The sequence below is a fragment of the Mercurialis annua genome, linkage group LG7, assembly GCF_937616625.2.
Source record: "Mercurialis annua linkage group LG7, ddMerAnnu1.2, whole genome shotgun sequence".
NCBI lineage: Eukaryota > Viridiplantae > Streptophyta > Magnoliopsida > Malpighiales > Euphorbiaceae > Mercurialis > Mercurialis annua.
Genome location: NC_065576.1, coordinates 39,833,507 through 39,905,595, shown reverse-complemented (window position 1 = coordinate 39,905,595; position 72,089 = coordinate 39,833,507). Strand labels below are relative to the sequence as shown.

The 72,089-nt window shown below is 39.0% G+C and overlaps 3 protein-coding genes and 2 long non-coding RNA genes across 6 annotated transcripts in view; 1 reads left to right on the top strand and 4 right to left on the bottom strand.

Annotated features, from left to right (window-relative positions):
• Positions 1-25,325: 25,325 nt before the first annotated feature.
• LOC126657174 (uncharacterized mitochondrial protein AtMg00860-like) lies at positions 25,326-25,772 on the bottom strand. Its single transcript, XM_050351823.1, has 2 exons — positions 25,688-25,772; positions 25,326-25,618 (listed from the first exon to the last, which is right to left on the bottom strand). The coding sequence occupies exons 1-2, from the start codon at positions 25,770-25,772 to the stop codon at positions 25,326-25,328; spliced, it is 378 nt and encodes a 125-aa protein (XP_050207780.1).
• Positions 25,773-29,227: 3,455 nt separating this feature from the next.
• On the bottom strand, positions 29,228-34,358 carry LOC126657173 (uncharacterized). The gene is made up of 4 exons (XM_050351822.1): positions 33,640-34,358; positions 33,494-33,548; positions 30,776-30,796; positions 29,228-29,320 (listed from the first exon to the last, which is right to left on the bottom strand). The coding sequence occupies exons 1-4, from the start codon at positions 34,356-34,358 to the stop codon at positions 29,228-29,230; spliced, it is 888 nt and encodes a 295-aa protein (XP_050207779.1).
• Positions 34,359-34,387: 29 nt separating this feature from the next.
• LOC126655593 (probable inactive histone-lysine N-methyltransferase SUVR2) lies at positions 34,388-40,025 on the top strand. Of its 2 annotated transcripts, XM_050349827.2 has the most exons (8): positions 34,388-34,482; positions 34,679-35,457; positions 35,763-36,506; positions 36,735-37,009; positions 37,213-37,279; positions 37,379-37,429; positions 38,280-38,376; positions 39,571-40,025. In XM_050349827.2, the coding sequence occupies exons 2-8, from the start codon at positions 34,681-34,683 to the stop codon at positions 39,591-39,593; spliced, it is 2,034 nt and encodes a 677-aa protein (XP_050205784.1). In that variant the 5' UTR covers positions 34,388-34,482; positions 34,679-34,680; the 3' UTR covers positions 39,594-40,025. The 2 variants fall into 2 exon arrangements, with proteins under 2 accessions (XP_050205784.1, XP_050205786.1); XM_050349829.2 differs by lacking the exons at positions 37,379-37,429; positions 38,280-38,376; positions 39,571-40,025 and having other exon boundaries at positions 37,146-37,251.
• A 279-nt stretch (positions 40,026-40,304) lies between these two features.
• Positions 40,305-41,032, bottom strand: LOC126655596 (uncharacterized). The gene is made up of 2 exons (XR_007633065.2): positions 40,716-41,032; positions 40,305-40,618 (listed from the first exon to the last, which is right to left on the bottom strand). It is a non-coding gene; the product is annotated as an uncharacterized LOC126655596 (long non-coding RNA).
• Positions 41,033-70,047: 29,015 nt separating this feature from the next.
• The window catches only part of LOC126655594 (uncharacterized), a 2,148-nt gene continuing 106 nt past the window's right edge, over positions 70,048-72,089 (bottom strand). The window contains exons 2-3 of the long non-coding RNA XR_007633063.2: positions 70,961-71,045; positions 70,048-70,327 (exon numbers count right to left, since the gene is read on the bottom strand). This is a non-coding gene — a long non-coding RNA (uncharacterized LOC126655594). The remainder of the gene's footprint in view (positions 70,328-70,960; positions 71,046-72,089) is intronic.

Sequence of the window (72,089 nt, the reverse complement as noted above, 5' to 3'; positions counted from 1 at the left end):
AACATAACAAAATTACCCGAGTAATTATGTTAATTTAGATTATAAAAATATCGTTTACAAGTATCACTTATAAATTATAACGAAATCCAAGGTATTATCAAATCAATAGGTAAAGTTTAACTTAATGAATTTATTTGATTTAGGCAAAACAATTGAGTGATCAAAGGAGTCTTTTCACCATCTTCCTCCTTTCAAAACAAAGAAACCCGCCAACCTTAAACAACCAATTCACCATTTTTTTATGTTTCTGAAACTAAGTTCATTCATCAATCTTATCAAAACCAAAGCAACCTAATAGCCATAAATCAATCCAAATCAACATAACACAAATGCTACACACCCATAATCATTTAACACGAAGAATCAAACCACAACGTTAACTGCCGACTCCAACTCTCAACACGAAAGTGGAAAATGGATTGATAACTCCATGAAATCATAAACTAACAAATAACCCTAGAGATCTATAAGCCAAACAATCAAATCCATGGCCAAAGGAAAACAAAATGGTTCGGCAGAACCCACAAAACCAAAACAGAAATATGCCGAACTCAAAACGATAACCGTACGGCGATTGAAACGGGATCGATTACGTACCGTTTAGCAAAAACTGAGGTAGGGAAACGTAGGGAATTGAGTCTAGAACGTCTGAGATCAAACAGTTTTGATTTCGACCTAGAAACGAATGAGAACGACTCAAATTACGTAATGCCGTTTCAAAACAAAATCTGAAAATCAAAGGAATAATGAACACTTACTGAACAGCAACTTTGGAGGATGATTACGGATTCGATAATCAGCGAAAGAACGAAAGGAGAGTGGCTAGGGTTAGATTGCAGTGTGATCTAGGTTTTCTATGAAGAAATCGACTTAAAATAACGTAGGGAAGTGAGCCGTAAACGAGTTCGAAGTGGTCCAAACGAAAGGGTCCACGGGAACAAATGGTTCTCGAACGGGAATGGCCCTTCAGGCCTGATTCCCGTTCGAGAATGGCCTGGTCTCGAACGAGACCAGGCCTACCAATGGATTCTCGTTCGAGAATCCTTGGATTCTCGAACGAGAACCAACGTTTTTCCTCAGGTCTCGATTGAGACCTGAGTCAAACGGAAGTGGTTCAACCACTACGGTTGAACCACAAACCAAAGAAGAAAAATCTTTTTTTTTAAAAAAAAAAAACGAACCAAAACGAATCGAACCACGAAAATCTACGAAACTTCAAATACCCCTCAAAACACATCCGGAACCACGTCGGAAATTAACAAAATAAATTCAAAATTTTACGGGATATTACATTCTCCCCAACTAATTAAAAATTCGTCCTCGAATTTAACACGATAAGCAATTACCATTAGAATAACACGTAACACAAGTAAAAATCATAAAAGTCACAGAAATCAAGATATCGTACCTCACGGAAATAGAAAAGGATAGCGATTACGCATATCCGACTCGGTCTCCCAAGTACACTCCTCTACAGAATGATTGCGCCAGAGAACTTTGACCATCGGAATCTCCTTGTTCCGTAATTTACGCACCTGCGTATCAACAATCTCAACTGGCTGTTCTTCATAGGACAGCTCCTGGTCAATCTCGACACTCTGAGGCACAATCACGTGCGAAGTATCAGAAACGCACTTTCTCAACATAGAAACGTGAAACACAGGATGTACTAACGACATGTCTGGCGGTAGAACCAGACGATAAGCCACAGCTCCAATCCTCTCCGAAATCTCATAAGGACCAATATACCTCGGTGCCAATTTCCCCTTGACACCAAAACGAACCACGCCCTTCATAGGCGAAACCCGAAGAAACACGAAATCACCAACATGAAACTCAATGTCTTTCCTCTTCGGATCAGCATAACTCTTATGCCGACTAAAAGCAGTCTCTAACCTCCGTTTGATCAACGGTACCTTCTCTGAGGTAATCTGAATAATCTCCGCTCCCGAGAGTTTACGCTCTCCGACCTCCTCCCAACAGATAGGAGATCTACACTTGCGCCCGTACAAAGCCTCATACGGCGCCATCTCGATACTCGCGTGGTAACTGTTGTTATAAGAAAACTCAATCAACGGCAAATGAGTATCCCAGCTACCCCGAAAATCAAGAACACACATCCTGAGCATATCCTCCAACGTCTGAATAGTCCTCTCAGACTGACCGTCAGTCTGAGGATGAAAAGCTGTACTGAAATCCAACCGAGAACCCAAGGATTCCTGTAACGCTTTCCAGAACCTTGAAGTAAACACAGAACCTCTGTCTGAAACAATAGAAACCGGTACACCATGCAAACTGACAATCCTGTCGATGTACAACTGAGCCAACCTCGAAGCAGTATACGAAACCTTGATCGGTAGGAAATGAGCTGACTTGGTCATACGGTCAACTATCACCCAGATGGAATCGTACCCCTGTCGAGTACGTGGTAAACCAACAACAAAATCCATAGCAATCCGCTCCCACTTCCATTCTGGAATAGGTAGTGGTTGCAGATAGCCAAAAGGTCTCTGATGCTCCAGCTTCACCTGCTGACAAGTCAGGCACTTAGAAACATACTCAGCGACATCCTTCTTCATCCCGCTCCACCAGTAGGTACCCTTAAGATCATGGTACATCTTAGTAGAACCCGGATGAACACTATAAGCAGACTTGTGCGCTTCTTCCAGAATCTGGTCTCTCAAACCATCTGAATCCGGAACACACAATCTCGAACCATGTCTCAGAAATCCATCCACAAAAGTAAACTCAGAATTACTGTCCTGCTGAACCTCCTCAATAATCCGCTTCAACTGTGGATCCTCAGCTTGTACAGCTTTGATCCGATCAATCAAAACGGGTTGCACTTGCAACTGTGCTAACAAACAACCAGTCTGAGAAATCTGAAAACCATAGCCCGAAGCTATCAAACTGTGCCACTCTCTCACCATGGGTCTACGCCCAATTTCCGAAATATGAGCCAAGCTGCCCGAAGACTTGCGACTCAGCGCATCGGCTACCACATTAGCCTTACCAGGGTGGTACTGAATAGTACAGTCGTAGTCTTTCAGCAACTCTATCCACCTCCTCTGTCTCAAGTTCAATTCTCTCTGATCAAAGATATACTTCAGACTCTTATGATCAGTGAAAATCTCACAAGTAGCACCATACAAATAATGCCTCCAGATTTTTAGCGCAAAAACCACAGCTGCCAACTCTAAATCATGAGTAGGGTAATTTACCTCATGCTTCTTCAACTGTCTGGAAGCATAGGCAATCACCTGTCCATGTTGCATCAGAACGCAACCCAAACCAATCCGAGACGCATCACAATACACTGTGAAACCGTCAATGCCAGAAGGCAATGCCAAAACCGGAGTTGTAGTCAAAATCTCCTTAAGCTTCTCAAATCTCGCCTCGCACTTGTCAGTCCACTCAAACTTGACACCCTTCTATGTCAGTTTAGTCAAAGGTGCAGATATTCTGGAGAAATCTTGCACGAACCGACGATAGTAGCCAGCTAAACCCAGAAAACTTCTGATCTCGGTAACTGACCTTGGCCTCTGCCAATCCATAACCGCCTCAATCTTCTTCGGATCAACCTTGATCCCATCTTTCGACACCACGTGTCCTAGAAATGTAACCTGATCCAACCAGAACTCACATTTTGAGAACTTAGCGTACAACTGATGCTCACGCAACGTCTGTAGTATAGTCCTCAAATGATAAGCATGCTCCTCCTCACTCCGAGAATAGATCAATATGTCATCAATGAAGACGATCACAAATTGATCCAAAAACGGCTTGAACACTCTGTTCATCATATCCATAAACGCTGCTGGTGCGTTCGTCAGACCAAAGGACATAACCAGAAACTCAAAATGTCCATAACGAGTCCGAAAAGCAGTCTTAGGCACATCTGCATCACGGATCCGAAGCTGATGATACCCAGACCTCAAATCAATCTTGGAAAAACACTTCGCACCCTGCAACTGGTCAAACAGATCATCGATGCGAGGAAGAGGATATATGTTCTTGACAGTAGCCTTATTCAACTGTCTGTAGTCGATACACAGCCAAAAGGAACCGTCTTTCTTCTTTACAAACAGAACTGGAGCACCCCACGGAGAAGTACTCGGTCTGATGAACCCGCTATCCAACAACTCTTGTAACTGGTCCTTCAACTCCTTCAGCTCTGCAGGAGCCATCCGATACGGCGGTATCGAAATCGGAGCTGTACCAGAAACCACATCAATGCAAAACTCAATATCACGATCAGGTGGTAATCCAGGCAATTCCTCTGGAAACACATCAGTGAACTCATTCACTATCGGAACACTATGCATATCACCACTACTAGTCTCCAAATCACGAACCACAGCAAGAAAACCCTGGCAACCCTTGCCTAACATCCGCTTCGCCTTGATGGCGGAAATCAGATTCTTAGGTGTCTCTGCCTTTTCTCCCTGAAAGGAAAAAGGTAGATCACCTGGAATCCTGAACTCGACTGACTTCCCTCGACAGTCAATAGAAGCAAAGTGGCGTGACAACCAGTCCATCCCCAAGATAACATCAAAAGAAAGAATGTCAAGTACAATCAAATCAGCACATAATTCTCTACCCTGAATAACCACAGGACAGGAAGAATAAACAACGTCTACTACTACACCTTCAGACATAGGTGTAGACACAGCTAGAGGTTCACTTAAAACAGATGGTGCCATACCCAATTTCCCAGCAAAACATGTAGATACAAACGAATGGGTTGCACCCGCATCAAATAACACTAAAGCATCTATAGAAGAAATCGGAATGGTACCTTGCACCACAGCATTTGATGCACGCGCATCCTGAGGAGTAAGTGCGAACACTCTGGCCTGACCCTGCGGCTGCTGCTGTGAACTCTGTCCAGTACCATAACCGTTGGAACCCCTACCGCCGTTACCACGGCCACCAAAACCTCTACCACCAGAACCACGGCCCCGCTGGCCACCAAAAGATGCTGCAGGTTGAGAGTACCCTACAGACTGTGTAAACGCAGGTCTCTGCTGCTGATAAGATGACTGCGCCACACTGGAGTTAGACGTCTGCTGTCCAGATGTCGGACACTCCCTGGAGAAATTACCCGGCTGGCCACAAGTGAAACAACCTCCAGGAGCTAACTGGCACTGACCATAATGCCTACGTCTGCAATTCTGGCAGAACGGAATGTTCGATCCACCACTGTACCCGCGTCCTGAACCACGGTTGCTCCCACTGCTACTGGAACTGTACGGAGCACTCCTGGCACTATGCCTCCCTTTGTTGTGAGTCCGTCGACTCCCCCTGTTGGCCTGAGAAGAGCCACTGTAGTAATTCCCACTACTATGCTGCACTGGGGCCTGCTGCCCCCCACTAGGAAGGTCACTCTTTCCCTTTTGATTCTGGAAAGGGTCAGAGATCGTTCCAAACTGAACCATCGAATTCTCCATCCGTCGCGCACTATCCACTAACCGGGCAAACTCCATGTTTGTCCCTATCAGCAAAGGGAGAAACTCCGAGCCTAAACCCCTAACATAACGGTCGTTCACTCGCTCTTGATCACCCTGAAGATCTGTAGCAAACCGCCCCAAACGTACAAACTCAGTAGTGTAGTCTGTCACTGATCTATCCCCCTTCTTCAAATTTAGCAGCTTTTCTCTGAAACTCTCAGTAACAGAGAAGGGTAGATAGTAACCTCTGAACCTGATCACAAAATCAGCCCAAGACAAAGTATCCATAACTGGCCTGATGTTATCACGATACCAGTCCTTAGCTGGACCCTTCAGCGACATCTCCACAAGCATCACTGATTGACGATCAGAAGCTTGAATCCTCTGACTGTTGTACTCAAATTCCTCCAAAAAGTCAAGAGCATCCCCGGTACTATCAAAAGAAGTCGGATTCAACTTCAAGTAGGTCATCACCAACTCTCTGTCCGTTGGAATATGACCGACACCAGCAAGTCCACCAATACCAGCTACAGCACCAACCTGCGGTTGCTGTTGCTGCGCTAACTGACCCAGTATATTACACTGATTCTGCAGTAGAGCCTGATTGTTCTGCATCTCGACGACGCCAGCCAAGAAGGTAGTGAAGTCGAACGCTTGCATATTTGGTGCTTGTTGCACCTCTGGTGCCTGCTGCACATTCGGTGCCTGAACACCTGCTGCACCGCGTCCTCTAGCTCCACCTCTACCAGCACCAGCTCCTCTGCCCCTACCAGCACCTCTACCTCTGCCAGCACCTCCACCTCGACCACGTCCAGCATTAGCCTGAACTGGTGGTACGTTCTGATCGACTTCCATGGAAATCGCATCATCAGCCACAGCTTCTTGCTCTGCCGCAGCACGAGCACGAGTACGAATAACGTTGTCCATATCCTAAGATTGAACGACAACAATTTAAATAACAGATATTTCATACCCAAGTATGAACAAAACAAGCAACATATAGGATTTCCCAAGAATTCAACAGCAATAAAATGTTCACCCAAGTGAAATAAAATTAACATTTAACAACATCAAATCAACATACAATGACTGACTCGACGCAATCCTATTGGTGTAGGCAGAATGTTTTAAAATCAAAAGATGACGTCTTTAAAGACATGACAGAATCCTATATCCGCAGTAGTTCCTAAGACACAACCATACTTAACAGAGTAAACACATAGCAAGCAATGGCCTTGGTTTGAAACCAAAGCTCTGATACCAAGTTTGTCACGACCCATTTTCATGAATCGCGACCGGCGCTAGGGTATGGGTAATGTAGCACCGAAACCCGTAGCTAGCCTTTCATTTAATTCATAAACACATAAATCTGCAGAAAACCAATGCTCGGGGGCAACCGAGACTTCAGCCTAACTAGCAGTTATAATAATCAACAGTTAATATAACATGCTTATTCAATTTTGAGTCTAAAATAGGCATAACATAAATAATCCGAAATAAATACATAACATGCCAGAGCAATATAACCAGTCAGACCAATCCGACAAACAACTGTAATAATAATAAAGACGTCTAGTCAACTACTGCGGTCTAAGAATAAAATAGTTTGACAGTTTATCAAAATAAACGGAACCTCCGAGGAAAAGTAAATGCGGAGATCACCAGACTCTCTCAGATCATAACCCTGGGAAAAATTGGGAAAACAACGGGGTCAGATATACTGAGATGAGTTCATACCACTATTTACATTTATTAAGTGGAAAACCTTTAAAACGTTTAAAACATTTAATAACGATATTACAGATAATAGTTGGAACCCTAATCCACAATTCTAAAATAATAATCATAATCCAATAGGTCTGGTCCCGAGAGCTGAGCTACACCGAGTTACCACTAACCACACTTATACCAGAGTCCCGAGAGCTGAGCTACACCGAGTTACTCTACCTGGTCCCGAGAGCTACGCTCACACCGAGTTACCATATTTCCACTGCTACTGGAACTGTACGGAGCACTCCTGGCACTATGCCTCCCTTTGTTGTGAGTCCGTCGACTCCCCCTGTTGGCCTGAGAAGAGCCACTGTAGTAATTCCCACTACTATGCTGCACTGGGGCCTGCTGCCCCCCACTAGGAAGGTCACTCTTTCCCTTTTGATTCTGGAAAGGGTCAGAGATCGTTCCAAACTGAACCATCGAATTCTCCATCCGTCGCGCACTATCCACTAACCGGGCAAACTCCATGTTTGTCCCTATCAGCAAAGGGAGAAACTCCGAGCCTAAACCCCTAACATAACGGTCGTTCACTCGCTCTTGATCACCCTGAAGATCTGTAGCAAACCGCCCCAAACGTACAAACTCAGTAGTGTAGTCTGTCACTGATCTATCCCCCTTCTTCAAATTTAGCAGCTTTTCTCTGAAACTCTCAGTAACAGAGAAGGGTAGATAGTAACCTCTGAACCTGATCACAAAATCAGCCCAAGACAAAGTATCCATAACTGGCCTGATGTTATCACGATACCAGTCCTTAGCTGGACCCTTCAGCGACATCTCCACAAGCATCACTGATTGACGATCAGAAGCTTGAATCCTCTGACTGTTGTACTCAAATTCCTCCAAAAAGTCAAGAGCATCCCCGGTACTATCAAAAGAAGTCGGATTCAACTTCAAGTAGGTCATCACCAACTCTCTGTCCGTTGGAATATGACCGACACCAGCAAGTCCACCAATACCAGCTACAGCACCAACCTGAGGTTGCTGTTGCTGCGCTAACTGACCCAGTATATTACACTGATTCTGCAGTAGAGCCTGATTGTTCTGCATCTCGACGACGCCAGCCAAGAAGGTAGTGAAGTCGAACGCTTGCATATTTGGTGCTTGTTGCACCTCTGGTGCCTGCTGCACATTCGGTGCCTGAACACCTGCTGCACCGCGTCCTCTAGCTCCACCTCTACCAGCACCAGCTCCTCTGCCCCTACCAGCACCTCTACCTCTGCCAGCACCTCCACCTCGACCACGTCCAGCATTAGCCTGAACTGGTGGTACGTTCTGATCGACTTCCATGGAAATCGCATCATCAGCCACAGCTTCTTGCTCTGCCGCAGCACGAGCACGAGTACGAATAACGTTGTCCATATCCTAAGATTGAACGACAACAATTTAAATAACAGATATTTCATACCCAAGTATGAACAAAACAAGCAACATATAGGATTTCCCAAGAATTCAACAGCAATAAAATGTTCACCCAAGTGAAATAAAATTAACATTTAACAACATCAAATCAACATACAATGACTGACTCGACGCAATCCTATTGGTGTAGGCAGAATGTTTTAAAATCAAAAGATGACGTCTTTAAAGACATGACAGAATCCTATATCCGCAGTAGTTCCTAAGACACAACCATACTTAACAGAGTAAACACATAGCAAGCAATGGCCTTGGTTTGAAACCAAAGCTCTGATACCAAGTTTGTCACGACCCATTTTCATGAATCGCGACCGGCGCTAGGGTATGGGTAATGTAGCACCGAAACCCGTAGCTAGCCTTTCATTTAATTCATAAACACATAAATCTGCAGAAAACCAATGCTCGGGGGCAACCGAGACTTCAGCCTAACTAGCAGTTATAATAATCAACAGTTAATATAACATGCTTATTCAATTTTGAGTCTAAAATAGGCATAACATAAATAATCCGAAATAAATACATAACATGCCAGAGCAATATAACCAGTCAGACCAATCCGACAAACAACTGTAATAATAATAAAGACGTCTAGTCAACTACTGCGGTCTAAGAATAAAATAGTTTGACAGTTTATCAAAATAAACGGAACCTCCGAGGAAAAGTAAATGCGGAGATCACCAGACTCTCTCAGATCATAACCCTGGGAAAAATTGGGAAAACAACGGGGTCAGATATACTGAGATGAGTTCATACCACTATTTACATTTATTAAGTGGAAAACCTTTAAAACGTTTAAAACATTTAATAACGATATTACAGATAATAGTTGGAACCCTAATCCACAATTCTAAAATAATAATCATAATCCAATAGGTCTGGTCCCGAGAGCTGAGCTACACCGAGTTACCACTAACCACACTTATACCAGAGTCCCGAGAGCTGAGCTACACCGAGTTACTCTACCTGGTCCCGAGAGCTACGCTCACACCGAGTTACCATATTTCCATATATACCTTACCCAGATCAATACCGGTGCGCACGCAGTCCTAATGATGCCCATTAGGTAGCATGTTCCAACTAAGAGCCATAATATAAAACAGTTCGAAATATACGTACAGTATATTTATTTAATATTAAAATAACAATTTACTTAATAAAGCGGTAAATAGTAAATATAAACTCACTGCTTGCTAATCCGCGTGAAATACCGGCAAGCAACTAACTCTGGTTCGCCTCTGAAGCACGAACAGTAGACGAGTCTAGACAAATAAAATAATTATTAAAATCAGACCCTAACTCTAGAGAGTACTAGACACCACATAAAACTAGCACAATTAACACGTAGTAAATAAACAATCCAAAGTAACACAAATATATCCAAAAGGTAATAAAACCCAATTAATATAAGTCTATTGAGTTCCCGCTTAAAATCCAATATATAAATATTATTTAATAACTTTAAATAATAAATAATTTCCAAACAGTGGGTTAGCCGAGTTATCACTAACTGCCAAGCTAACTTCACTTGTCGGATGACCCAAGTCTTATCCGACTCAAAACGTTTATCAAATATAAACCCGAGTTTATATACATAAAACAATTTAACAAAATAAAATCCATTTTAAAAGCGGAACTCAACAACTTCAATTCTAAGTAACCCAAGTTACAAATCAAAACTTAATCATTTTAAGTGAATAAAAGTTTTAGGGACTAAATCGTACTTTAGCCAATTAGGAACTAAACTGTACTTTTGCCAATTAGGGACTAAATTGTACTTTAGCCAATTTGATATCCAAAAATCAGTTTAATCTCTTTTGTTTATAATTAAAGCCAAATACTAAGCTATTAATCAAAATCCACTTAAACAAGTTATAAATTAAGTTTAAGGGCTAAATTGTAATTTAGCCAATTTTTACCAACTCGAAACATAACAAAATTACCCGAGTAATTATGTTAATTTAGATTATAAAAATATCGTTTACAAGTATCACTTATAAATTATAACGAAATCCAAGGTATTATCAAATCAATAGGTAAAGTTTAACTTAAGGAATTTATTTGATTTAGGCAAAACAATTGAGTGATCAAAGGAGTCTTTTCACCATCTTCCTCCTTTCAAAACAAAGAAACCCGCCAACCTTAAACAACCAATTCACCATTTTTTTATGTTTCTGAAACTAAGTTCATTCATCAATCTTATCAAAACCAAAGCAACCTAATAGCCATAAATCAATCCAAATCAACATAACACAAATGCTACACACCCATAATCATTTAACACGAAGAATCAAACCACAACGTTAACTGCCGACTCCAACTCTCAACACGAAAATGGAAAATGGATTGATAACTCCATGAAATCATAAACTAACAAATACCCTAGAGATCTATAAGCCAAACAATCAAATCCATGGCCAAAGGAAAACAAAACGGTTCGGCAGAACCCACAAAACCAAAACAGAAATATGCCGAACTCAAAACGATAACCGTACGACGATTGAAACGGGATCGATTACGTACCGTTTAGCAAAAACTGAGGTAGGGAAACGTAGGGAATTGAGTCTAGAACGTCTGAGATCAAACGATTTTGATTTCGACCTAGAAACGAATGAGAACGACTCAAATTACGTAATGCCGTTTCAAAACAAAATCTGAAAATCAAAGGAATAATGAACACTTACTGAACAACAACTTTGGAGGATGATTACGGATTCGATACTCAGCGAAAGAACGAAAGGAGAGTGGCTAGGGTTAGATTGCAGTGTGATCTAGGTTTTCTATGAAGAAATCGACTTAAAATAACGTAGGGAAGTGAGCCGTAAACGAGTTCGAAGTGGGCCAAACGAAAGGGTCCACGGGAACAAATGGTTCTCGAACGGGAATGGCCCTTTAGGCCTGATTCCCGTTCGAGAATTGCCTGGTCTCGAACGAGACCAGGCCTACCAATGGATTCTCGTTCGAGAATCCTTGGATTCTCTAACGAGAACCAACGTTTTTCCTCAGGTCTCGATTGAGACCTGAGTCAAACGGAAGTGGTTCAACCACTACGGTTGAACCACAAACCAAAGAAGAAAAATCTTTTTTTTTTAAAAAAAAAACCGAACCAAAACGAATCGAACCACGAAAATCTACGAAACTTCAAATACCCCTCAAAACACATCCGGAACCACGTCGAAAATTAACAAAATAAATTCAAAATTTTACAGGATATTACATGAGATACGTCTCACCGACACGACAATGTATTTAGAATTATGGTTTAGGGTTTCATTGATAATCCATAATAAAAATGTTTTATTAAACGTTTTTAAAGGTTTTTAACTTAATAAATGTAAATGGTTATATAAACTCTACTCAGTAAATCTGACCCCGTTGTTTTCCCAAATTTTCCAGGTTTATGATTTGAGCATTTGTCGATCTCCGTTTCTTCATTCTCCGAGGTTCTTTATTTTATTTTGGAAATAAGAGTCGAACTATTTTAAACTCTTAGACCACAGTAGTATTATCAGAGTATTCATGTTATAGTCTTACATTTATACTTTAGACTATTGTTTGTTGGATTGGACCAACTATTATTTTATAAACTTTGGCATGATTACATTGTTTATAGTATTATATTATATTGCCATACTGTTGGAGATTATTTTGAGACAAGCGTACTTTAAATATATGCTGTTATTCTGTACTGCTAGATTAGGCTGAAGTCTCGGTTGCCCCCGAGCATGTGGTTTTCTGCAGGTACATAGTTTTTAATGTTATAAATTGGTTATCCGCAAGGCTAGCTACGGGTTTCGGTACAACCATACCCATACCCTAGCGCCAGTCTCGATTCATGAAAATGGGTCGTGACAAACTTGGTATCAAAACTTTGGTTTCAAACCAAGGCCTTTTAAATGTTAAGTGTTTATTTGTTTGGCATGTTAAGTGACTAAATTGTCCTAGGAACTACTGCGGAATTAGGATTCGAGTCTTGTCTTTGAAACGTCATCTTTTGTTTTCAAAACTTTCTGCCTACTCCTATAGGAATGTCGTGAGTCAGTCGTGTGAATTTAATTGCTTATTGCTTATTCTATGGTTGTTTTTTACTTGGGTGATTATTTGTTGGCTAATTCGCCATGTTGTGTTTATTTGGTTAAATTTTGTTTATATTGAGAAATTTTGTTTCATTCTTAGGAATGAATACTCGTACTCATGCTGCGCCTCAGCAAAATGCTGAGGCTGATGACGCGATCTCTATTGAGGTGGACCAGAATGAACCGGAGGTTTGAGCTGGTAGAGGACTAGCAGGCAGAGGCCCAGCTGGTCGGGGTCTAGCTGGTCGAGGTCGTGGTGGCCGAGGCCAAGCTGGCAGAGGTAGAGGCAGAGGTGTAGGACGCGGTGCTGCAGGAGGTGCTCAAGCACCAGGTGTGGCACAACCTGAGTTGGACGATTTTGACTTCAACACTTTTCTGGCTGGAGTTGCTGCTTTACAACTCAACCAGGTTCAGCTGCAAGCGGGACAGGTCGATTTGCAGGATCAGTATGCGGTTTTGGGTCAGATTGCTCAGTAACAGAAACCACAGGTTGGTGGTGCAGTAGTTGGTGGTGTTGGAACCACTGACAGGGATCTGGTATTGGCTTACATGAGACTGAAGCCAACTGAGTTTGAAGGTTATGGAGACGCGCTGGATTTTCTCGAGGAGGTTAAGCAGAATGCTCGGCGACTTCAGGCTACTGAGCGTCAGACCGTCGCTCTAGTCGAGATATCCATGAAGGGTTTAGCTGGAGACTGGTTTCGTGGCTCTGTTCATGCTGACATGGCCACTATCTCCAGGGCTCAATTTGTGGCGAGATTCAGAGCTTTCTTCTTGCCGTTTTCAGTGACAAAGGGTCACAGAGACAGTTGCTTTCACTTACTAGGGATGATAGGTCAGTATCCGAGTACACGACAGAGTTCGTGAGGTTGGGTCGGTTCGCTCCGGACTTGCGGACAGATCAGCAAAGGGTGAACAACAGATACGTAAAAGGCTTAGGGCGCAATTTTGTGAGTTTGCTGACCGAGACACGCAGAGACTTTACAGACGTAGTAGACAGTGCTCGGCGTATGGAGAGCTCATTACTGCAGTTTGGGGATATTTCTGGTCCTTCTCAGACTAAGAAGTCTTCTGGCCCTGGACAGCAGAGTGGTGGTGGTAGCTACCAATCGGCACCATCTCAGTACAAGAACAAAAAGAGGGGTGTCAAGAAGAGTTATCAGCCGTACACCTACAGTTCAAGCAACAGCGGTAGCAGCCGCAGTTTTAGGCATGGTAACAGTGGAGGTGCTAGTTTTCCTTTCTGCCAGAACTGCAGACGTCGACATCCAGGCGAGTGTCGTTTAGCACCAGGGGGTTGTTTTACTTGTGGCCAGCCGGGACACTTTGCGAGAGAGTGTCAGGCATCTGGGCAGCAGATGTCGGCAGCTAGCGTTGCTCAGCCATCCTATTAGAGTCAGAGACCAGTGTTCTCTACACCAGCAGGGTTTTCTCAACCTGCTGCTTCTTTTGGTGGCCAGCGGGGCCGAGGTTCTGGAGGGCGTGGTTTTGGAGGCCGTGTCAACGGTGGTAGAGGTTCTAGTAGTTATGGTACTAGACAGAGCTCTCAGCAGCAGAGTCAGGGTCAGGCCAGAGTTTTTGCGTTGACTCCTCAGGATGCTCATGCATCTAACGCAGTGGTGCAAGGTACTATTTAGATCGCCTTTGTAGATGCCTTAGTTTTATTTGATGCGGGTGCAACCCATTCTTTTGTGTCTACATGTTTTGCTGCTAAGTTGGGTGTAACACCAACGAGTTTGAGTGAACCTTTATCTGTTTCTACTCCTTTTGTCTAATTGTGTGGTGGTGGACATTGTGTATCTATCGTGTTTCGTGGTGATCCATGGAAGAGATTTACGTGCTGATTTTGTTGTTTTGGATGTACTTTCATTTGACGTGATTTTGTGGATGGATTGGCTGGCACGCCATTATGCTTCGATCGACTGTTGAGGTAAGTCGGTTGAGTTTCGGATTCCAGGTGATCTGCCCTTTTCTTTTCAAGGGGAGAAGGCAGAGACACCGAAGAATCTGATTTCTGCGATCAAGGCAAAGCGGATGATGAGTAAGGGTTGTCAAGGTTTCTTAGCTGTGGTTCGAGACATGGATGCTGAGGTGGGCAGTATGAACACTGTCCCTATAGTGAATGAGTTCACTGACGTTTTTCCAGAGGAGTTGTCTGGATTACCACCTGATCGGGATATCGAGTTCTGCATTGACGTTGTTCCTGGAACTGGTCCTATTTCGATACCACCGTATCAGATGGCTCCTGCTGAGATGAAGGAGTTAAAGGAGCAGTTACAAGAACTTCTGGACATTGGATTCATCAGACCGAGTACTTCTCCGTGGGGTGCTCCAGTTCTGTTTGTTAAGAAGAAGGATGGTTCCTTTCGGCTTTGTATCGACTGCAGGCAGTTGAATAAGGCTACCATCAAGAACAGATGTCCTCTTCCTCGCATCGACGACTTGTTTGATCAGTTGCAGAGTGCGAAGTGCTTTTCCAAGATTGACTTGAGATCCGGGTATCATAAACTTCGGATTCGGGACATCGATGTGCCTAAGACTGCTTTCAGAACACGTTATGGGCATTTCGAGTTTCTAGTCATGTCGTTTGGGTTGACTAACGCACCAGCAGCGTTTATTGACATGATGAATCGGGTTTTCAAGCCGTTTTTGGATCAGTTTGTTATCGTCTTCATTGATGACATCCTGATTTATTCTCGGAGTGAGGAGGAGCATGCTTATCACTTGAGGACTATATTACGGACCTTGCGAGAGCATCAGTTGTATGCTAAGTTCTCAAAGTGCGAGTTTTGGATGGAACAGGTTACTTTCTTAGGACATGTGGTGTCGAAGGATGGGATCAAGGTTGATCCGAAGAAGATTGAGGCGGTTATGGATTGGCAGAGGCCGAGGACAGTTACCGAGATCAGGAGTTTTCTTGGGTTAGCTGGCACTACTAGAAAACAGAGAATTACCGACGGAATTTTTTTGATTTAACGACGGATTTTAGCCTTTTACCAACGGAAAACTTAATTTACCAACGGATTTCAGCCTTTAGCGACGGAAAAATCCGTTGCTAAATTACATCTTTCTAGTAGTGTGGCTACTACCGTCGGTTCGTGCAGGATTTCTCTCGGATATCTGCACCTTAGACTAAACTGACACAGAAGGGTGTTAAGTTTGAGTGGACTGACAAGTGTGAGGCAAGTTTTGAGAAGCTGAAGGAGATTCTGACTACAGCTCCTGTTTTGGCATTACCTTCTGGCATTGAGGGTTTTACTGTATACTGCAATGCTTCTCGGATTGGCTTAGGTTGCGTATTGATGCAACATGGATAGGTAATCGCCTATGCTTCTCGTCAGCTGAAGAAGCATGAGGTGAATTACCCTACACATGACTTGGAGTTAGCTACGGTGGTTTTTTCTCTGAAGATCTGGAGGCACTACCTGTACGGTGCGACTTGCGAGATCTTCACTGATCACAAGAGTCTGAAGTACATCTTTGATCAGCGAGAGTTGAATCTGAGACAGAGGAGGTGGCTAGAATTGATGAAAGACTACGACTGTACTATTCAGTACCATCCTAGTAAGGCTAATGTGGTAGCCGATGCGTTGAGTCGCAAGTCTTCAAGCAGTTTGGCCCATATTTCTGAGGTTGGACGTAGACCCATGGCTAGAGAGTAGCATGGTTTGATAGCTTCTGGCTATGGTTTTCAGGTTTCTCAAAATGGTGGTCTGTTGGCACAACTGCAAGTGCAGCCGGTTTTGATTGATAGGATTAAAGCTTTACAAGCTGAGGATCCACAATTGAAACGGATTTCGGATGAGATCCATCTGGATGGGAATTCCGAGTTTGTTTTAGTTGACGGAGTTCTCAGGTTTGGTTCTAGACTGTGCGTTCCGGATTCAGATGGTTTGAGAGACTAGATTCTGGAGGAAGCGCATAGATCAGCTTACAGTGTTCATCCGGGATCTACCGAGATGTACCATTACCTCAAGGGTACGTATTGGTGGAGCGGAATGAAGAAAGATGTTGCAGAGTACGTTTCCAAGTGTCTGACTTGCCAGCAAGTGAAGCTGGAACATTAGAGGCCTTTTGGCTATCTGCAGCCACTACCTATTCCAGAGTGGAAGTGGGAGCGGATTGCCATAGACTTTGTTGTTGGTTTACCACGTACTCGATAGGGGTACGATTCCATCTGGGTGATAGTTGACCGTATGACCAAGTCAGCTCATTTTCTTCCGATCAAGATTTTGTATCCTGCTTTGAAGTTGGCTCAGTTGTACATCGACAGAATTGTCAGTTTGCACGGTGTACCGGTTTCGATTGTTTCTGACAGAGGTTCTGTTTTCACTTCGAGGTTCTGGAAAGCATTACAGGAGTCCTTGGGTTCTCGATTGGACTTCAGTACAGCTTTTCATCCTCAGACTGACGGTCAGTCTGAGAGGACTATTCAGACATTGGAGGATATGCTCAGAATGTGCATTCTTTATTTTCAAGGTAGCTGGGATACTCATTTTCCGTTGATTGAGTTTTACTACAACAACAGTTACCATGCGAGCATTGAGATGGGACCTTATGAGGCTCTGTACGGACACAAGTGTCGATCTCCTATCTGCTGGGAAGAGGTCGGCGAGCGGAAGTTGTCTGGTGCGGAGATTATTCAGATTACCTCAGAGAAGGTACCGTTGATAAAATGGAGATTGGAGACAACTTTTAGTCGGCATAAGAGTTATGCAGATCCGAAGAGGAAAGACATCGAGTTTCAGGTGGGAGACTTTGTGTTTCTTCGGGTTTCGCCTATGAAAGGTGTGGTTCGTTTTGGTGTCAAGGGAAAGTTGGCACCGAGGTACATTGGTGCCTATGAGATTTCAGAGAGGATTGGAGCTGTGGCTTATCGTCTGGTTCTGCCGCCAGACATGTCGTTAGTGCATCCTGTTTTTCATGTTTCTATACTGAGGAAGTGCATATCAGATCCTTCACATGTGATTGTGCCCCAGAGCGTTGAGATTGACCAGGAGCTGTCCTATGAGGAACAACCAGTTGAGATTGTCGATACGCAAGTGCGTAGATTACGGAACAAGGAGATTCTGATGGTCAAAGTTTTGTGGCGGAATCATTCTGTTGAGGAATGCACTTGGGAGACGGAGTCCGATATGCGGAAACGTTATCCTTTCCTCTTTTCTTGAGGTACGTGTATCGTTGCCTATGTATTTTAGTTGATTATTTCGGTGCTTGTTATGTTGTTATGTTTATTTGTTTGTGTTTAAATTCATGGTCATTTATTAGTTGGGGAGAATGTAATACCCCGTAAAAATTTCTAATATTTCCGATGACTTTTTAGTTCAAATCCGGATCGTTTTCGGTTTCGGTGTTTTGATTGTGGTCCGAGTATAGTTGGATTGATTAAAGTTTTAAATAGGTTGTTTAAAATTTTAAAAGAGAAATTTTTTTTAAAAAAAAGAAATACTTCTTGTTCGGTTAAGGGTCTCAAACGAGACCCTTAACGAAAACGCCTGGTCTCATACGAGACCAAGGGTCTCGTACGAGACTCTTTGTAAAATGGACGTGTCTCGTACGAGACTGAGTGTCTCGTACGAGACCTAAGCTGCTGAGTGCAGCCAGCCTTCACCCAGCCTTCCCCCTCTATTTAAATTACGTGATACTTCACGTTTCTTCATTCACCATATCAGCAAACCCTAGCAGCCATTTTGCTCTTCAAAATCCCTGAAATTTTGGAGCAATTATCGTCATAAAGCTTGCTGAAATCCTTCGGTGAGTTCCATTCTTCCTTGTTCTTCAATTCTGTTTTAGCTTGTAAACGGCATCTCCGTAAATTGATTCGTTCTCCTTCGTTTCTTGATCGAATCTAGTTCCGTTTTGTCGCTGAGATTGTAGACACACGCCTCTTCAATTCTCATCTTTATTTTCGCCAAAACGGTACATTATTCTATACGATATAGTCGCCGCCGTTTCGTCATAATTTCGCGTGGTATTATTCTGTTTTGTTTTTAAGTTGCTGTCGTCTCCTATGTTGTTCATGATTGTGTTTATGTGTTGTGGATGATCATTAAACCATGATTCATTCTTTGTTAATGAATTAAACTTAGCTTAGCTTGCGATTGTTCCGTTCGTTTCGCGTACGGTTCTTCGAAACCTTATTTCGGTTCCTACCGTTTCTTGGGTATGTTACTGTCAACATAAAATCAGAAACTTAGCGTGTTTATCACATCAAATCCTTGTGTGTATGATCGTGGGTTTTGCTTCGAGTTATTGTCGTGTGATGTTAGTTGCGGAATCCTTTGGGGCCGCCGTAGTTATTCTTGCTTAAGATGGTTACTATAACTTGTTGATGATCTCTTTCATGTTAATTGAGTAATGCTACTAAGTTAGGTTGTTTGTGATGCTAAAACAAAAAAAGAAAAGAAAACACAACACCTAGGTTTAGTTTTAGCTTTAAATCTTTGAATGTTTGCAGTAGAGGGTTGGCGGCATGGAAATTGATTTGAAATGGGGAAGATGGCTAAATGGCCATATTAGGCATCAAATTGTTAGTTTAAATCAATTGAACTATAGTTGTTTGTTTTTAACGTTTGGATTTCGTTTTGATTTTAATTTGACAACTTGAAAACGATAATTAGTTTATAATCTAAATTAGTATAATTATACGGGCGATTATAATTAATTTTGATTTAATGTTATTTTGGCAAATTTACAATTTAGCCGCTAAAGTTTATTAAGTGATAGTCGGGGATCGGTTATTGAGATACGTCTCACCGACACAACAATGAATTTAAAATTATGGTTTAAGGTTTCATTGATAATCCATAATGAAAATGTTTTATTAAACGTTTTTAAAGGTTTTTAACTTAATAAATGTAAATGGTTATATAAACTCTACTCAGTAAATCTGACCCCGTTGTTTTTCCAAATTTTCCAGGTTTATGATTTGAGCATTTGTCGATCTCCGTTTCTTCATTCTCGGAGGTTCTTTATTTTATTTTGGAAATAAGAGTCGAACTATTTTAAACTCTTAGACCGCAGTAGTATTATCAGAGTATTCATGTTATAGTCTTACATTTACATTTTAGACTATTGTTTGTTGGATTGGACCAACTATTATTTTATCAATTTTGGCATGATTACATTGTTTATGGTATTATATTATATTTCCACACTGTTGGAGATTATTTTGAGACAAGCGTACTTTAAATATATGTTGTTATTCTGTACTGCTAGATTAGGCTGAAGTCTCGGTTGCCCCCGAGCATGTGGTTTTCTGCAGGTACATTGTTTTTAATGTTATAAATTGGTTTTCCGCAAGGCTAGCTACGGGTTTCGGTACAACCATACCCATACCCTAGCGCCGGTCTCGATTCATGAAAATGGGTCGTGACAGCAAGTGTGTTTCTTTACCACATCTTCACGATTCTGTGCTGTCACGACCCACTTGCTGTCACGACCCATTTTCATGAATCGTGACCGGCGCTAGGGTATGGGTATGGTTGTACCAAAACCCGTAGCTATCCTTGCGGATAACCAATTTATAACATTTAAAACAATGTACCTACAGAAAACCACATGCTCGGGGGCAATCGAGATTTCAGCCTAATCTAGCAGTACAGATAAACAACATATATTTAAAGTACGCTTGTCTCAAAATAATTTCCAACAGTATGACAATATAATATAATACCATAAACAATGTAATCATGCCAAAGTTGATAAAATAATAGTTGGTCCAATCCAACAAACAATAGTCTAAAACATAAACGTAAGACTATAACATGAATAATCTGATAATACTACTGCGGTCTAAGAGTTTAAAATAGTTCGACTCTTATTTCTAAAATAAAATAAAGAACCTCCGAGAATGAAGAAACGGAGATCGACAAATGCTTAAATCATAAACCTGGAAAATTTGGGAAAACAACGGGGTCAGATTTACTGAGTAGAGTTTATATAACCATTTACATTTATTAAGTTAAAAACCTTTAAAACGTTTAATAAAACATTTTCATTATGGATTATCAATGAAACCCTAAACCACAATTCTAAATCCATTGTCGTGTCGGTGAGACGTTTCTCAATAACCGATCCCCGACTATCACTTAATAAATAGTGAGCCTAGGAGACGTATCTTCCACCGGTGTCCTCACTAAGGTGAGACGTATCTCAAACCTACCTCAATACCATAATCATTACCGGTGCGCACGCAGTCCCGATGATGCCCATCGAGTAGCACGTTCCAAATCAAATCCACAATGCCGAAAACAGTTTAAAAGTTGTTTGTACATATATATATATATATATATATATATATATATATATATATATATATACAAAATATAATAATTGCTTAATAAAGAGGTAAATAGAGATATAAACTCACTGCTTGCTAAATCCACGTGATCCTGACAAGCTCCTAACTCTGGTTCGCCTCTGAAGTACGAACAGTCGACGGGTCTAAATAAAATATTAAAATTATAATTAAAATCCGACCCTAACTCTAAAGAGTACTAGACACCACATAGGACTAGCACACACAACAACACTCCAACGTATAATCAAACACATATGATTAAAACGTATTAAAACTATAACCCAAGTCATAGAAATCAACCATATAAGTTATCTATATTAAATTACAATTCGAGTAATTTATTAAACAATTTAATTTAACCCAAGTTAAAATCCATATCAGTGAGTCAGCCGAGTTATTTAAAACTACCAAGCTTCTTCCCACTTGTCGGGCGACCACAGTCTAACCCAAATAAAACTTATTAAATTTATAAACCCGAGTTTATAACTTAAAATATTTGATTAAGTAATAATCTATTTTAAAATGGAATTCAATAACCTCAAATCCAAGTAACCCAAATTATAATTAAAAATTAACCATTTTAAGTTTATAAAAGTTTAGGGACTAAACTGTACTTTAGCCAAATTAGGTTCAAAATGTTTAGGGGCTAATCTGTAATTTAGCCAATTTAATATTCGGAATCAAATTTAATTACTCATTTCCAATTTACTAAAATATAAATCAAAACAAAGATCCAAAAGATAAAAGTTAACTTAAATAAGTTTTTTAGAAACTTTTAGGGGCTAAATTGTAAATTAGTCAAGTTGATATATCAATCAAAATTAATTATAATTACCGAGTAATTATATTAATTTAGATTATAAAATAATTATCTTTTCAAGTTGCCAATTTAAAGTTGAAACAATATAAAAGTTATCATCGAAAAGCAAAACTATAACTATAATAACTTAAGGAATTCAATATATTTAAATAAACAAGTAAGGTGATTAAAATGCCAGTTAACCATCACTTTGCAAATTAAAGAAACAAGGCCATATATACACAGCAACAACCCCGCCCCTTTATCATCTTCATAAATTGAATTTTTACACAGTAACCCCAAACCATATAAACAACTACATAATTTTCTTATCAAAACAATTCAATAAGGGATCATAATCAAATATTAGGCAAGATTATAATTATCAACTCAACAAGAATGATATGACCTTCGGCTAACCATTAGGCAGAACTTCATTATGAACTCAGATTCGAACCAAAATTCAAATCCACAACTATACTTCGATGGATAAAAACGATGGCCAAAATTACCCAAACCATTAACAATCAATGAATCACGGAATAATAATCAACTATAACATCAAGAAACTTCAAAGCCTAAGCAACGGCAAAACCCAAGCTACGGTGACGATAAACCGTGACGGCTTTAAGCGGAGGAATTTGTACGTACCTTTTTATATATAATACGTAAGGATCGAAGAGATCGCTGAGTCGATGAGAACCGTCAAAGAACAATCGGATTTAAAGCTAAAACAATAAGCTTGAAATCAAGAACCGTATTTTGACGATATCGAAACAATAAAAGAAAGTTAAAGGATTACTTACTGAAACTTGATCGAAAGCAAGGGAATGATGAAGATTATGATTTTTGAGATTGAAAGGAAGGGTGGCGGCTGAGGTTTGATTCCAGATGATGAAAAATATTAGGTTTAGGAAGTGAAGACGTGAAGCAGTAAACCATATATATGAGGGAGGAAGAAGATTATATGTAACAACTTGTATGGGCTTCTTTTCTTTTTATGTTATGGCTAAAACCAAACACACTTATGGGCTTATTATGCACAAGGCAAATCACGTGGAAAGGAAAGTGTGCATGGCTCATTTTCATGCATAATAAGCTTCCTTCTTTTTTTTTATTTAAAAGTTAAAAAAAAACAAACCAATTACGAATCGAATTACGACCGAATTAACGAACGACTCTAATAAATTTAAATAAAAAAATATAATAATGCTAAATTATTTAAAGGTTGACGGAATACAAAAATTAAAATAAATTTGTAATAATTTAAAAATAATAATTATAAAAAAAATACGGGATATTACACTTGCCTTTTGAATTTGAAATTGAAAGGTGTAGATGATGCCACTTCACCTATCCATGTCAAGTGCATATTTTTTGTAAGGTTTAGATCATGCCACCTCACCCATCCATGTGCTTATTTCTAGGACCAATGAAAATAAGACCTCCAAAAAGCCCTAGGGCCGAAGTTGCCCTTCTTGCTAATAACAGGAGGGCTCGATCGAGCCCTTCAGTTCGGCAGGGGGATCGATCGAGTCCCTTAGCTAAGAGCCCGAAAAAATTCATTTTTTCTGCAAAAATACTTACACACCAAAAACGAAAACACCTGGCATTAACTTGAACAAAAACATAACAATTAAACACATAAAAACATAAGATCAAAAACTAAAAACATGAAATCAAAGCTAAGAAATTTTCTCTTGGATTGGCCACCCCCCCATCTCTCAAGATTGCCTCTCGAGCGCGCTTGTTTTAAGTCGAAAACTCGACTATCACACGGTGAACTCAAGTAGGAGTAGTGAAAGAGACCTCGTCTTCCACTCGGTTAGTCAAGGGCCCAAGATAAGGCTTACATTGATCCCCATTGATTTTGAAGGTCTCGCCTTTAGCATTCTCCAATTTTACCGCACTGTGACTCGCCATATTCCGGATTTTGATAACGGGACTTCAACTTGCCCGAAAACAACTTCAACCTCGAGTTGTATAGTAACACAAAGGACCCCGCCTCCAAAACCTTAGGAGCGATATGTGCATCATGCCACCTCTTCGTTTTTTTCCTTATAAAGCTTAATATTCTCATAAGCCATAAACTGGATCTCATCCAATTCATTACGTTGAAGAAGTCACTTTTCACCCGCTGCCTTAATGTCATAATTAAGCTTCTTGATTGCCCAATAGGCCTTGTGCTCCAATTCCAAAGAAAGGTGACATGCCTTCCCATAAGCAATTCGAAAGGGCGACATACCAAGTAGAGTCTTGTAGGCCGTTCTATACGCCCACAATGCATCATCCAACTTCAAAGACCAATCCTTTCGCGATCCATTCCTCTTCTTTTCCAAAATTCTTTTCAACTTGTGGTTCGAAACCTCAACTTGCCCACTAGTTTGAGGATGATAAGGGGTTGCAACTCGGTGGTATACATTGTACTTCTTCATCAAGGCTTCAAATTGCCGGTTGTAAAAATGTGACCCCTCATCACTTATGATGACTCTTGGCATGCCAAACCGGTTCATAAGATGCTTTAGAAAACATAGGACCACCTTAGCATCGTTTGTAGATAAAGCCTCCGCTTATACCCACTTAGATACATAATCCACACATACCAAAATATATAGGTTGCCATGAGACATCGGAAAAGGCCCCATGAAGTCTATCCCCCAAACATCAAATATTTTCACCTCTTGGATGGTGGTTAATGGCATCTCATCTCGCTTCGAGATTTCCCTACTCTTTGACATCGGTCACAAAGCCCAAGAAACTCCTTGGCATCTCGAAATAGAGTCGGCCAAAAAAACCTGCTCTCAAGAACTCTAGCGGCGGTCCTAGCCGACCCATAATGCTGGCATACTCGGAATTATGACAGCGCTCAATATAGGTATCACTTCTCCCAAGTCCACACATCTTCGTATCATCCCATCGCCATAAATCTTAAATAAATAGGGCTCATCCCACAAATTCCTCTTGACGTTGGATATGAATTTCTTCCGTTGTTGGTGAGTCAAGTCCGGAGGCATGATTTCTGAGGATAGATAGTTGAAAATATTGGCATACCAAGGTATTGACAAGCTAGATATCACCATGAGCATTTTGTCTGGAAACCGTTCATTTATATCAACATCCAATGGAATAGGTTCCGGAGTTTCTAACCTTGATAGGTGGTTCGCCACCACGTTCTTTGTACCCTTCTTGTCACGGATCTCTATATCGAATTCTTGCATTAAAAGAATCCATCGAATAAGTCTTGGCTTTGCGTCTTGCTTGGCAAAAAGGTACCTCAAGGTGGCATGATCGGTGTAGATGATGGACTTCGAGCCAAGCAAGTATTGCCCAAATTTGTTTAAGGCAAAGACTACCGCTAACATCTCTTTCTCGGTAGTGATGTAATTGAGTTGCGCTCCCGCCATAGTCCGGCTAGCATAGTAAATCACATGCACCCCCTTTTCCTTCCTTTGTCCCAACACGCAACCCAAAGTTTGATCACTCGCATCGCACATGAGCTCAAAGAGCAAACTTCAATCCGGAGCTGAAATAATAGGAGCGGTCACAAGCGCCTCCTTTAGCTTCTTAAAAGCAACATGACACTCCTTTGTAAACTCAAAAGGGGCATCTTTTACTAGAAAACTAGTCAAAGGCCTCGCAATAGATGAAAAATTCTCGATAAACCGACGATAAAAAGCTGCATGGCCCAAGAATGCCCGAACTCCTTTAACCGTATCCGAAGCAATTAACTTCTCAATTACCTCCGTCTTCGCCCTATCTACCTCAATCCCTTCTTCCGAGATCTTATGCCCAAGCATTATCCCCTCTTCAACCATAAAATGTCATTTTTCCCAATTAAGCACCAAGTTGGTTGCCTCACACCGCACTAACACACGCTCAAGGTTTGTCAAACAACTATCAGATGAATTGTCAAAAACAGAAAAATCATCCATAAATACCTCCATTATATTCTCCACCATATCGTTGAAGATCGAGGTCATACATCGTTGGAACGTTGCGGAGGCATTGCACAATCCAAAAGGCATCCGCCTGTAAGCAAAAGTCCGTAGAGGCAAGTGAAGGTCGCCTTTTCTTGGTCATCCAGAAAAATATCCGGAGTATTCGTCGAGGAAGCAATAGTACTTGTGACCCGCCACTCTTTTAAGCATTTTATCAATGAATGGTAGCGGAAAATGGTCCTTTTGGGTCTTCGCATTGAGCCTCCGATAATCAATACTCTCCATCCCGTCACCATACGGGTCGAAATTTTCTCTCCCTTCTCATTTTCAACTATGGTCATCCCACCTTTCTTGGGTACGCATTGGATAGGGATCACCCATCCACTATCCGAGATGGGATAGATAATGTCGGTATCTAAAAGTTTCACAATCTCCTTATGCACCACTTCTATCATATTAGGATTCAATCTTCTTTGCCTTTGAGTACACTTCTTGGATTCATCCTCGAGTTGGATCTTATGCATCACCACTTGAGGACTTATCCTTCTAATGTTGGAGATTTGCCATCCCATAGCCAATATATAACTCTTCCCCACTTGCACAACCCTCCTTTCTTGAACTTCCGATAGCTTGTTGGAGATAATGATAGGAAGCGTCTGGTTTTCTCCCACAAAAGCATACCGGAGATGGGGTGGTAACAGTTTCATCTCGACATTTGGAGGTACCTTGGAGGATGGTGGTGTAAGGCCCTCACTCTTGTGCAATTCCTCTGGTTGAGGCTCATTTGCTTCGGTATAATCATCACTTGAACCATCGGATTGAAACGTGACTTGAGCGACCCCAAAAAAATCAGCTTTTCCTTTAAAACTGGGGGGGCTTGATCGAGCCCAACTCAGATGCAATGGGGCTAGATAGATCTCCCTTGCCAAAGTGCCCCTCTCTTCTCAAATGCAGGGGGGGCTCGATCGAGCAGAGGGGCTCTATCGAGCTCCTCTGCTGAATTCTCACTTTTTGCAAAAACTTGCCCCATTTCTTGGTACAATGCTTCCATGTTTGCTTCAAGTTGATCCCTCACAAGTTCATCCACTAAATCAATCCTCATACATTCTTCCTCCTTGATGGCATTCCGCATCACTCTTTTCATGTCAAACTCTACTTTATCCTTATCAATCCTCAAGGTGAGCTTTCCGGCATGAACATCAATAAGAGCACGCCTGGTATTCATAAATGGGCGACCAAGGATCATAGGGAACTCCTTATCCAACGCAATGTCTAAGATCACAAAATCCACCGGAAAGATGAATTTGTCCACTTTAACAAGCACATCTTCCACTATCCCATACGGCTTCTTTAGAGAGTGATCGACAAATTGCAATACTATTGAGGTGTGCTTCACCGGTTGATCACCAAACAAGGACCTAAAAAGAAACAAGGGCATCAAATTAATACTTGCACAAGGATCACACAAGCAATTTATAGCATTCGTATTTCCTATAGTGCAAGGGATAGGAGAACTCCCTGGATCCTTTAGCTTTGTTGGTAAGTTGCTTTGGATGATAGAACTACAACTCTCCGTGAGGGGTATTGTTCCGCCTTGCTCCCAACTACGCTTGTTTGTAATTATGTCCTTCAAGAACTTTGCGTATTGGGGCATTTCTCTTAATGCATCCGCCAAGCTAAGATTGATTTAGAGTTTTTTAAAGATTTCAAGAAACTTGTGGAATTTTTGGTTATCCGGTGCCTTCTTCAATCGACTAGGAAATGGAAATTTTGGCACAAATGGTGTAGGCATCACGTATGGCTCTTCAATATCCATAACCACCTCCTCACAAGTCTTAGGTAGCTCTTGACTAGAGCTTGCAATATCAATCACCACTTAGGGCTCCTCCTCTTCAACTACATGTTTCTTGCCATTGGATTTCTCAAGGTTTCTCTCGCTTTGAAGCTCTACCACTTTGAGTTGTTCCCTCAGATTGTTTTCCGTGGTAGAGAAAATCCACCTTGAGGTCTTCCTTGAAGCAAAATTTCCATTTATGATATTTGGGTCTCTAGGTGATGGATGGTGGAAGCTTGGTTCTTCTCCCTTTGCTCCATTTTTTCCAACTTCTCTAGCACATTGGAAAGCATGTTCCCATCATCTGTATTCCTTTGTGGTTGCAAACTAGGAGGGTGTTGAGGTTTACCTCCATAATTGTTACCATGGCCTTGATTGTTGTGGTAATGCCCTTGTTGTTGTGGAGGTCTATTACCACTTTGGAAGCTTGGTCCCGCTTGTTGAGGCGCTTGAGCATTGCCTTGGCCTTTATTGTTTCTCCATCCGAAATTTGGGTGATTCTTCCACCCGGGGTTGTAGGTGTTAGAATAAGGATCATTAGCTTGCCTTTGACCCCCAATGTAGTTTACTTGCTCACTCAAAACTTGCCCCGTTACTAGGCATTCTCCCCCTGAATGGTTGTAATCTCCACAAAACTCGCATCCCACTTGAACATAAGCTACAGAGCGTTTCTTGGAGAAAATTGTTTCTTGAGGGCATCCACTTGGGCTTGGAGTGAAGCATTTGTTGCTTTAATGGCCTCCATTTATCTCACTTGATCAAGAGTCATCACTGACTTTTGATTAGGTGGCGCTCTTCTATCTATGGGAACCAATGTACTACTAACGATGGCCAATTTTTCCACCAAATCAAGAGATTCTTCATATATTTTTTGCATTAACGATTCGCCCGACGCCATATCAATAGTGGCTCTAGTAGTACTAGTCGTCCCATCATAGAATATTTGAATAACATGCTCTCTATTGAGTCGATGATGTGGGACGCTCCGTTGTAGATCTTTGAACCGCTCACATGCCTCATAAAGTGACTCCCCTTCAAATTGAACAAACTCAAGTATATCCTTGGTTAACTTTGAGGTCTTGCCATGGGGAAAATACTTGTTGAGAAACGCTTGAGGCAACTCCCTCCAAGTGTGAATCGACTCGTTAGGTAGAGAGTGGAGCCACAAACTAGCCTTGTCCCTCAAAGAGAACGAAAACATCAGGAGCTTGATTTGATCCGCGGTTATCCCATCAAGCTTGAAGGTATTTGGCACGCCCAAGAACTTGGCAATATGTGCATTGGGATCCTCACGACTCAACCCATAGAAGGCACAGCGATTCTCCAATAATTATATAATACTCGGCTTGATCTCGAAAGTCGCCGCTTGAACTGGCATTGCAAAACATCCTAACGTGGCGTTATCCACATCCGGCAAGAAGAACTCGCCCAAGGTTTGTCTCGGTTGATTTTGCACTTGTGGGTGCACATGGGTCGTTCCTCCCTTGGGCGCTCTTGATGCCTTTGGCGGTTCACATTCTCTAGTGGAGGAGGGGGTGGTGGATATTGTTGTTCCGGCCCCTCCATAAGAGGATTGAACCGCTTACTTCCTCATAATCGTGTCTGTCACCCTCTATAGTTAAGTGAATACGGGCTCTTCTTCTCACGCCTCTTTCGAAGCTACCAAGGTTGTCTTGAAACGGTTCGAGCGGGAGATCGGCGTGTCGCGTATTGTGCATACACGAGGATCAATTTCCTACACAAGAAAAACAAGAAAACCGAACGTAAACCACGAAAAAGCAAAATTGAACAATAAAAGTAAAAACAAAAAATAAGGTTAACTCGACCGAAATTCTAAGTGATCTCAATCAATTAAACGCAACCTTGTCCCCAACAACGGCGCCGAAAACTTGTTTACAAAAATGCCAAATCGTAGTACTCGACAAATCAAGGTCGAACCCACAGAGATAAAAAGTTTAAAGTGAATGAGATATGATCTTGATTTTCAATTCGGAAAGCAAACGAGTAGTTGGTTTTTTTCAATTAACACTATTGAATCCAAACTAAGCAACTAACAAATTAACGAAAGAACTAAACTTGCAATTCAACAACTAAATTAGCAATTATAAAAGACTAAAACGACTAACAATTTACGAGAATTCTGACGATAAAGGGGTTTGGAGGTCAATAATCCACCTAGGTCATGCATTCTCGGGAATTGGGTCTAGGGCCATAAAACGTGGACCGAGTGTTTCTAAGTCGCAACTCCCGCTCTCTCGAGCCTCAAAGAGTTACAAAACCACAACTATTCAAGCTTAACCTACTCTCGTAGCACTAAACACAATTAGAGCAATTAGCAATTAACACAACTCATAAGCCACCTAATTACTAACCCACTCTCATGGTGTTACTAATTAAGCATCTAATTAATTAATTAATTCCAATTAATAAACCCTCTCTCAAGGTGAAAATTAATCTAACAAAAAATACTTAGGTAGCTAATCTAAGCAAGCATTAGGAGCATTAATTAAAACATTAAAACAAACCCAAACTCTAACCCAATCATGCATTAACTAGGATTCATATCAACCCCCAAATCAGGGGGTTTAGCCACTCATGACTAAAGCAACAACAATCAATAAATAATAACAATAAAGCATTAAAGTAAGAGAACTAATTACCTTTAAAGAAAACCCAACAATAATCATTCAATAAAGATAAAGCTTCAATAATAATGGAGAATCAATCTTCAATAAATAACTTAAACATTCAACAATGTTGTAAATGTCACTTAGAGAAGATGGCTCAAAGCCCTAGAACTATTAAAACTAGAGGAATATTCAAAAGCTAATAAAAGTTATGTCTAGAGAATGATTCATAACCTAAAAGTAGAGATAAAATTCCTTATATATGGCTACAAAATAGGAAATAAAACTCCTAGTACATAGGTGTTGGGTCAAATCCGGAAGTGGGCCACCTCTTATCTTGTGCTTTAAAAAACTGAAATCCCATGTGCCATACAGAAGGGCTCGATCGAGCCCCAAGGTCGAAGGCTCAAAGCCTACAAATCTGACCAGGGCTCCCCTTAATTAAAGGGGGGGGGGGGGCGATCGAGCCCTCCTGCTCGGAGGGGGACTTTTCGCTCAAAAATGCTCAAAGACTTCGCTTGAATCCCGATTCGTTAATTATTCATTCCTTAGCCTAAAAAAACCTCTGTTTTGCTCCATTTTCCCTACAACACACACACGCAATAAGGTATACAAAGCAACCAAAAAGCGTTGTTAAAAATGTAAATGCACACGGAAAACACTTAGAAATATAGGAGTATTTTACTCCTATCATCGTGTTGGGGGTGTTTAAACCTAGTCCCAATGTTTGATTTGAATCTTTAGGAACCACGAGTTGTTTGTTTTTTAGGTTCAATCCGTCAGAATTCATCCTTCAATAGTATTTATTTGAGTTAAGAAAAGCTCCTTCTTATTTGATGTTTTCACGCTCTTCCCACAGACGGCGCCAATTGATGGAATCTGAACTCTTGATCAATGATTTAACTTGCAAAACAGAATATAAGGCTACTCAGACGGTGGTTCCGATTAACGCTTCGATGCTTAAGTCAGTCTTGCCTCAAGCGACATGTACTTTCTTATTGTATTGATTGTGTTTACAGGCATACCTCATGTCCTTATATAGTGTATGATGAATACTTTGTATGAATTTGATTAGGAATGTCATTCCTGTTTAGTAAGACTTTGAATAGGAAAAAGATTCCTTGTTCAACTATAATCCTATTTAGAAGTGTTTTCCTAAATAGACTGATCTTCACAGATATGAGTTTACTTCCGTTTAGGAAGGTAATCCTGAATATCTAGTCTTCTCGATATCATTCCATTTCTATATGATCACGTCTCTAGTGATGGGCTTTGTACTTGATCTCGGATCTTGCCGAATCCTGAGGGGTTCGGGCGAATCCTCTCTTTGGTCTTTATGCGTGACGTAGTCTCTTGGACTCAGATGTTGTTATTGTTGAGTTTCCGCCTTGGGCGAGTCCTCAGATTCTCTCGAATGACTGAATCCTATACAACTCGGTTATATTATAGTTATGCTGGAATTCAGTTTGCATCACTTCTCATGAATTCTCATTTATTTTAAACTACCTATTCTAATATTATTTTTTAATTAAAATTCTAGTTAAAAAAATATTTTTTATTAATATTTCAATTAAAAATTATAACCTGTTTATTTAATTGATAAGTTTTATCTAACTAATAATAATTATGTAGATATACAAATTTTTATACTCGTAGCGGTGGTTGAGTTCCAATAATTTTTTTTAAATAGACTCAGTTTAAAATGTCATCCGTGAAGTAAGTCAATCATATTATAACACGTCATTAAATTAATGACAATATCGTAACATCACTATTAAAAGGTGTAAAAAATAAAAATTAAAATTACGATAATACCACTATTTCAATGACGTGTTATGATATGATTAGTGAGTTCAAGGATGACGTGATAGACTGAGTATATGTAAAAATTTCTCTCTAATAATATATAAACTTTCCACTACATATATATAAACTTGCCGATTTATTTAATTGTTTTTATGCATGCTTTTCTTTATTAGCATTTATGTAGCTATTTTTTTTGTCGAAGCATTTCTGTAGCTAATTTCTAAAAATATTGTACATATATCAAATGTTCTTTATTGATCTTTATGCAGGTATACGACTTCCATTAATTCATGGAGTGCCAGGAGTGGTATTGCAAATAGTGTTAGATTTCTTACCGGACATTCAAATAAATAAGTTAGAGTGTTTATTTCAAAAATAACAATGGCGTAACAGTTGTATTAAATAATAATATAGCGCAATAGTTGTATTAGATAATCTTTTAATAAATTATTACAATCGAGCGAGGAACTATGCCTAATGATAAAGAGAAATTTTAAATGATTTAAATAATCTTAAAATTGTGTCATACGATTGTGTAAAACCGAAATAAAGTCAAAAATTAAATTGAGCCAAATTTAATTGTAGTTATACAGTTGATTTTTTTAGGTTTTCAATTCAGTATAACTATTGTTCAATTATTTAATTCAATTTCGGTTGATTAACCAAATGTGTCAACAAGAAAAAAAAACAATGCACCATCTATCTCCTTCTTGTGACGCGAGTTACTGAATTATTTAAAGCTTTAAAATACTTTTAAATAGCCATAAAATATGATAAATATTCATTATTTTTATTAAATAGGCAGTGACTAAATTTATCTTATAAGTAAATTTATTGAAAAGTTCAAGCAGATGACAATAAATTAAAATAACTTTAAGTTGTACCCTATAAGTAGAATTTTGATAATAATGTTAATATGTACTCATAAAATTCACAAGAAAAAGCATGCACACTACATTTTAATATTTTTGGGTTACTACAACTCTATAAGTGTAAGCAATACTTTCTTAGCAGGAATTGTTTTGTTGAATTTTTAAATATTAGCACTTGAAATGGGTTGGTTTGTCTGCGGATATTTTAACTTTCTAAATGTGTAAAACAAATTACATTATTTATTAAAAAACATTAATACTATAATACATTTTATGCAGGTATATTTTATGTTTTTACTATGATACATTTTTTATTAAATTTATTTCAGTTTTTTTTTTGAGGAGAATTTATTTCAGTTAAATTAGAAATATTATGAATATATTAATTGTTTTAATTTATATGACTAATAAAAAAATTATTAAAAAATTGATAAAAATATTAATTTAATATGACACAATCTATGAAGTCACAAAATTAAAAAAAATAGACTAAATTTTATTATGTTTGATTATGACTTAAATTAATTTTAATAATTAATTTTTTTTTTTGGTCAAGCAACCAAAGGAGCAACTTATATTAATGAAGCTGCAAAAAAGAGATACACCCAAAATCTTGGCAACAGCCAGAACACAACCAAGGCCTAAAACCAAAGCAAAGCTAAGGACAGAACAAAAAAAACAAGCCTTAAAGGACTGCACACTCACAGAACAAACAAACTAAGCAAAGGAACTAGCTACCAGCAACAAACTAGAGACTAGTATGATTGTTTATTCTAGCAGCGACAGTAAAATTGATATTCTTAAAAACTTGATCAGCAGGAGCTAAAAACTGATTGAAAATGGCATCATTCCTTGCCTTCCAGATAAAATAGACAGCAGCTGAGAACCAAAGCTTCCTGATTTTTGACACCAAAGATTTGCCTGCAGATCTTTTTATAAAAAAACTAACTTCTCTATTCCAAGAAAAGCTATGCCTATTAAGGCCCAGGATAAAAAGGACATTGGACCAAATATTCTGAGAGTAGCCACAAGCAAAGAACAAATGCTCCAAATTCTCAGGGTGAGAACCACATAAACTGCAACTGTCAGAAGAAACAACATTCCAAGCCATAAGTTTATCCTTCGTGAGCAATCTTTTTTTCAAACACAGCCACAGAATAAAAGAATGTCTAGGAATAGACCCAGAGAACCAAACCAGGGAGGCCCAAGGGACTTTAGGAAGACTGGGGTTAAGATTCCTCCACAAGCTATTAACAGAGAAAGAACCACTCTTGCTAGGCACCCAATAGACTTTATCTTCATAATTCGAAATACTGTAATTGTTACTCACATAGTCCCACGCTTCTTGAGTCACCTCATCCATAGGGTCAGGTAAGCGCCATCTATCCCTCCTCCATAGCTTGCAAACAACAGTAGATTTTGGGACCTCAGAATCTTTTATATTAACATTAGGGAATCTGTCAACCATTGCTTTTCCATCTGGCCAAGGATCAAACCAGAACGAGAACCTCTTTCCATCTCCTAACTTATACTCAAAGAAAGGAGCAATAACAGTTCTAATCTTCAATTGCTATCAGAGGAGTGCTGTTCAGGTATGCTAATTCAATCTAAATATTTTTGCCATTATTTAAGTGTTGTTTTTTGAAGTTCGATGAGAATAAACAATTATCTTTTCGTAAGTGATGATTTTGTTTCGGTTTTGATTTCTTTCTTGGTAATGATGGCAAGGTGTTTGTTGTTTTGCCCCAATGAGTTTTTTTTTATTATCTGCTTGTATAATTGTATTAGGTATGGAGGCTGAATATGAGACTTGGAAAGCCATCTACCATCAGCGCATATCCAACACAATATGGGTAGTTAGATTGGAAACTTTAGTCGATGGAAGATCCATGGTTTCGACCGGCACCGGTTTTTCCATAGACGGTGATGGTCATATAATGACTTGTAACCATGTTCTTGATACTAGAGAAAAAGCTACTGTATCTGTTCGTAAGACCAAAGGACTTCCTCACTGGATTAGGGCTACTATAGTACGTACTTATCCTATGTATGATATTGCAATACTGAAAAAACCCACTACCCTTCGTAAGGATAGGGAAATTTTTGCAGAAGATGGTAGTTTAGTGGTTGGTCAAACCGTAGCGCATATAGGAAACCCTTACAATATGTTTGGCTCATTCTTTCGTGGTAAAGTCTCATTTCCCATCTTTAAAGATGCTGCGATTCCTCAAGATTCCCAAACTTGTCGTAATTTCAAATCTAACATAATAGAGTTTGAACCCCCCCGGCACTCAATTATGGGACATATATGGAATTCAATTAATAGAAACTTTGATACATCTGAACTTCACCCACAAATCCCATTAATACATATTAATGGTTTTGGGATTTGCAGTGGCTGTTCAGGGGGCCCGGTGTATAATCTCAAAGGAGAGGTTATTGGAATGGTTATCTTAAGTGATCGGTATGAGACGGTTGCTATTCATGTTAACTTGTTAAGATATGTTAGTGAGACATTTTTCGTAAAAGCAACAAAGACTCGGGGCAATCCTTCTAAGAGGCATAAGGTATTTTGACTGTCTTTTTATACATATGATTTGTTCTGTACATAGCAACACACTCTTGTTTACTTTGGGATTTTTGACCAGAAAATCGTTTAGATTGATACGAACCATCAGCATATCACCTTCCTGAAAAGTAACAAACCTGCGTCTCAACTCAGCCTGAGTCTTGTACTTTTCATTGCTTAATGCAGGAGAAATGTCTACAGTCATATAAAATGATTGATCCTAACTTTTCTGTCTTGCAAATGCTGAAAGATATATGTTAGTGCTTCCTGGAATTGAGAACTGATTACTCTCATGAATCGCAGGGGAGTGTCATGAATGTAACAACAGCTGATAAATTGAAGAAAACAGCTGCCTGCATTGTTTTGGGCAATGAATTAGTGGATATGCGTAGCTTGACTGAAGAGTCCGCAGAACGAATTGCAATGCCACTACAACCTATCATTGAGGATACACAAGCTAGTGCTAGTGGCTCTGTTGAAATCGACAGAGGGGATGAGTTAGAAGACCCCGAGTCACATAGTCTGGTGGTTGTTCCACAGAATCAGCTCACTTCTTCACAGATCAGTGACATTGCTAAGGGGGAAGAATTTGTTGAAATTCCATGGTTAAATGAAATCAACAAAGAATGCCCTCCATCTTTCAACTACATTTCTCAAAACCTCATTTTTCAAAATGCTCATGTGAAGTTCACTCTCTCTCAAATCAAGGCTGAAAATTGTTGTTCTACATGTATTGGTGATTGTCTGTCCTCCACTACAGTTTGTGCTTGTGCCAGTGAAAATGGAGATAAGTTCGCATACAATTCACACGGCCTTCTCACGGAAGAGTTTTTAGAGGACTGTATCTCTATTACTCGTGATCCTCAACGGCAATGCCTGTCCTATTGTAAAGCTTGCCCACTTGAAAGATCAAAAAATGAAGAAATCTTAGAACCATGCAAGGGCCATGTGAAGAGGAATTATATAAAAGAATGCTGGAGCAAATGCGCCTGCCATAAGCTGTGTGGAAATCGAGTAGTGCAGCGAGGTATAATGTCTCAATTGCAGGTACACATATGATCTTTCACCCCTGTAAGTTTCACAAGTGGATATTTTCTAGAAATATGAAATTATGACTATGATCCTTTGGTGTCTTTTATGAATTAAGAATTAATTTTCTGTGAAAATTCTGTAATGCACCTAACCATTATAGATAAAATCTTCGTTTGGCCCTGTTCTTTTTTCAGTTCATGTGCATGAGCCATCTATCAATTATTCATTGGCTGTGTGCATCAGGTTTTCTTTACACCCGAAGGAAAGGGATGGGGTCTCAGAACCTTAGATAAGTTGCCGAAAGGGATCTTTGTGTGTGAGTATGTTGGAGAAATACTAACTGGCAAGGAGTTGCAAGAGAGAAAGATGCAAAGAACAAGAGGCACCAATGTTAACCGTCGTACATGTTCAGTTTTATTGGACGCATATTGGTGCTTGAAAGGAGCAGTGAAGGACGAAGAAACTCTTTGTTTGGATGCAACATCTTTTGGAAATGTTGCTAGGTTTATCAATCACAGGTAACTGATGAAACTTGTGGATATGGCTTTGATCCTCGTTGTAGTACTTGTTTTTGTTTGTGCTTTTCAGACTTTTCGATTGCTTTTGCCACTTTTGACATCCTTCTTGTTATTGATATGGTGTGTTAATTTACAGGGAGTTCAGAACTTCTCTTGCAGTTGCAAGTGATTTTCTTTTGATTGCATTTTCTTTCTATGGTTAGGTGCCTTGATTCAAACTTGATTGAGATCCCAGTCAAAATGGATACATCAGATCATCATTACTATCACGTACGAAAATTTAATGCTTTATTTGATTTATCTTGTCTTCTGCTAACTTTATAATATCTGCTGCACGAATGAGAAGACATTGATTTACTTCTTATGCAGCCTGCCTTTTTCACCACTAGAGATGTAGATGCCATGGAAGAACTAACATGGGTTAGTAAATACCACTTGCATAGTTGTTTGATTTTTGAAAGTTCATGGGTTTAGTAAATTATGGATATGTTTTTGCTATTTAGTCTTAGATGAACAAGTTTGGTCTTCTTTGTTCGGTTATATAGTTATGATGTCTCAAAATGTTTGGTAATGCTGTTCAGATATAATACTGTTTGTTTTCTTTGTATACAAAGACTTAGGTTGGTTATAAACGTTTTCTTTGTATATAAAGATTCAGGATAATGGAAATTTAGGCTTCCTTGATTGTTTTATGCTAATTTGGCATCTATTTTTAGTTTGTTCTGGAAGCATGGGGTTTATGATGGTGCAAATTTCATATTTTCTGATAGTAAACATCATCCATCAGGAACATTATTATGTGCTTGTGACAAATGACTTATCTCTGGTGAAAACATCTATTTAAATATGTTCAAGAAATCAAGAGTAATTCAGTTACCATTTAACGGGTCAGATAATGTCGAGCTACACTAATGTTGAGGCGGGATGAGTAGCATTGTGGTCAATATAGTAAGCATAATAGACCTTAGATTTTCTTAATATTTATCAGCTAGTCAGAAGTGTTTTTGTGGAGCTACTTTGTCCATCAAACATGCTTTTGATTTTCCAGCTTTGTTGAAAACAGGTGTCCAGCAGATTGTATGGCCATGTAAGTTATGTATGTCATAATAAGTGACATAACTTTCATGACTTGTATGTTATTCTTAGATTTGTATCAGAGACAAGCTTGCCTATGTGCGAAATTACCTGTCTGTAGATGGTTTGCATATATTGTGAACTTGTGAGGATCTTTTTTGGTTTGTTTTCAAACTAATATCTGATGCATTTTCAGGATTATGGTATTGATTTCGACGATAATGATCATCCTGTGGAGATGTTCCGGTGCTTATGTGGTAGCAAGTTCTGCAGGAACACGAAACATTCTAATAGTAAGTTCACTCTGAATCTGTACGTGGCTAACTAGATAATTTGCACTTGGAATAATTTGCAATTGGGTATTAGGTTTGTGCTCAACTAGTTTCTGCTTAGAGTGTCTAAGTAATCAGAAAATGATTGATTGATGCTAGAGTTTGATTATTTATCCGGAGTGACATTTTGGGGCAGGTACACCTCCTGTCTCACAGATTAATAAACTTTCTTGAGAAACCGGCAAATAAACCATTACTATTGGAGAGATTGTTTCTAATCACCATAAATTCCCAACACTCCTTGTCCTTTTATCCAAGTTCAATTGGCTGCCATTCTTTGCTTCAAGTGTCCAATGGTTTGTTATGTAGATGATGGTTGCCTATGAGTTTTTTTTTCTAATGGGCTAATAATTAAATCATTTTTCTCCCTTGGTCATTTGAGCTAGCAGCCTGGCACATGAACTTTGTCTTATTTGCTTATTTCTACTATTCTTATCATTGTTATGGTACATAATCAATAGTGTTGCCATTGATGATTACATTCATTTTGCATGTTAGAATATCCAAACCAAGTATGACCTTACCTTATTTGCAAGTTGGTTGATGTTCAAAATCACCTAACATGTCTTTATCAGTATGCTTAAATTTATCTGCTGGGGGGTTACCAGGGGCTCTGTTGTCATATGGAATGAAAATTTCCAGTTGTAGGTTCTGCTATAATTTATAGTTATGTACGTTATATGTAGTTTCTCCAGATAACTTTGGAGTAGGGACATCATTTCCTTGGAATATACTGTAGGTCTAGGGAAAACCCAAAAGATTGAAGTTGGCCATTTATGTTCCATCCATTACATCGAAAATGTATTAGATGTTTCTGGATGATGAGGCCGATATTTCTGGTGATTTCTGCATGGATTATAAGTCACGTAAATCTGTTCACCTCATGGAGTGTGTTCCTGTCCAGCCTTTTTGTAGCTTTAATTTGAAGGAGTTAAGTATCTTATGCAGCATTGCATTCTTTTCCATGTGCTATCCGGGTTACTATTAATTGTGCGAAATATGGCCTGACAGAGCATTGGATGCTCAATGTCAAATTACTATTTGTTTCTGTAATTACATTGGAGCTTCAAAGTTAATATGTAGCTGAATTGATTGTTTTTTATGCTTATGCTATAGGTCTCTTTAACCCCTTAACGACCAGCTTTTGCCGTGCAGGGTCCAAGCATCTATTAAGATGACCGACTCCAGGAGATTAAGAGACTCGGGCTTTTTCTTTTTGTCTGTCGCTTCTTGATAAGTTGGAAAAGTTCATGAAGCGGATCTTGCAGATTAGGTTCTAGTAGCTATGCTTTAACTGTTGCAGATTAGGTTATCCTGTAAAACTTGGAGCTGATGAGTTATACACTGTCACATGAGATGGATGGTATTTGTACAGAACGCAAGTCAGCTGCCTATGTGTTTTGATCTCGTAGCTAATATTAGCTTAGGGCCGGACCCTTTTCTTTTCCGGGTGTGGCCGGGGCAGGGAGACTCTGAATTTTGAATGTTGGTGTTTATGGCTGGTCTTTTTCCCTGTCATGGATGATGATTGAGAACCAGGTAGAATTTTCTGCTATTGTACAGTTGATCTTGCCCCTTATCAAAGTTATGCATGTTGTTTTAATTTTAAATTTTCCAGGAGTATCGGTTCTATCAACTAACATTGTGCAGGTTAAGTTTACTTTATCCCATCAAATATCAATAGTTCATTTATTTGATCTCATCTCTATTCTCTCCTGTGAGTAGAATTCATCTATAGATGTATCGTCGGTGGGTGTAAACTCCAAAGAAGATTGGAGGATTTCATTTTCCTTCATGTGCTTTCCAAATCTGTCTTCTACGAGAAAACTATAGACAAAATTCAGCTGTATTCTGAGACCACGTCGACAATATGAGTTCATATCTTCCTATTTTCACATATGCTTCCGAAGGTTTTACATTCAGCCTGAAAATATTTTAGGAAATCGTTCAGTACATCTTGTTTTTCCTCTTCTTTGCTTGCTTTCATTACATGCCACCTCAGTTTCTCTGTTATGCTATCTTTATGCTTCCTATCATTAGTTAAGAACTAGATGAGTCTAATTTAACCTGTAATCTGGAACCCGTAGACGTAGTAGTTGGTTAAAGCAGTCGAATGCTCTCCCTTACTGAACTGAGCAGCAACATGAGAAGCCCGATCTGAGGATGAGTTGAGAATGCCTCCAGCCAACCCATACGCATCAACCTTCATTTTTATTTCATATCAGAAACAATCAGGCTTTTTAATCAAAAACATATTTGTGTAAAAAACATAATAATAAACAAAGATGAAGAAAAAGAACCTTGTTGAACCAGATATTTCTGGCGGCAGCAATGGCAAACCTTGTTGAACCAATTATTTCTGGTGGCAGCAATGGCTTCTTCTTTAGCAAATCTACTACTCCCGCAGCATGCCGTAAAATCCTTCTCCTCGTTATCTTCTTTATTTACTTCAAAATGGAAAACTGAATCTGTTTAATATACTTACTTACCTCCAATTGCACTGCTGTTTCCTGACAGAAAATAAACAGTACTGTTTTCAGACAAAAATAAACAACTCTCGTATTCTTTTTAATAAATGAAATGGCAAGATTTTTTGACAATAAACAATCATCCACAATTCAGTATTGGGAAATATAAAAGTAAAGGGCCATGAAGAAATCCATAATTATTATAAATACAGCATAAAGAAAAGGTAGTCCTTATTTTACGCAGGCCAAAGGTGTATTTCAATCGCTCAACCGTGCAGTTCACATCTTAGTCTATATTTGTAAGCACGTATAGTAAAACATTACGCATGTATAGGTGTTTGCACCGGCCCAAAAGGGTTGCTGGGTCAAGAGTTTCGTGTGGGCTTACAAAGGGGTCAGGCCCAAAAGAAAGCCTTTTTTATTATTATTGCCTTTTCTATTTTATTAGGAGTTTGTAGCTCATTAGGAGTGATTTTCTTTCAGAGTCTTAGTCCTAGTTGAATTAGGAGTCTTAATTATGAGGAGCTATAAGTAGCTCAGAGCTTTATTATTTTTGTATCAACAAATCAATCAATCAAAAACCAAGCCTAGTGCTTTTTATCTCGCAATCTCCGGATTGTTTTAATTTAGGAGTAGTTTTCGGTATTAATCTCGCCTGAGTTCTTAACTCCCAGATTATTACTTCTTAAATCACGTGGTTAAGTGTCTTTAACCAAACAAGCCCTGTGAATATCTACATAGGTTCGTTAAAGTATCAAACCTCAAACCGATCCCGATTATAAATTCAAAGATTCGAGTCCGGAATATTTCCAGGCGAACATCTTTTGGCGACTCCACTGGGGACTAGTTTATGGTTAGCACAAAAACGGACTTTAAGGACGATTCCAGGCACGCTCGGTCCATACGCCGACAACAACGGAAGGAAGGTGACATAGTAGACGAATCAGATTCGGATAGATCAGAAACCATGGCCAAGGACAAACAGGTGAACCAATCAAGCAAGGTGCCGAATACAACGGATACCGAAGGAAACCTACCTAAGGACAAGGTCGACGACGCGACCGATGACATGATAGACTACTCGCGCCAGCTTCCTCCCTCTCGCCCTTCTTTATCACAGGCCGATTTCTCGGCCATGAGGGGCGAGATAGCGCAGGAGAACAAACAAATGTTCGACGGTGCTATGCATCAGATGTCCGAAGTAATGAGGAACATCATGGCCGACCAAACGTCGGTCCAAAGGCAGATCCAAGGAAACTTAGACGGCCTCAACAAGGCAATGGAAAACCTAGGGCGATTATTTTCTGGGCAATCCACGGCCGATCAGGGATACAGGAGGGCCGAGCAGAACCAAACACCGAGCCGTGTTGGTCAACCAGGAGGTTCGGCCGAACAACAACCCAGCAAGATGGGGTATACATATGGTTCCGTTAAGCTCTTGACGAGGAACGAGGCCGAGTTCTCAGGAAGGGCCGATCACCCGGGGGCAAGCTCGTCCAACCCACAAGGCGAAGCTAGACCACAAGGGGGAGCTACTGGGGCCAACGCCCAGGAGCCCAACACGGGCGAACGATCGTACTCTGAGGGAGGCGATCCAAATATATACAATCAGGGGCAACTCGTGGACATGCTAGAAAGGCTCGGGGTGGACCTACGACCCATGCCTCGCCCATCGTACATGAAACCATATCCGGACTAGATCGACAAGTTATATCCTTTCCCAAGAGGGTATAAAGTGCCGGAGTTTAGTCTGTTTTCAGGCGAAGAAAAGGGCCAATCTACGGTTGAGCATGTCGCCCGTTTTTCAGCCCAATGCGGCGAAGCAGCCGCTCATGATTTCTGGAAGCTCCGGCTTTTTGCCAGCTCTTTGACAAAAATGGCGTTTACGTGGTACTCTAGGTTGTCGCCCAATTCGGTTGACACATGGAAGGACCTCGAAATCCTCTTCCATGAAGAATTTTACAGGGCACCACCTGATGTCACCTTGGCCGACCTCGCCCGAATCTCGCAGCTACCAAGCGAATCGGCAGAGAAGTATATTGGCCGATTCAGAAATCTCAGGACTAGGTGCTCCACCAAAATGTCGGAGGCCGATTGCGTACCTATGGTGGTGAGAGAGATGAGTTTCGCCATGAGGGAGCACTTCGAGGGCCACAGGTTTCGTGACTTGTTCGAGCTAACGAACAGGGTGACGAGCTACGAAAGACTCATCCAGGAGAAAGAACAGAGGAGAGGCGCATCTAAAGGGACCTATTACAAAGACCAGCTTGACGTGGCCTTGGTGTCCGATAGCGAGGATAGTGGTTCCGAGGATGAAGTCAACATGGCCGAATTTTTGGGAACGAAACCCCTGGAGTGTTCGGCCTTGCGAAAGCCTGGCTTTGTTAAGAGGAATAAAACTGCGGTGGTACAAAAGGAGTATTCATTCAACCTGACTAAAGCCGACGACATATTCGATGTCTTGTTGAAGGATGGACAGATCGCCTTAAGCGAAGGGCATACAATTCCACCGTCGGAGGAACTGGTCGGTAAGGATTATTGCAAGTACCACAATTCCTGGAGGCACAGTACGAACAATTGCGTAAATTTCAGAAACGTGATCCAGAAGGTAATTAACGAAGGAAAACTTCTCTTCCCAATGAAGAAAGAGGCCGATGTAAAATGCGTGTCCATTAACACCGTTCGGCCCCACTTTGATAGCTACCTAGAGCAAGGGCAGATACAGAGCAAGTGGAACCCTAGAAGGCCCAAGCCGAGAGTAGAGACCGACGGTTCAAAGTGGCGAGGAGAAAAAGGGCGACCTCAGCAACAGAAGAGGAAGCGGTACAGCTCGCCCACCGCAGATATGACTTGCCCCTCATGCAGTATGTGTTTTAAGGTCAAAGGAGGCGAGAACACGAGAAAGCACCCCAACACCTTTAAACCGAGATCGCCCACAGAGCAGTGGCAGAGGCATGAGCCACAGCGGAGGCCTACCACTAACGTATTCAAGAGGATATTTCGGCCAACGGAGGAGACCCCTCGTATGACGAAAACCCAGAAGAGGCGAATGCAAAGGTTACGACAAGAGTCGCGGGCGAATCACGGGGCAGAATCGGCTCCTAGGGAGCAGCACGGAAATAGGCCAATAGCCGAAAGACTGGGGGCAAGGAAACATGCCGATACAGATACTAAATCACCTGATAGGCGAAATGCCAAGGTAAGGAAGGTATGGATGCCGAAGGGCGAAAAACAAGCGGCTGATGTGTCCGTTACGGCAATAGTTCACGAGGATAACGAAGATTCCAGCGGCCGATCATCCTACAAGGACGTACTCGTATCGCACCACGGTGGCCAGCTTAAAGCGAGATTACCCAAGGACCGCGAGGTCGTCGTTTCGCACAAGAAGGGCGTGTTGAAAGCCTGGGTCCCGGTGGTAAGGGACGAATACGGAGTAAAAGTGGTCACGCTCCCCAACTCCAACAAATGTAAACCGGGGAAGAAGGCAACGTTGGAAGGCGATGTAATCGTACCAGAAGGAGATAGCGCCGACAGTACCGCGGTAGTATCTCTTAGCAAACCTCCAACGAGGATGACTATGCATATTCGGCCACTGTATATCAAGGCCGACTTGAATGGGGTATCGATTAACAGAGTCCTCATCGATAACGGGGCTGGCGTCAACATACTACCGGCGAAGATGCTCAAAAAACTGGGCATAGCGCGGGATCAGCTGGACCCGACCGATGTTTATATGACGGACTTCGCAGGGGGCGAGACGCCGGCCGAAGGGTACATCACCCTCAGAATCAAGGTAGGGCGAGTAGAAACCGAAGAAGGGTTTTTCGTGGTCAACGCCCGGAGCAACTATAATATTTTGCTCGGCCGCGATTGGATACACTCCAACATGTGTATACCATCGACCATGCATCAAATGCTCTTCATATGGCGAGATGACGGCGAGGCAGAAGTTGTTCAGGGCAACCCCAACCCCTTCGGCGAAGACCACAATGTGCTTGAAGCACGTTTATATGATGAAGAAGTGCGCAACATACAATCCCTCAGTTCAAAAGGAGAAACGAACGTCCCTCGCCTGCTTGTTAACTCAGATCGGCCTGTATCAGTGACCCTTGGGGGCAAAGGCCGATCCACCATCCTCAGAGATTCAATATGATAGTACGACATAAAGAATTGAGGGAGAAAATTAGACAGTTAACCTCGCTGTACGATATTACATCGGCCGAATGCATCTATAAGGACCAAGACCAAGACCCAACAGGATCGTTGCAGATCGGGGACATAAGATTGGCAACCGGGAAGTTAGAAGATGATCCCGCCCAAGTACAGGACGACCTCCTAGAAATCAATCTAGGGACAGATGAATCGCTTAAGCCTATATATATCAACGCAGGGCTGGACGAGGGATTCAGAGAGCAACTGATCGCCTTACTCATTGAGTTCCGCGACTGTTTTGCCTGGTCGTACGAGGAAATGCCGGGCCTTGATCCTGATATCGCCGAACATAAGCTTCCAATAAAGAGTGGGTTTCGGCCATTTCGGCAACCACCCCGGCGAATGTCCAGGGAAGTGGATACTCTCATACAGGATGAGATTAAGCGGCTGGAAGATGCCAAGTTTATTCGGGAAGCCCAATACACCGAATGGCTCTCTAACATCGTGCCAGTGATGAAGAAAAACGGGAAACTACGAGTATGCGTAGATTTTCGGAACCTCAACCTGGCTACACCTAAGGACGAATACCCGATGCCTGTGGCCGATACGCTGATAGACAGGGCAGCCGGACACACGATACTCAGTTTCCTCGATGCGCACTCCGGGTACAACCAAGTTCCAATTAGCAAGGAAGACATCTCCAAAACGGCTTTCAGATGCCCCGGGCCGATCGGAGCCTACGAATGGGTCGTGATGCCTTTCGGCTTAAAAAATACGGGGGCAACATATCAGAGGGCGATGAACAAGATGTTCAGAGGCCTTGACTGCCTTGAGGTCTACATCGACGATGTCGTAATCAAGTCAAATACCGGCGAAGTTCATCTGGCAGATCTCCGGAAAAGTTTCGAGCGTATACGACGCAATGGGCTAAAAATGAACCCTCTGAAATGCGCGTTCGGCGTTTCGGCTGGAAACTTCTTGGGTTTCTTGGTTCACCAGCGGGGAGTAGAAATAGACAAGAACAAAGCCAAGGCGATCATCAATGTTGAACCACCTAAAACCAAGAAGCAGCTCCAGAGGCTCATCGGTCAAATCAATTTTTTAAGAAGATTCATAGCAAACACAGCGGGCCGACTTCGCAGCTGGAGCGTTTTGCTGAGAGGAAAAGAGACCGACGAGTGGATATGAACGGACGAGCAACAGAGGGTGTTCGACGATTTAAAAGGTTACTTGGCAAAACCTCCGGTTATGACCCCTCCAAAGCCGAATAAGCCGTTGTTGCTATACCTATCGGCTGCACACGAATCCCTAGGATGTATGCTCGCCCAAGAGGAAGATGGGGTCGAGAGAGCAGTTTAATACTTAAGCCGAGGATTGACGGACACAGAGATTCGCTATACCGACATAGAAAAAATGTGTCTATGCCTGTACTTCACATGCTGCAAGCTGCGATACTATATGTTGCCGGTCGTAGTATATGTATTGTCCCAGACCGATATCATTAAGTATATCTTATCGAAGCCATACCTGAGGAATCGGATTGGAAAATGGGCGATTGCAATGTCCGAATTCACATTGGTGTATGTTCCCCAAAGAGCAGTAAAAGGACAAGTGTTGGCAGACTTCTTGGCCGATCACCTTGGCATTACCCTCAAAGAAGAAACAGTCACGTTCTTCGACATCGCCGTGTGGAAGATGTGGTTCGACGGATCCAGGACAAGCCAGGGGGCAGGCGCGGGAGTACACATTGTTACGCCCTTGGGGGCATCCTACCAGTTGTCGTTCAGACTCTAGTTCGAATGCACCAACAATCAAGCGGAATATGAGGCCCTCATATTCGGTTTTGAGATCTTAGCCGAGCTAGGGGCGAAGGCAATCAGTGTAAAAGGAGATTCTTTGCTAGTCATTAAACAAGTGACAGGAGAATTCAAGTGCGAGTCCGAGCTGTTGGTGAGGTATTGCAACAAGGCGAAACACCTGATCGAAGGCTTTCAGGATACGAGGATAGAATACACAGAGAGGGCCGATAACGGCGTTGCAAACGACCTAGCTCAGCACGGTAGTGGTTACAAGGTAAACCGAGAGCTCGACGCTATAGAGAGGGAAACACCGAACCTCCACACCGGGGGCATCACAATCGACGAAAGACAATTCTCAGTTTACCAGCTGGATGTCACCCAAGATTGGAGGGACGAGCTCCTGAAGTGGTTCGAAAAACCAGACGCCACGAATAGGAGGTTGAGGACTTTAGCCCTTAGTTACGTGGTCTTAGCCGGCGAATTATATAAGAAGGGCTTTGAAGGGCTACTCTTCAGATGCATCGGTCCAAAAGAGGCGATGCTTGCTATGGCCGAGGTACACGAAGGTATAGCAGGCGCCCACCAGGCGGGCCCCAGAATGAGGTGGCTTATCCATAAATACGGCTTTTATTAGCCGAAAATGGAACAAGACTGCATAAGATATGCCAAAGGTTGCGAAGCTTGTCAGAAATTCGGCCCAATACAACACGTCCCGGCCGAAGACCTGCACTCCATCATCAAGCCATGGCCATTCAGAGGATGGGCGGTCGACCTGATAGGGAAAGTATACCCCGGCTCGTCTGATGGTCATACTTTTGTGATTATCGCCACTTGTTACTTCACCAAGTGGGTCGAAGCTAAACCTTTGAAGTCGCCGACACAAGAAGCGGTGATCAAGTTCTTCAAAGAATACATCGTCCACCGACACGGCTTGCCCGAGTCCATAACCACAGATCAAGGGACGATGTTCACAGGAAGCGATATAAGTTGGTGGGCCTCCCAAATGAAGATAAAAATGTTGCACTCAACACCGTACTACGCCCAGGCCAACGGGCAAGCCGAAGCCACGAACAAAGCCATCAAGCTCATAGTTCAAAAGATGATTGAAGAAAACCCAAGGCAATGGTATGTGCTTTTATCAGAAGCTGTTTGGGCGAATAGAACCAGTCAGAAGTCGGCTACTGGGACCTCGCCTTTCAGACTGGTTTATGGCTACGATGCGATGTTGCCAATGGAGCTGACCGTCACGTCTACTCGCCGCAGATACCAGAGCGAATTGTCCAAAGAGGACTACTTTGACAAGATGGTGATAGATTCTCTTGACCTTGACGAAGAACGTTTGACGGCGTTAGATCACTTAGAAGCCCAGAAAAGAAGGGTCGAGAGAGCTTACAACAAACGGGTAAAACGAAAAGTTTTTACGGTGGGCGACATAGTATGGAAAGCTGTCTTGCCTATCGGCCATAAAGACACTCGGCTTGGCAAATGGAGCCCGAACTGGGAAGGCCCCTTTATTGTGGTCAACAAGTTAGAAGGCGGTGCTTACTTGCTGGCAAACATTGATGGAGAAGAACACGACAGGGCGATCAACGGCCAATTCCTGAAAAAATACGTCCCTAGCTGTTGGGAGGGCGTAGACCGTCGGTTGTTTGGAGCCACCGAAGAATAATATCGGTTATAAACTTCCGCCGAACATCCCGGAGTGGGAAAATTCATGGGGTGTTCGGCCACACTATGTAAACACCGATCATTTGGTAGTACCATTTATGTTTCGGTAGTTCGCATCAGTTGAGTTTTTTCAACGGGTCCTCCGTTTTTCTCAACATTTTGTAACTGTTTTTAATAAATAATATCGTTTTGTATCGGACCAAACGCGGACCGATAATATGAGAATAATCAAAAATGACAAAGTAAATAATGGTAAAACTTTCGGCTCTCTAGCCGAATGAACATTAAAATTACCAAAAAGGTACGGCCCAAAGGCCGACTTGAAGTACCAAAATTCATAAAGAGATACGGCCTCAAGCCGATCAAGAAGTAATAATATTGAGAACATTGACATGGAAAATGAGAAAAACATATTGTTCTTAACTAAAAAGCCTAAAAATGACTGAAAATATCGCCGATTTCGCTGCGAACAGTATTGAACGATTTGCAGGCTTCGTCTACTTTAGGCTTCATGTTGGCAAGGCGTTGCTTCAGATGGCTCCGGCTCTTCTTGACATCAACACCCTCGAGCAGATTCTTGTCCATTGAAAGTTCCAGCTCGCCGATGCCCTTTTCTTCTGCCTCGAGCTCAAGTTTCATAGCGGCGATTTTCTCACCGAGCTCTTTGGCACGATCTCGACGGGTGGTAAGAGAAGAAATCGCCGATTTCACAGTCACCTTCAACTCCTCCAGCCTTTCCCTCGCCTTAGCTTCCTGAAGTGATAGTTCATTATGCTCAGACTGAATCGCCATTGATTCATCGTATATTTTCTGGAAAGCAGGAAGTGAGGCAGACAGTTTGGCCATGGCACCACGGGCTTTTTCACTCAGAACTTCGGCGGGAGCGTCAGCCAGAGCAGTAGAAGATGCCTTCAGCCTTTCAAAATCTCTCGGCGACTTGAAAATAGAGGTACCTTGGGACTTTAGTTCAGCAACTACGTCCAAATGATCGCCCCAGTTTTCAGTAGGGCCGCTGGAAATTTCGACCAGAGACTCGCCCTCAGGTGTCGGCAAATCTTCATCTTCGCTATCCGAATCCAGGAAGGCTGCCGCCTTTGCCGCAATGTCTTGTTGGTCCGAGGACTCGACTGGTATCTGCCAGGTTTTTCCACAGTAAAATATCAGCTGCCAGACTACTATATAAGGCAATGCAAAACAAATCCAGGATACCTTAGTTTTTGCAGCGAGGCGTGCTGGAAGGTTAGCCAGCGAAGAGCTCAGAGGTGAATGCAGCGTGGGCAACGGCGAAAAAGCCAGCATTTGGGAGACGGTAGGAGTCTCGTCAGTTTTGGTCGAAGGCGACGGACGAACCGAACGACCCTCATCACCAGTCTGCTCATCCGCAGTTTCAATATCGCCCCTCGACGATGAGTGCGCGCTAGAAGGTTGCGTAGGGGGAACTTCATTGGGGGATGGGTCGAACATCCGAGACCCAGATGTCTCTTTCCTCGCCCTCTTCGTCTTTGGCTCTTTCTTGGACGGCTTCTTGCTAGCGGGGCGTTTCGCCCTGGCTTTCTTCGGCTCTGTGGCCTCTTCGCCGTCAGTATCAAAAACGTCGCCCTTGTTCCACTTCGGGACGCCCACTGAAAGAAAACATAGTTAGAAAAGCGAATTTGGGCAAGTTATCAAAAGGACTCAATGAGATTACCTGGTATTCTATTATAACCGGTTTTGACCAGTTCGGCTATCGCCTCGGCATTAGAAGGGCACCTGATGCCTGTATAAGTCACACCTTCACTGTTTATCTCAGGTTTACGTTTTTTCGCCCTTTTCTTAGGAAATTTAATGGGGTCGACGGTGGACATATTGACTTTTGGTACTGGTGGGCTTTTATACTTAAACTTAGGGCGAATATGGGCAAGGTAAAACTCATATGAATACTTAGGCTCATAGTGTTCTTTCCAGACTTTTTTCATTTTTTCATCATATTTCAACCTAGTTTCTCGCCTATGTTTTTGCATTTTTAAGTTCATACCGGGGCGATCTAACGGGTCATACTTAAATTTATAGAAACGTTCAAACTTAGCTATTTCATAAAGGTGAAAGAGGTTACCTTCATATTTGGCTCGTTTTGGTGCCTGCAAAAGAAACAGATCGGCATGAGTAGGGTTCCGAGATAAAGGAGGCAAAGAAAAATTATGAAGACTGAGGATTTCTTTTGGAGAAAGGTCGAAGTAGGTTATCTGTGACCGAAGCCCACCAGCTATCGTATTCAGGGGTATGGGTTGGAGACACAGAAGGGCGAGATATTTCGGAGATAGGAGGAAGGTAAGCCCTGTTCAGGCGACAAATGAATTGGAGATCAGGGTAATCTTCTAAAGAGGGTCTGTAGGTCCCGCGATTATTGACGGAGATCAATAAAGGACAGGGAATTCCTTGGCAAAAGCCGAACTGACGGGCGACGTAATTAGGGCAATACGCCTCTAGACTACTGCGATTGTACTCTAGACCGGCGACCAGGTTGCGAGATTTTAAAGAACTGCCCCAGTACTGACCACCTCGTTTGAGTTGTGGATCGGCCCTTGCTTCATCCGAATCTTCACAGTCCCAAGCGAGGAATAACCAGGAAGGGGGATATTTGAGGGACAAAACCGGGCAAAACAACTCGGGGGCCCTTATGGAGTTGGTGAAAACTTCCAAAACATCTAGAACATGGGGAAGGCGAGTCCCTGCAGCGATGAGTTGATAGCCACATAATTCGGCCTTGATCTGAGGACCGACTTCAAATAGTTCTGGGAAGTACAGGGCGAGCCATAACTGTAAAACCCATAGGGGACCACTTGGGCATTGGAAAACCCTTTTATCGCCATGCGGGGCGATTTCATTGAGGCTTCTGTATAAATGAGCAAGCATAAATTCCCCCAAATTACACTTGCGGCCTTCGGCGAGAACAGCGGCGAGGGTAAAGCAATCAGTGGTGACCCTGAATGACGGAGTGCAGAGGACGTATTTTGCTATAAAAAATGCAAGAAAGGCGATATGCTCTCGCATGTCTGGCTTATAATGCTCCTCGCCCTTGAAGAGGTTGACGAAAGGTCCATAACTCCTTTGGGCTTTTGTCAGTTTGAATACTGGAATTTCGGCGTCCAGGTTGGGCGAAATGCGCTCGCCGATAACAGGGATATTCAGCATAGTCGCCATGTCAAGAAGCGTTATAGTCATCATGCCGAACTTGAAACAGAAGCAGTTGACGGCGGTCGACCAGAACAGGGAAGCACCCATGATGTAATGTTTTGCAATGGGTCTACTCGCTTTGCATAGGCCGATCATGTCATAAATTCCCACATCTTTCCATAACTGACCAAAGTGTGGCTTCAATCTGTTTACCCATTCTTGATACCCTTTATGACCAATCGGCCAGTTTCTGAACATAGTGTTAACCCAGATGGAAGATTGATGGGGGAGCGAAAAGCGTGGTGGGACTTCTTCGTGAAATGGAGTGGCTATTTCACACAGGTGGCTGGGCGAAACGAGGATGGGTCCGACACATTCCTTGTCATCGTTGGTTTTGACTATTACCTGAAAATCTGTGTTTGGAGCAGCAGCATGGATCTCGTTCATTTTGTCGGTCACTTGAGTGGCGATAGCATCATTGGGAGCAGCCATTGGAAACTGAAATAAGGGTGTTGCAGTTAGGCGAGTAATCAAATAAGGGCGATTCAGAAGGGCGAAAGAACGAAGGCGAACGCTTACCAGGAGAAGATCTGAAGTATTTGAAATTGCTGAAGAGAGAGAAGGCTCGATAAATGCAGAGAGAGTAGGTGAATGAGGAAATGAGATGTTGTTTTTCTTAAAAGATAAAATCAGAAGAAGCCGAAAGGTCGTGGGTCCAAGATGTGCCATCATGGAGAACAGCTGGCAAGGACGTGGCGTCAAAGGGGTACCGAGAAGTCAATAGATGCGCAACCCATCAAAATTTTGCTCGCAGGAATTTGGGCTTCAAATGTTGGGCCGAGTGTTATTGAAAGAAGGACTAAGGTGAGAACAAGCCCGAAAATAAACGTTTCAATCTTGTTGGGGGCATTGTTTGCACCGGCCCAAAAGGGTTGCTGGGTCAAGAGTTTCGTGTGGGCTTACAAAGGGGTCAGGCCCAAAAGAAAGCCTTTTTTATTATTATTGCCTTTTCTATTTTATTAGGTGTTTGTAGCTCATTAGGAGTGATTTTCTTTCAGAGTCTTAGTCCTAGTTGAATTAGGAGTCTTAATTATGAGGAGCTATAAGTAGCTCAGAGCTTTATTATTTTTGTATCAACAAATCAATCAATCAAAAACCAAGCCCAGTACTTTTTTATCTCGCAATCTCCGGATTGTTTTAATTTAGGAGTAGTTTTCGGTATTAATCTCGCCTGAGTTCTTAACTCCCAGATTATTACTTCTTAAATCACGTGGTTAAGTGTCTTTAACCAAACAAGCCCTGTGAATATCTACATAGGTTCGTTAAAGTATCAAACCTCAAACCGATCCCGATTATAAATTCAAAGATTCGAGTCCGGAATATTTCCAGGCGAACAATAGGAAAACTATAATGTGATTCTTTTTTTCATGCCACTATGTTGAAATTTCAGCCGCAAGTATACGGTATCGCAACGAATGAGTAGTAAATCCGGAAGACGGATATCGATCCCATGAGGACAATTTGACTCAACACACCGATTTAATTTCGTATCTTTCATTCGTTTAGCAATATATTTTTGTAAACGTCTAAAAACTAGAATTAAACAACTAGGCGAATTAAACTAACAACTAACAATTAAGCAAACAATTAATCTCAAACTAACAAATTAACAATCAAAAGATAAAATAATTATAAAGATAGAGGTCTAAAACAATTAGGATTAACGGTTCAAGAGTTGAAATTTCAAGACGTTTTTTCTAGTGTTCTAATCAAGAGTCGAGTCGTTCTAGTCCACCTAATCCCGCTCTCTCAATTCTCAAAGAAATGTAAAAACGCAACATAATTAATCAATTGGCATCCAACTCGCTCTCACGATATCAAACCCCAACTTAATTAACCTAAAAGCATTTATTAAGCACACTCAAAGACTACCTAAAATTTAACCTACTCTCACGAAATTATATTTTACGCAATTGATTACTTAGGTCTATTTGGTTAACAATTTCTCAATTAATTACCCAAACACAAATCAAGGATTAGGTGAACAAACTAACCCTAGCATTAAGCCCATAATCAAAACATGAATTGAACTCTAATCTAACCTCAACCAATGAAATAATCAAATGTCAATCCATAACAACCTCCAAACTTAGGGTTTAGCCTATCATATTAACAACAACATAAATATAAAAATAGAAATAGACAATAGACAATAGACCTAATTAGAGATTATAAATACCTTGAATTGAAAATAAAAATAATACTCTTCAAATAAAAAGATAAATCTTTATTAATAATAATAATAAACTTCAACTTGTTCAAGTACAAAGATAATCTAAAAATCTGGAAATACTTTTAAGATAGCTAAAAATGGTAAAAAAGAGGCTAGTGTAATGTGTCTCCCCAAATCCCTTAAAAAAGGTATATATATGATGTCTAAAATAGGAAATAAACATTACCCAAACCCTAATCTAATTTAGGAGTATATAAGCATCAAGTTGGCCTATAAATAGGAAAAATAAGTCCACTCCCGTAATTAAGCCGGGTTCGATTGAACTAGTGTAATACCCCAAAATAATTAATTAGCTAATTGGACCACGTGTCCAGTTTTGAGTCGCAGAAGTGGCGATATTGGAAAGTTTTTCGATAAATAAGTTTTAGTAGGTCGGTTTTAGAAAAGGTTATTATGGAGAAAATTTATATTATATCTCAATTCTAAAGTTAGAATTGGAATTAAATGGGAGAATGGCGAGAAAAGTCCAAAATAAGGTATGGGGACCAAAGTGGTAATTTAGCCACTTTGTGTCGAAAATGGAAATATTGGATTTTGACGGGAAATATTAATATTGAGTTTTGTATTATTTATCGGAGATAAATAATACGTATAAGTCATAATAAAAGAAGTTAACGATTTAGCTATGGACTAAATCGTACGATTAAAAAGTTCAAAGGTTAACTTGTAACAAATAAAGAAAACAAGGATTAAAGTGAGCTCTTAGCCATTCAATATAAGAGGAAACCATTTGAATGAAGAAATCAGAAAGAAAGGAGAAGAAGGCTCCAGAAAGAGAGAAAATTTCCGATCGATTTCGTTTCACCGCCGTTTCTCCGTTCGGCGTCCGTTTCAGACGATTCTCGCGGCGATCTCTTCGGAATTGAAAGATCCATCCTTCCCGGCCATTAAATTAAGGTAAGAGGTCAGTTTTTGGCATGAAAATGGTGGGTTTGCTGGCTGTTTTAAAAGAAATGAGTTTTAATATTGAAATTGATGTTTATGGATCGTTAGTAGCGTTTTGGTGAAAACAGAGATGTGGGTATTGAGTGTGGGTGTGTGAAGCACGTCGGGGTTGTGGTGAAACCCCGGAAAAACTTGATTTCCGGGGCTGTGCACGTGGTGCACGACCGTGCACGAACGTGCACTAGAAGTGCACGAACGTGCACCTGAAGTGCACGAACGTGCACTCTTCAGGGTGCACGAACGTGCACTTGGTTGCACGATCGTGCACCCACCGAAGGGCACGCCCGTGCACCCCGACTTGCCCCCACGTGTATGCGAACAGTATTTGACTTAGGTATTCGATGTTTTGAGTAAGTTGACTCTAAAGGACGGGTTTCGGACTTTGAGAATCATTAATCTCGAGATTAGCTCAACGTTTTAGATAATTAATAACAATGGAAAACGTTAAGGACGTTAAGCGATCCTCAATTATGAGAAATAGTATTCGCTAAGTCGTTTATACGACTAAAGTTATTGAATACGTAAACAAGTATAAAATGAAACTAAATCCTAAAACTTAAACGTATTATACATATAAGAATGCGAGAATCACGTCTAACTATTAACGATGTATCAGACTTATCAGCGAGTACTGGAGTCAGTAGAGGTGGACTAGCGAGAGCGTACTATCAGATCGATCATATCATTTCTTGGATTGCGGTCACTGTGAGTTGTACTTTTACTTTCATGTATTAAAACTATTTGATATATATATACTGTTTTCACGCATCGCATTATATATAGTTGAGTGAAATGTTATATGTTTATTTAAATTCTATATATGAGAACTAGTATGCGATCCGAAGAAACTAGCTACCTATTGGGTGTCAATAGGCTGTGTGATCACCAGTATCAAGTCAGTCTAGTATGTTTGCATTTGAGAAATGACTTGACACAGTTGGGAGCTGTTGATGAATATGAAATTTACGATTGGGTTTCTGATACGAGTGAGTACTCGGTTACGGTGTAGTCTGGAGTCCCTGTATCTAGTGGCTGGGCCACCAGCGAGTTGGACTCGCGAATGATATTTACGATTGGGTTGATTGATAATGATTATTTGAGAAATGTGTCGCATGCTAGGATATTAGTTTCGTACGGATCAAATACGTGTTTATATGTTTCATATTATTGTTTTCTTGAAATGCGATGCTATGTTTTTATACTAATACTGTTAGTAAATGACAACTCACTCAGTATTTTCCCAAATACTGACCCCTCACCTTTGATGTCTTACAGGTGCTTAGTTTGTGGACCTAGCTAGAAGCCAATTTTGAAGTGCAGAAGTCATCTGTATATGTTAGTTTATGACTTCTGTGAATGCTGCAGTAGTGGTCATGCGTCAATAGAATAGTAGCCCGCGTCATATGAAAGTACGAAGCTCATTTTCATATTTATAATAAATACATTTGTCACTTTCATTCACTTAAAAACCATTTGTGATGACGAGATTGTCAAATTTTTCATTCCATTGCTTAGGTGCCTGTTTTAGACCATACAAGGATTTGTCTAACTTGCACACTTTCTGTTCCTGTCCATGTATCACAAAACGTTCAGGTTGGTCCATGTAAATTTCTTCCTCCAATTCACCATCCAAAAAAATAGTCTTAACATCCATTTGGTGTACTACCAAATCATAAAGTGCAGCGATCAAAATCAGCATTCTAATGGATGCTATTCTAGTGACAGGTGAATAGGTATCAAAGAAATCAACGTTTTCACGGTGTCTATTACCCTTAGCCACAAGTCGAGCTTTATATTTATCGATTGTGCCATCAGGTTTCATTTTCTTTTTCAAAATGCATTTACAACCTATGGTCTTGCAATCGGGGGGTAAATCAGTCAAATGTCAGGTCTTATTGGACTCCAAAGATTCCATCTCATCATTTATGACTTCTTGCCAAAGATCAGCATCTAAAGAAGTTAGAGCTTTCTGGAGGTTTGCAGGATCCTCCTCAAACGAATAGACTTGGAAATCAGAACCAAAGTCTTTTGAGATTCTAGCTCTTTTACTTCTTCTGATCTTTGGTTCTATATCATCTGTAATCTCATTATTCCTGACAACGGGAATATTACTAGATGATTCGCCCTCACTACTTCCTAATTTAAAAGGAAATTTCTGTTCATTAAAATCAGCATCAACAGATTCAATAATTACTCGTGCAGTCAAGTCATAAAATCTATATGCTTTGCTATTGACTGCATACCCAATGAGCACACATTCATAGGCTCTACTTGCTAATTTTATTCGTTTTGGATCAGAAATCCGAACATAGGCTAAACAACCCCATGTTCTCAAATAAGACAAATTTGGCTGTCTTTTTTTTTTAAAATCTCATAAGGTGAAATTTTATTGTTCGATTTTGGTACTCTGTTTAGCACACAGCAAACAGTCAATAATAGTTCACCCCACCAATAAGAAGCAGCACCTGAAATTAATAAAATAGACACTACAGCTTCTGTAAATATTCTTTTTTTCTTTCGGCTTTACCGTTCATTTCAGGAGAGTAAGGTGCGGTTCCTTCATGTACTATACCATGCATGTTATATAAACCTATAAACAAGCTTGATTCATATTCAATACCTCTATTACTGCGAAATCTTTGATTTTCAATTTCTGTAACAAATAACTTGAACATGTCAAGTGTAGCATTTTTATTTTTCATCAAGTACACTAAAGTAAAATCAGAACAATCATCAATAAAAGTGATAAATTAACGTTTGCCATTTCTAGTCAAGGTTCCATCCAGTTCGCATATATCAGAATGAATTAAATCTAATGGTTCAGATTCTTTAATTACTGATTTATATGATGTTTTTTTTATTTTAGCCTGACTGCAAAATTCACATTTTTCAAAATCATTTAATGTCATTTTAGGAATTAATCCTAGATTACTCATATTATTAATAATCTGTTTATTAACATGACAAAGTCTAGCATGCCAAACATTAAAATCACACAACAATAAACTGAAGCAGATACTTTATTAATTTCAACATTCAACTTAAACATATTCTCACAAGCATAACCCTTTCCCACAAAAATACCATTCTTAGTGATGGTGTACAAATCACCCCCAATAGTTTGAAAAAAAACCCAGTCTTGTTGAGAAGATAGCCAGACACCAGATTCTTCCTCATCATAGGAGTATGCATAACATCCTTCAATATCAATAACTTCCTTGAAGTAAACTTCAGTTCGACCCTTCCAATTCCATCAACAGTAGTGGTGTGAGTGTCACCCAACATCACTTTCTTATCATTAACAGCAGTGTATGTCTTAAACATAGCACGGTCATGACAGACATGGCGAGAAGCGCCAGTGTCAACCCACAACCCTTCTGATCCACCCACAAGGTTGATCTCAGATATCATCTCAGTGATGATAGCCATAAATGGCTCTTCAGTCAGGTTAGCCTAAGGGGCAGCCCCAGGTCTGTTCCGACACTTGCGTGCCATATGACCCGGTTTTTCACAGTTGAAACACAGAAACTGTGGCGGATCATTTCTGGCAGGTGGTTGCTGTCTCACAATATGGTTCCGAGCAGGATTACCATTCTGACTATTTCTGTTACGGTTCACATTTTGGTTTGAGTTCCCATTGCGATTCAGATTCTTATTTTTTTTGCCATTTGGCTTCAGAACCGCAGAACTGAACTTTCTGGCGTTGTTTGAAACAACAAACACCTCATCTTTCTGATCCTGTTTTCTTGCCTCTTCCTCAATACGAAGGCGAGTAATCAAACTTTCCAGCGAAATTTTTTTGGTTTTGTGCCTGAGAGAATTCTTAAAATTCTTCAACAAAAGGGACAGTTTATCGATCAATACAGCAACTTGAAATTGTTCATCAAGGACCATACATTCAGAGATGATTTCATGAGCAATTTTCTGCAACTCATGTGACTGAGCCTCGACAGATTTGTCATCCGTCATCTGATATTTAAAGTAGCGACTGACTGCATACTTCTTTGTTCCAGCCTCCTCCGTGTCATAATTCCTTTGCAGCGCATCCCATATCTCAGTTGCTCACTTATAATTATCAGAATTATAGTAGTCATACAAATCATCACACAAAGCATTCAAAATAAATTTTTTACACAGATAATCATTATTAAGCCACTGTTGAACATCTGCAGATTATTTTTCAAGTTCATCATCATCGGCAGAATCAGCAATAACAGGTATAGAATTAGTAAGAACATCAACAACGTTTTTCATTCTGAGAAAAAATAAAGTTTTCTGCCTCCATCCTTTGAAATGGAGACTCTCAAAACAAAATGGTTTGTTAACATCAACGCGACCAGATTCAATACCAGAAACGTCATCATTAGCCATTACAAAAACTGTATACGTCATAAAATTGTTGAAACAATTTATGAAATGGAACGAAATTACCGAACACCGTTTCTGGCTGAGTCGCGGACTAGGTCGCTTACTTTAAGACGTTTCGCGGCTCTGCCTCTGATGGTGCAAGCAGTCGTACGTACCACGTCGTCCCCAGGATAAAACAATCACATCGTGGAACAAAATAGTAGGAGAACTAATACTTTTCCTTCTATTGAGTAAATCCCATCATGTTCGGTTTATAATTTACTTCATGTGCAACTCTTTTTTTTACTTAACCAATTTACGTAAATTTGCTCAAGTCTTTTTACTTTTCCTTCTATTAGTTTTATTTTTGTCAATTATAAATTATACCTTTAATGAAGTCTACTATCGTAATTTTGCCTGTCAATTATATGGTTCCGAGCAAGATTACCATTCTGATTATTTCTGTTACGGTTCACATTTTGGTTTGAGTTCCCATTGCGATTCTGATTCTTAAAATTTTTGCCATTTGGCTTCAGAACTGCAGAACTGAACTTTCTGGTGTTGTTTGAAACAACAAGCACCTCATCTTTCTGATCCTGTTTTCTCGCCTCTTCCTCAATACGAAGGCTAATCAAACTTTCCAGCGAAAATTCTTTGATTTTGTGCCTGAGAGAATTCTTAAAATCCTTCCACAAAAGGGACAGTTTATCAATCAATGCAGCAACTTGAAATTGTTCATCAAGGACCATACATTCAGAGATGATTTCATGAGCAATTTTCTGCAACTCGTGTGACTGAGCCTCGACAGATATGTCATCCGTCATCTGATATTTCAAGTAGCGATCAGATTCAATACCAGAAACATCATCATTAGCCATTACAAAAACTGTATACGTCATAAAATTGTTGAAACAGTTTATGAAATGGAACGAAATTACCGAACACCGTTTCTGGCTGAGTCGCGGACTAGGTCGCTTACTTTAAAACGTTTCGCGGCTCTGCCTCTGATGGTGCAAGCAGTCGTACGTACCACGTCGTCCCCAGGATAAAACAGTCACATTGTGCAACAAAATAGTAGGAGAACTAATACTTTTCCTTCTATTGAGTAAATCCCATCATGTTCGGCTTATAATTTACTTCATGTGCAATTCTTTTTTTTTTACTTAACCAATTTACGTAAATTTGCTCAAGTCTTTTTACTTTTTCTTCTATTAGTTTTATTTTTGTCAATTATAAATTATACCATTAATGAAGTCTACTATCGTAATTTTGCCTCTCCCCCGCATCCCCACATATAAGATAGTTATAGATAGATTAAATCTCTTAAATGACACACATAAGGTCTCATTGATTATGTGATAACGTTAAATATTTAACTATTAACATTTAAAATTCTAACAGTCCATTATAATTTCTGTCAATTGTAATGTTGCCCTTTTTAAGGACACCTCTCGATATTAGCTTGAAATTGCTGTAGATCATTCTGGCCAGATGTTGGGTGTTTGTATAAGGTCTTTTTAGCCCTCAGGTTGTTAAAATATTCCTCTCACAAAAATAAAAAATAGTCAGTTTTGTTGAACAAAAGTCAAAAAAGATTTACCACTTTCGTTGTTCCACAAAAGGTAGAAAAAAATTGATTAATAAAAAATAGTCAGTTTTGTTGAACAAAAGTCAAAAAAGATTTACCACTTTCGTTGTTCCACAAAAGGTAGAAAAAAATTGAACATAAAATCAACGCACTCTCTGAATTTATGACATAAAATTATTTAATTTAATTCAGATTTTTTTTTTTAACAACTTATCCAAAAAAAATTCATTTTTGGTCAAATTATCTTATAATTTATACTTTTATTCCAAAAAAATAGGTTTAGAATAATTTATCGCAACAATTAGGGAACTTTTTAGTTTCTTTTTTGTATCTCACCCCCGATTTGTATTCCACGCGTTTTTAAAATGCAATAATGGGGTAATTTGATCCAAAAATTATAAAAATGTTTTTATAGTCTGTCTTATCATATGTATAAAATATGGTGGCTTTGAACTTTTTTCACCACCAATCCACAAAAAATTATTTTGAAAATTTGGAGGGTAATTTTGAAACTTTTAATAATTTAACTATACAGTCGACCCTCTGATAATTAATACATATGGTGGATTAAAAATTTATTAATTATTAGAATTATTAATTTATTGAATTTGTATAAAAAAATTATAAAAGATATTTTAAAGCATCTACATTAATAGACCTATTATTAATATTATATTATAAAAAAACTAACAAAATACACTTTGCAATCACTCAATTTAAAAATAATAATTTTATGTTCAATTTAAGAAATATCAATTGATATCAAACTAAAAAATAATTATTAAGAAGTTGTATTCATAAAGTAAAATAATTTTTAATATTTTTTATACTATAGATACTTTGCTTACTTTAATTTGTTTATCTAATAGCTTCTTTTAAAAAATTTCAAAAGAATAAAAAATCATAATTTGATGGTATTTTAACTTCCACTTTATGAATTAAGATTAGTATTGTCTCAAATAAATCAGCAATTGTTATATATTTCTTTTAAAAAATCTCTCTAATAATTATTATTTATGTAGAATATATTTTAAATTTTAATAATTATTAAATATTAGAATTATTAATTATCCGACTTGGAATGAAGTTTGTTCTCTCAATTTTCTATTAATTATTAGAATTATTAATTTATAGAATATTAACTATTAGAGGGTCGACTGTACCTAATTATTATTTTAATGTTAAGATGTACTACTTTTTATTTTTTTATGAGACCGGGATAGTAGAAACACTCTTTGCTTGATCAAATTTAAGGATTGGAAGAAAGATATCGTTAAATTTAGATGGTTTAGCTATCATTAATACTTTATTAATTCTTTTTGTAGTTACTTGTTGATGATTGTCTCTGAACTTAGATTAGATAGCTTGCATTTTAATTTTGTTCGACGTGCTGAAAATAGCATGACCTATGCTCTAACTTGGCCTGCTATATACATGACACTCGACGGAGATTGGGAGTTTGTTCTTCCTCCTAATGTTACGCATTCAGTTTTAAATTTGCATATTTATAATAGTTTCATATTTCAGCTTCAAAAAGGAAAGCTATAAATTTGTCAAAAAGATAAGCATATAAAATATGACTAAACTGCTTCAATAATGAGAGGATGAAGTTGTTGATGGAATCAAAGGATATTCCAAATATATGGGAGATTGGAGAAAATCACTAGAAACCCCCATGGTCTGCTTTCACTTAAACAAAAACAAAACGGGTCAAAATGAAATTAACAAAAGAATTGAGTCTTGTATAGCAACTTCCAAGAAATTATGATGTTTCTTTTGGAATCCAACTAGCAATATGCATTTGTTTCTTTGAAGAAGAAAATAGTCATCTTCTTAAAAAAATTATATGACAAGTTCTTTTTTTAGTAGGTAGAATCTATTTACATTAGCAGTTAAATTTTTCAGATTTTAAAATGACTTTAAACAATTAAGCTTTATCAAGATTCGAAATCGAAACTTTAAAAATATATTGAAAACCTTTATCCATTTGGACTAGGCCTCATTGGTCAGACCCCTTTATTTAGTGAAAAAAATTGACAAATATTCTACATGAGTGAAAATATTGTAAATTTTACTAGAGACAAAATCAAAGTTGAATAATGCAGTTACCAAATTTAAGATTGTACAAATATCAATTTTAATATAGAAAATACGGTGAGCATGGAAATAGGAAACCAACTGTTATGGTATTTAATATGTCCTACAAATGGGTAAACTAACATATTGAGAAAATCTTTTCAAGATTCATTAATAGAAATAACAGCAAATATTAATCAAACCTTCCATATATAACAGCAACTAAAATCTTTACAAACATAAATCATTTGAAGAAAGCAAACCAGAAACCTATTGAGAAACCAAAAAATTTCAGCAAGAACGACAATCAAAAATTCATCCATTCCAAAAGGTTAGTGTTTTCTAGAAATAAAAATTAGTTAATTGCATGGTTGATTAGCATTTATCAACTTTAGTTTTAAATTTGTCTTTTTAGTGTTTTCTGGAAATAAAAAGAAGCTAATTATGAACAGTTGACTGATATTATGTGTTATAATTGGTGAATTATATGTGAACCAATGATTTGAACGAATCAATGATTTTAAATAGTTGTGATTTAAAAGAAAAAAAACAATTAATAGCTGAAATTTTATTTCGTGATTGGTTAATTACATGTTTGTGTCATAACAATAAAAAAATAAATTGTTAAAGCAATTTCATGTTTTTTTTATGCAATATAAAATAGATTAAAACCTGCTTCTGTAAATCTTTATTCTAAAAAAAACGTTTTCAAATTTATTTTATCAATAACTGAAGTTAACTAGTTAACTAAAGGTTAACTAATGTGATTTTAACAAATATATATCATATTAATGCAGGAATGACCATATTAAAGGTTCTAGTTTACTATCACGGAGTATGACAAGTAAATAATTTGATTTCCTATTTCGATTATTCTGTTTTTATAATTTGCTAAGTAGTTAAACTTAACTATTAGTTTACTCATAGTTAACCTACCTCGGTATTTTAATTGTGCTCATCACTTGGGTTGAATTAGGTACTCCACAATGACATCAACTATTGCTGAGTCTATTAATGCAGCAATCAAATCAACAAGGGAATTACCTATTGCAACACTTCTAGAGTATTTGAGGGTTTTAGTTCAAGAATGGAGCTATAAAAATAGAAACATAACTTCTTATACTTTGACCAATCCGACAAATAAAACAGAAGAAGAAATTGGGGATACTTATGCTATAATCTTCCAAAATGAAGATAATTTTGGCATCATATTAGAGTATGGACAGTTATATTTTTTTAATGGTTGTATTTGAAGTATATACTGTTAGACTGAGATTATTATTTTTATTAAAGTACGTATTCCATTCACATGTTATTTGTAAATTTAGTAATTGAAAGATATCTTTATGTGGATATTTGATTAACTGTTAGTTAACTAATAGTATACTACTTATCATTTAAAAAAATAATAGTATACTAATAATTTAACTAAGGGTTAATTTCTAAAATAATCACGAACTTTACACGAAGTTTCATTTTAATCATGACCTTTAAAAATTTCCATTTAAAGGCACGAACTTTTATTTTGTTTCAAATCTATCATTTCAGTGTATTTTTGTTAACTAAATTCTTCAATAAACCATTAATGAAAGACCCAAATTATAAATCGACATTAAATCTTATTATCTTTTAGTTAGAGTATATAGGATTACAAATTTTTGATTCGATAAAATACATCGGATTTTACTTTGGCGATAGATTTGAAACAAAATGAAAGTTCGTGCCTTTAAATGACAACTTTTAAAGTTCATGATTAAAATGAAACTTCGTGTAAAATTCGTGATTTTTTTAAGAATTAACCCTTTAACTAATAGTATACTACTATTAGTTTACTAATATTATACTACTTATCATTTGGTTAACTATTAATTAACTAATAGTATACTACATATATTATAATCAAATAAAATTATAACATGCGTAACGTGACTAAAATAAAATATAAAATACGTTTGACAATAACAAAATATTTTGAAAATAAAATAAAGGAAAAATAAACTTGCCTACAAATCAGTTATAAAATACCAACTGTTTTCAATTTATAACTAAAAATAAAACCTAAAACTTCCAAAACTACAAAGACATCTAATTCCTTTGTCTGCCCCTCAGCTTTGGTTTCAGTTCCACCTCCTCATTTCTGTCAATGTTGCTCGTTTGCTTCATTTTACCATATTGATAAAACATGAAAGAAATATGTTCACGATGGCTCTCAATGGAAAATGCTGCTAGAATTGGAAAATTATGGATCAAATGCTCAGCAAAAGGCAATACAAACGCTCCGCAATCACTAAACAAAAATGCAGAATTATAAGTAATAATATATAAAAAAATAAAATAAAATTCTGTATTATAAAACTTACCTATTCTGTTGGGTTGGTAGATCAAAAAACTTACAAATTCATGTTTCTGTTTAAAAAAACAAACTAGTTAACTATTAGTTACCACATAGTTAACCATTGATAAATTATGTTCAAGAAAAAAAACCTATTAACATCATAAAGTCAATTTAGATAAATAACAACAAATTAAACATTAAATAACCATCAGTTAACAATTAAATAACCATCAATTAACCAGGATAATGATAATTACTAATTGCAAAATTGATTTAATACCTATCAAATCAAAAACAGTAGAAGCAAACAGAAAAAAATGAAAAAAACATATAATATAGCTAATAGAATCAGTTAACCAATATATTAACTTTAGTTCTAAATAATATTCAATAATTTTATAAACTATACAAAATCATATCCTTTACATAATTATTTAAAAACAAAAAACAAATAACACACACATAAACACCCACAATAACATAAATAATGAGAAACTGATAAACAATAAGAATTAAATGTAAAGAATATATAATTAAAATCGCAATACCTTAACAGAAAGAGGAAGAGGAACCATTAGTTTATTCTTCTCATTGTCGATGACCGAAAAATCCTCAAAATCACTATTAATGCCCTTAAATTCAATTCAGATAAACAACAACCAAAGAAAAATTAAATAACCTTCAGTTTTTTTTTGAGAATAAATAACCTTCAGTTAATCATTAAAATATTAATTTCATAATGTCAATTAAGATAAACAACAACCATTATAACATTAAGTAACCATCAGTTAACTATTAAATAACCATTAGTTATCAAGTGTAGTTGTAAATAATTATTCTAAAATTAATTTAAATACCTATCAAATCAAAAATACTAGTACACAACCATCAGTTAACCATTAAATAACCGTTAGTTAACAAGTATATTTGTAGGTAACTATTTCAAAATTACATAAACAGGTATCAAATCATAAACACTAGCAGCAAACATAAAAAATTAAAAAAAACCATATAATATACCTAAAAACAACAATAAATTAACCTTTATATTAAATTTGTTTCTACATATTTTTCAGTAATTTGTTAAAATATAGAAAATCATATCCTTCGCATAAACATTCAAAACCAACAAACAAAGAACAGACACATAAACATCCAACAATAACATAAATAATGATAAATTGATAAACAATTAAAATTGAATGTTAAAATTAAAAATTAAAATTTTAAATACCTTAGCAGAGAGAAGAAGAGGAACCACTGCTTTGTTCTTCTCATCGCCAGTGACCGTGAAAGCCTCGAAATTACTATTACTGTCTTCTTGATTAGTAAGAACTCTATGGTTCTTACTCGAAGATGGAGCCTCAGTGAATTCTACCTTCTGTTTGATAGCAACCCTCTTCGATTTAGTCATTGAAATTTTCTTGGTTTGGGATTTTTCGGAAGGAGTTTGATTTGAGGAAGATCTAGTATTTGGCATTTCAAATTTTTTTTAATCAAAAAACAAAATAAAATGGGAAAGATTGTATGAATGAGAAAGATGAGTTAATTAGGGAGCGAATATAGAAAATATCAATGATAAATAGATACATGCAATTGAAGAGGGAGGTTACCATTTCTGTTGATAGTTGATGGATACCGAATCCTACGATAGTTACAATGGAGCCGAGTCACAGGAGATCCACTCTCAGGTGATACCGAACTCCCGATAAAGACCTGAATATATGAAGAAGACGCCGAACCCCTTGAGATTCGCCTAAAGCGCGTTAATCCGGGATTCAGGTAGATCGCCATATCTAGAAGTATCTCCCCATTTGGACACAATCTCCAAACATAGAAAGATAAGCTCTATCTTAGGAAGACGAGACTATTTAGGAAGATGTTCCTAAATAGGACTCATGTCAGAATAAGGTAGATCACGCTAAATCAGGGCGAATCCCTACAATGTAGCCGAATCCCTACAAAGTAGGATTCACTTACCTACTATGACTCTACAAGGTATGCAATCATTTACTATAAAAGGAGCTTGAGGTATTGTATCCCGTATTTTTAAATTATTTTTTTTAAATTTTAATTATAAATTTATTTATTTTTGCATTCCGTCAAGTTTTAATTAATTTATTATTTTTATTATTAAATATTTTTGTTTAATTTTATTTGAGTCGTTCGTTGATTTATTCGTGGTTCGATTCGTGTTTGGTTTGTATTAATAAAATAAAATAAAATATCTATAAATGAATGTATAATCCATGCATGCAAAATAAAACTCATGCCTTATTATCCACGTAGCTAGGCCCATTTCTTTTATTACTAACATGAAAGGCCATAAAGAAGTCCATACAATTTGCTTACTTAAATCATGCTAATTCTGCAACCATCTCCTTCAAGCCTATTTGTTTAAACACGCTATTTTGCTGTTTCACGTTTTCTTTTTCTAAACCTAAAATTCTCATCGCTTTGAGACAAATCCTAGCCGCCACTCTTCCTAAGCATCCTGAAACTTCACCAATCATCATTCCTTTCATTCAATCGAATCCGGTAAGGAGTTTACTGCACTTCTTTCTTTAATCATTCGACGTCGTGTTATCGTTCTAATAAATATCTCCTTCGTTATAGCAAAATTCTGAGATTTGTTGCTACGTTACATCAGTAAATCTCATCCTCTATAATCGTTATGTTTCGGAATCATAAACGGTACGTGCATCTAACTCGTTTAATGGCCGCTACGGTTCGTCGTTTTCCTTTGTTCTTGCTGTCGTACCCCTATTCACGTTGCTGCCATTTCTTTACTTGTTATTGCTGCCATGTTGTGAAGTTTTGAGTCGATTCTCTTATGCCCTTAAGATCATTATGGATCCCTCCCTTTGTTTAGGTTTGGTTGGACCTTATTATGTCGATGTTCCATGAACTTTTGGCTTTATTTTGTTCGTTGATGCTGCTGCTGTTACTTGTTCATGTTTTCAGTAACTATTTTGGCTTTATAATGCTTTGGATTCCTAGGTTTGTATTGCTTCATTAAAGGGTAAGTTAGTTTTTGAGTTTTGAAATTAAGGTTGCTGTATTAAGTTGGGTTTAAGATGTTGTTTGGCTCAGGAATAATAAAAATGGCGGTACCTATTGTTCAAATATTTGGTCATGGCTTGTTTAATTAATTGAGGTAAATGGTTTATTGATTTGAGGTTCAGTTAATGGAATTTTTTCATGGTTTATATTTCAAATGGATTGGTTTGGGTTCCTTATTTTATTGGCTAATCAATTACAATTAATCTAAGTTTATAATTTGCTATTATATACCAATATTAGTTTTAATAATCAATTAATTTATTTTGGTTTTGAATTAAATTGTTTTATAAATATAATCGGAAAATGATAATTATATTTTAATCAATAATTTTTAATTACTCGGGTAACTATTGAATTTTGGAATTTATTGACTACACGTGTCAATTTGACGTTTTAAAATTTTAAACGTTTTCTTAATTTATTTTTAATTAAATAAATTTTAGTAACTATTGGTTACTTGGATCTTAAGATATTGAGTTCCGTTTTAAATACTGATTTATTATTTTATCAAATTGTTATTTTGGAAATTATATAGCTATGGTTTATATTTCTGATAAAATATTTTGGGTCGGGTTAGACTTGGGTCACCCGACATGTGAGGTAGTTTGGTAGTTATCGGTAACTCGGCTAACTCACTATTTGGAAATTAAATTAATTTGTTATTTAAATAATATTTTTTTAAACAGATTTTAAAGCGGGAACTCAATAGACGTGATTGTTTATGGCTTTATTATTATTTGAGTTTATGATTACTCTGACTTGACTTTACCTTGACGTGCTGTGTGTGCTAGTCCTATGTGGTGTCTAGTACTCTCTAGAGTTAGGGTCTGTTTTAATTATGATTTTATACCCTGTTTAGACTCGTCGAATGTTCGTACTTCAGAGGCGAACTGGAGTTAGATTGCTTGTCAGGTTTCACGTGGAATAGCAAGCAGTGAGTTTATATCTCTATTTACCTCTTTATTAAGAAAATATTATATTTTGTATATGTATATGTATAAACAGCTTTTGAACTGTTTTTCGGCATTGTGGATTTGATATGGAACGTGCTACTCGATGGGCATCATCGGGACTGCGTGCGCACCGGTAATAATTATGGTATTGAGGTAGGTTTGAGATACGTCTCACCTTAGTGAGGGCACCGGTGGAAGATACGTCTCCTGGGCTCACTATTTATTAAGTGATAGTCGGGGATCGGTTATTGAGATACGTCTCACCGACACGACAATGGATTTAGAATTGTGGTTTAGGGTTTCATTGATAATCCATAATGAAAATGTTTTATTAAACGTTTTAAAGGTTTTTAACTTAATAAATGTAAATGGTTATATAAACTCTACTCAGTAAATCTGACCCCGTTGTTTTCCCAAATTTTCCAGGTTTATGATTTGAGCTTTGGTCGATCTCCGTTTCTTCACTCCCGGAGGTTTTTATTTTATTTTCAGAATAAAAAGAGTCGAATTGTTTTAAACTCTTAGACCGCAGTAGTATTATCAGATATTCATGTCTTAGTCTCTTATTTATATTTTTAGACTTTATTTTGTTGGAATGTGTCACGACCCGAAATCTCGAGCCGTGACCGGCGCTAGGGAATGGGAGTGGTAGCTCCAAATCCCGTAGCAAGCCTAAAAACGAGTAATTTTTTTTTTCGCAAATTAACGTACAATATAAATAAAACGATCCTTCATAAAACATTTTCATAAACTTGAAATATTTACAATATTTGTAACATCGTCCGAAGCGATGCACGATAAGCCAGGGTCTTATTATGCGATGTCACACATCAAGCATAGCCCGGTTTGCAAAATCAAGTAGACGGTTAAAAGCGCAGTTTAAAACTTTATTTACATATCAGAGTTTGGTAAGACATTAAAACCGTTCAACTAAGCCATATTCATAACTAGGACTTGACATCTACTGCAGCACTATCGATTGACGTCTTCTTATTTACATACTTCCAAAATACGGACTTCTGAACAAGGATAGAAGTCCGTCACGTCAAAACATTTTACCTGAAAGGAAAGGCTATTTGGGGGTCAGTCAACACTGAGTGAGTTTATAGTTTACAAATGAGTATTATTTAAAACAAAACAATGCTATAAACATTTATTCATATGCATCCAAACATAAATTCCGAATGAAACCCTACACCCAAATAAATCATTCATATTCGAGAATCATCGTATATAACATCACATCATTGGATCCTTAGTGGTACGGTCCCGAGATAGTTCGACCGAGTTACCGTTACCACGTGGCATAGTCCCGAGATAGTTCGACCGAGTTACTTATGCCACTACTTAATCCCAAGGTGTGAGTCCCGAGATAGTTCGACCGAGTTACTCACTAGATACGGGTCCCGAGATAGTTCGACCGAGTTACTCACGTATCTATCAAAAACATAATCCTCCTTCCGATTTCACATTTCACATTTCTAATTATAAAGCGCTCAGATCAAAACTGGTGATCACACAGTTCCTATTGCCGCCCAATAGGAAAGCTTGTTCCATCGAACTTACATTGGTTTCAAAACAATGATGCATGTCATTTATAATAAACATTTTAATAATAAAACAATGCTATGCAATTTATATAAAAGTTTTGCATTTAAAAGTAATGCACAGTTAATACGTCAAATGTAAACATATATAAACTCACCGCTTGCTACTCCTAAAACCTCGATCGATTAATTGTCGTCTAGTTTAAGGTGCTCCTTGTCCGTTAGCTGCGTTCCTTGCCGGATCTAAATAAGATGTAAATTAACTTAAATAAGATTCTAACTCGATGGACTCTATAGACTTAAGGTAAAACGCACACTTAATTCGCTATAATTTAATCGCGTCTAACCTCGACTTAAAACTAACAAAGTAGACCTTTTTAAGGTCTAATAAAAATCCTAAGTCCAAGAGTTTATTTAATAGAAGTTTACAAACTTCTAGCAACTTAACATGTTAATCGTCAAAGTTTTGCTTATCGACAAAGATTATAAATGACTAACACATTCCGAGCTCAATCTCAACATTTTGAATAGCTAACATTATGTTAGTATTCAACTCATGTCGAACCCTTAATCGACATTTAACAAATCCATTTTTTTTCTTTAGGCGTTACGATTTTGTTATCGTAACTTAAACTTCTAATTATAGCTTTTAACCTTTAACTAAATTCCATCATTTTTAAATCGACTTTTAAATATCATTTTAACTAACTAATAACTAATCTTAACTTAATCTAAAAATATGTATTCATATAAATTTTTCCATTTTCTAAACACTTCTATAAGTCATTTTCTATTAAAATTGTTTATTGCTAATAACCCGTCAAACTTGCGTTTAATCGCACCAATCAAAACTACACGAACGAGGGTCGATATACGTCAAAGTTCACCTCTTCCCCGACGTCCGAGGGCTGCAATTGCAGCCCTCAAAGGCTGCCGCAGCTCTGCTCTTTAAGAGCAGAGCTGCTGCCCTGCGGCAGAATTCTGCCGAGGCAGAATTCTGCCCGTAGGGGCTGCTCATGGTGAGCAGCCTTTGCTGCTCACCGGAGCTATCTCCGGCCGCCGGAAACCCGTCCCGTCGAGCACCTAAGATCAGCCATCACCCTAGCCATTTTATTTCTCAAATTTAGCTCAAAATCAACTCTCAAACTCATTAAAAACTCACAACAAACATCAAATATCATAGCTGAATTCTAATCATCAAAATTCACAAAACCTAATGATTTTATATTCAATAAATCTTCAATTTATAATCAACAAAAGTCTAAATTAAAAAGGTTAGAGTGTTTA

What these genes read in the sequence shown, in the direction of transcription:
- LOC126657174 (XM_050351823.1), bottom strand. Translation starts at nt 25,772, where the DNA reads ATGGTGGAGAATATAATGGAGGTATTTATGGATGATTTTTCTGTTTTT. An exon ending in TTGTTTGACAAACCTTGAGC is followed by an intron (nt 25,619 to 25,687) that starts GTGTGTTAGTGC and finishes TTATGGTTGAAG; the next exon opens with AGGGGATAATGCTTGGGCAT.
- LOC126657173 (XM_050351822.1), bottom strand. Translation starts at nt 34,358, where the DNA reads ATGGTTGACAGATTCCCTAATGTTAATATAAAAGATTCTGAGGTCCCA. An exon ending in AACAATCATACTAGTCTCTA is followed by an intron (nt 33,549 to 33,639) that starts GTTTGTTGCTGG and finishes TTCTGTCCTTAG; the next exon opens with CTTTGCTTTGGTTTTAGGCC. An exon ending in CTGTTGCCAAGATTTTGGGT is followed by an intron (nt 30,797 to 33,493) that starts GTATCTCTTTTT and finishes TGTGTGTTGTAG; the next exon opens with GGAAAATGGAGCAAAACAGA.
- LOC126655593 (XM_050349827.2), top strand. Translation starts at nt 34,681, where the DNA reads ATGGAGGCTGAATATGAGACTTGGAAAGCCATCTACCATCAGCGCATA. An exon ending in CAGATCATCATTACTATCAC is followed by an intron (nt 37,280 to 37,378) that starts GTACGAAAATTT and finishes CTTCTTATGCAG; the next exon opens with CCTGCCTTTTTCACCACTAG. An exon ending in CCATGGAAGAACTAACATGG is followed by an intron (nt 37,430 to 38,279) that starts GTTAGTAAATAC and finishes ATGCATTTTCAG; the next exon opens with GATTATGGTATTGATTTCGA.